The following is a 71,665-nucleotide window of genomic DNA, read 5'->3' on the forward strand; positions in this document are numbered from 1 at the left end:
ATCTCCTGGAACATCAACTCCTGTTCCGCTCACCACCACAGCTTCGGGGACAACAGCCTCAACCACCACGGTCCTTCCAGAAACATCCTCCTCTGCTCCTGGCACAAGCACACCTGCTGCCACAACCTCGACTCTCACTCGGACCACTGCTCTGCACACAACTTCCCCAACTCTCACCACAGCTACACCCACCTCTACTCTGCTAGCAACATCCCATGCGACCAGTACCGGCACGTCAACTCTTCAGGCAACCACTGCGGCCAGCTCCACCTCAAGGGAAACCTCCAGCACTGCTGCCCAGTCCACGACTCCTCACCACACTACACCTGCACCCTCTTCCACTCCAGCACAAACATCTCCTCTTCACACACTCACCACACTCCTCTCCACCACACCACAATCATCAGGGACAGCAACTGAAACGACCACTGCAATCACTTCCAGTTCAGTTGAAACATCCACTGCTGCCCCTGGCACCACCCTACCTATGGAGAGAGAACTCAAAACCATCACAGTCCTTCCAGAAACATCCTCCTCTGCTCCCGGCACAAGCACACCTGCTGCCACAACCTCGACTCTCACTCGGACCACTACTCTGCACACAACTTCCCCAACTCTCACCACAGCTACACCCACCTCTACTCTGCTAACAACATCCCATGCGACCAGTACAGGCACGTCAACAATTCAGGCAACCACTGCGGCCAGCTCCACCACAAGGGAAACCTCCAGCACTGCTGCCCAGTCCATGACTCCTCACCACACTACACCTGCACCCTCTTCCACTCCAGCACAAACATCTCCTCTTCACACACTCACCACACTCCTCTCCACCACACCACAAACATCAGGGACAGCAACTACAATGACCACGGAAGTCCCTTCCAGATCTCCTGGAACATCAACTCCTGTTCCGCTCACCACCACGGCTTCGGGGACAACAGCCTCAACCACCACGGTCCTTCCAGAAATATCCTCCTCTGCTCCTGGCACAAGCACACCTGCTGCCACAACCTCAACTCTCACTCGGACCACTACTCTGCACACAACTTCCCCAACTCTCACCACAGCTACACCCACCTCTACTCTGCTAACAACATCCCATGCGACCAGTACAGGCACGTCAACTCTTCAGGCAACCACTGCGGCCATCTCCACCTCAAGGGAAACCTCCAGCACTGCTGCCCAGTCCACGACTCCTCACCATACTACACCTGCACCCTCTTCCACTCCAGCACAAACATCTCCTCTTCACACACTCACCACACTCCTCTCCACCACACCACAAACATCAGGGACAGCAACTGAAACGACCACTGCAATCACTTCCAGTTCAGTTGAAACATCCACTGCTGCCCCTGGCACCACCCTACCTATGGAGAGAGAACTCAAAACCATCACAGTCCTTCCAGAAACATCCTCCTCTGCTCCTGGCACAAGCACACCTGCTGCCACAACCTCGACTCTCACTCGGACCACTACTCTGCACACAACTTCCCCAACTCTCACCACAGCTACACCCACCTCTACTCTGCTAACAACATCCCATGCGACCAGTACAGGCACATCAACTCTTCAGGCAACCACTGCGGCCAGCTCCACCTCAAGGGAAACCTCCAGCACTGCTGCCCAGTCCACGACTCCTCACCACACTACACCTGCATCCTCTTCCACTCCAGCACAAACATCTCCTCTTCACACACTCACCACACTCCTCTCCACCACACCACAAACATCAGGGACAGCAACTACAATGACCACGGAAGTCCCTTCCAGATCTCCTGGAACATCAACTCCTGTTCCGCTCACCACCACAGCTTCGGGGACAACAGCCTCAACCACCACGGTCCTTCCAGAAATATCCTCCTCTGCTCCTGGCACAAGCACACCTGCTGCCACAACCTCGACTCTCACTCGGACCACTACTCTGCACACAACTTCCCCAACTCTCACCACAGCTACACCCACCTCCACTCTGCTAACAACATCCCATGCGACCAGTACCAGCACGTCAACTCTTCAGGCAACCACTGCGGCCATCTCCACCTCAAGGGAAACCTCCAGCACTGCTGCCCAGTCCACGACTCCTCACCATACTACACCTGCACCCTCTTCCACTCCAGCACAAACATCTCCTCTTCACACACTCACCACACTCCTCTCCACCACACCACAAACATCAGGGACAGCAACTGAAACGACCACTGCAATCACTTCCAGTTCAGTTGAAACATCCACTGCTGCCCCTGGCACCACCCTACCTATGGAGAGAGAACTCAAAACCATCACAGTCCTTCCAGAAACATCCTCCTCTGCTCCCGGCACAAGCACACCTGCTGCCACAACCTCGACTCTCACTCGGACCACTACTCTGCACACAACTTCCCCAACTCTCACCACAGCTACACCCACCTCTACTCTGCTAACAACATCCCATGCGACCAGTACAGGCACATCAACACTTCAGGCAACCGCTGCGGCCATCTCCACCTCAAGGGAAACCTCCAGCACTGCTGCCCAGTCCACGACTCCTCACCACACTACACCTGCACCCTCTTCCACTCCAGCACAAACATCTCCTCTTCACACACTCACCACACTCCTCTCCACCACACCACAAACATCAGGGACAGCAACTACAATGACCACGGAAGTCCCTTCCAGATCTCCTGGAACATCAACTCCTGTTCCGCTCACCACCACAGCTTCGGGGACAACAGCCTCAACCACCACGGTCCTTCCAGAAATATCCTCCTCTGCTCCTGGCACAAGCACACCTGCTGCCACAACCTCGACTCTCACTCGGACCACTACTCTGCACACAACTTCCCCAACTCTCACCACAGCTACACCCACCTCTACTCTGCTAACAACATCCCATGCGACCAGTACAGGCACGTCAACTCTTCAGGCAACCACTGCGGCCAGCTCCACCACAAGGGAAACCTCCAGCACTGCTGCCCAGTCCACGACTCCTCACCACACTACACCTGCACCCTCTTCCACTCCAGCACAAACATCTCCTCTTCACACACTCACCACACTCCTCTCCACCACACCACAAACATCAGGGACAGCAACTACAATGACCACGGAAGTCCCTTCCAGATCTCCTGGAACATCAACTCCTGTTCCGCTCACCACCACAGCTTCGGGGACAACAGCCTCAACCACCACGGTCCTTCCAGAAATATCCTCCTCTGCTCCTGGCACAAGCACACCTGCTGCCACAACCTCGACTCTCACTCGGACCACTACTCTGCACACAACTTCCCCAACTCTCACCACAGCTACACCCACCTCCACTCTGCTAACAACATCCCATGCGACCAGTACCAGCACGTCAACTCTTCAGGCAACCACTGCGGCCATCTCCACCTCAAGGGAAACCTCCAGCACTGCTGCCCAGTCCACGACTCCTCACCATACTACACCTGCACCCTCTTCCACTCCAGCACAAACATCTCCTCTTCACACACTCACCACACTCCTCTCCACCACACCACAAACATCAGGGACAGCAACTGAAACGACCACTGCAATCACTTCCAGTTCAGTTGAAACATCCACTGCTGCCCCTGGCACCAACCTACCTATGGAGAGAGAACTCAAAACCATCACAGTCCTTCCAGAAACATCCTCCTCTGCTCCTGGCACAAGCACACCTGCTGCCACAACCTCGACTCTCACTCGGACCACTACTCTGCACACAACTTCCCCAACTCTCACCACAGCTACACCCACCTCTACTCTGCTAACAACATCCCATGCGACCAGTACAGGCACGTCAACTCTTCAGGCAACCACTGCGGCCAGCTCCACCACAAGGGAAACCTCCAGCACTGCTGCCCAGTCCACGACTCCTCACCATACTACATCTGCACCCTCTTCCACTCCAGCACAAACATCTCCTCTTCACACACTCACCACACTCCTCTCCACCACACCACAAACATCAGGGACAGCAACTACAATGACCACGGAAGTCCCTTCCAGATCTCCTGGAACATCAACTCCTGTTCCGCTCACCACCACAGCTTCGGGGACAACAGCCTCAACCACCACGGTCCTTCCAGAAACATCCTCCTCTGCTCCTGGCACAAGCACACCTGCTGCCACAACCTCGACTCTCACTCGGACCACTACTCTGCACACAACTTCCCCAACTCTCACCACAGCTACACCCACCTCTACTCTGCTAGCAACATCCCATGCGACCAGTACCGGCACGTCAACTCTTCAGGCAACCACTGCGGCCAGCTCCACCTCAAGGGAAACCTCCAGCACTGCTGCCCAGTCCACGACTCCTCACCACACTACACCTGCACCCTCTTCCACTCCAGCACAAACATCTCCTCTTCACACACTCACCACACTCCTCTCCACCACACCACAATCATCAGGGACAGCAACTGAAACGACCACTGCAATCACTTCCAGTTCAGTTGAAACATCCACTGCTGCCCCTGGCACCACCCTACCTATGGAGAGAGAACTCAAAACCATCACAGTCCTTCCAGAAACATCCTCCTCTGCTCCCGGCACAAGCACACCTGCTGCCACAACCTCGACTCTCACTCGGACCACTACTCTGCACACAACTTCCCCAACTCTCACCACAGCTACACCCACCTCTACTCTGCTAACAACATCCCATGCGACCAGTACAGGCACGTCAACACTTCAGGCAACCACTGCGGCCAGCTCCACCTCAAGGGAAACCTCCAGCACTGCTGCCCAGTCCATGACTCCTCACCACACTACACCTGCACCCTCTTCCACTCCAGCACAAACATCTCCTCTTCACACACTCACCACACTCCTCTCCACCACACCACAAACATCAGGGACAGCAACTACAATGACCACGGAAGTCCCTTCCAGATCTCCTGGAACATCAACTCCTGTTCCGCTCACCACCACGGCTTCGGGGACAACAGCCTCAACCACCACGGTCCTTCCAGAAATATCCTCCTCTGCTCCTGGCACAAGCACACCTGCTGCCACAACCTCAACTCTCACTCGGACCACTACTCTGCACACAACTTCCCCAACTCTCACCACAGCTACACCCACCTCTACTCTGCTAACAACATCCCATGCGACCAGTACAGGCACGTCAACTCTTCAGGCAACCACTGCGGCCATCTCCACCTCAAGGGAAACCTCCAGCACTGCTGCCCAGTCCACGACTCCTCACCATACTACACCTGCACCCTCTTCCACTCCAGCACAAACATCTCCTCTTCACACACTCACCACACTCCTCTCCACCACACCACAAACATCAGGGACAGCAACTGAAACGACCACTGCAATCACTTCCAGTTCAGTTGAAATATCCACTGCTGCCCCTGGCACCACCCTACCTATGGAGAGAGAACTCAAAACCATCACAGTCCTTCCAGAAACATCCTCCTCTGCTCCTGGCACAAGCACACCTGCTGCCACAACCTCGACTCTCACTCGGACCACTACTCTGCACACAACTTCCCCAACTCTCACCACAGCTACACCCACCTCTACTCTGCTAACAACATCCCATGCGACCAGTACAGGCACATCAACTCTTCAGGCAACCACTGCGGCCAGCTCCACCTCAAGGGAAACCTCCAGCACTGCTGCCCAGTCCACGACTCCTCACCACACTACACCTGCATCCTCTTCCACTCCAGCACAAACATCTCCTCTTCACACACTCACCACACTCCTCTCCACCACACCACAAACATCAGGGACAGCAACTACAATGACCACGGAAGTCCCTTCCAGATCTCCTGGAACATCAACTCCTGTTCCGCTCACCACCACAGCTTCGGGGACAACAGCCTCAACCACCACGGTCCTTCCAGAAATATCCTCCTCTGCTCCTGGCACAAGCACACCTGCTGCCACAACCTCGACTCTCACTCGGACCACTACTCTGCACACAACTTCCCCAACTCTCACCACAGCTACACCCACCTCTACTCTGCTAACAACATCCCATGCGACCAGTACAGGCACATCAACTCTTCAGGCAACCACTGCGGCCAGCTCCACCTCAAGGGAAACCTCCAGCACTGCTGCCCAGTCCACGACTCCTCACCACACTACACCTGCACCCTCTTCCACTCCAGCACAAACATCTCTTCACACACTCACCACACTCCTCTCCACCACACCACAAACATCAGGGACAGCAACTGAAACGACCACTGCAATCACTTCCAGTTCAGTTGAAACATCCACTGCTGCCCCTGGCACCACCCTACCTATGGAGAGAGAACTCAAAACCACCACAGTCCTTCCAGAAATATCCTCCTCTGCTCCCGGCACAAGCACACCTGCTGCCACAACCTCGACTCTCACTCGGACCACTACTCTGCACACAACTTCCCCAACTCTCACCACAGCTACACCCACCTCTACTCTGCTAACAACATCCCATGCGACCAGTACAGGCACGTCAACTCTTCAGGCAACCACTGCGGCCAGCTCCACCACAAGGGAAACCTCCAGCACTGCTGCCCAGTCCACGACTCCTCACCACACTACACCTGCACCCTCTTCCACTCCAGCACAAACATCTCCTCTTCACACACTCACCACACTCCTCTCCACCACACCACAAACATCAGGGACAGCAACTACAATGACCACGGAAGTCCCTTCCAGATCTCCTGGAACATCAACTCCTGTTCCGCTCACCACCACAGCTTCGGGGACAACAGCCTCAACCACCACGGTCCTTCCAGAAATATCCTCCTCTGCTCCTGGCACAAGCACACCTGCTGCCACAACCTCGACTCTCACTCGGACCACTACTCTGCACACAACTTCCCCAACTCTCACCACAGCTACACCCACCTCCACTCTGCTAACAACATCCCATGCGACCAGTACCAGCACGTCAACTCTTCAGGCAACCACTGCGGCCATCTCCACCTCAAGGGAAACCTCCAGCACTGCTGCCCAGTCCACGACTCCTCACCATACTACACCTGCACCCTCTTCCACTCCAGCACAAACATCTCCTCTTCACACACTCACCACACTCCTCTCCACCACACCACAAACATCAGGGACAGCAACTGAAACGACCACTGCAATCACTTCCAGTTCAGTTGAAACATCCACTGCTGCCCCTGGCACCACCCTACCTATGGAGAGAGAACTCAAAACCATCACAGTCCTTCCAGAAACATCCTCCTCTGCTCCCGGCACAAGCACACCTGCTGCCACAACCTCGACTCTCACTCGGACCACTACTCTGCACACAACTTCCCCAACTCTCACCACAGCTACACCCACCTCTACTCTGCTAACAACATCCCATGCGACCAGTACAGGCACGTCAACACTTCAGGCAACCACTGCGGCCAGCTCCACCTCAAGGGAAACCTCCAGCACTGCTGCCCAGTCCATGACTCCTCACCACACTACACCTGCACCCTCTTCCACTCCAGCACAAACATCTCCTCTTCACACACTCACCACACTCCTCTCCACCACACCACAAACATCAGGGACAGCAACTACAATGACCACGGAAGTCCCTTCCAGATCTCCTGGAACATCAACTCCTGTTCCGCTCACCACCACAGCTTCGGGGACAACAGCCTCAACCACCACGGTCCTTCCAGAAACATCCTCCTCTGCTCCTGGCACAAGCACACCTGCTGCCACAACCTCGACTCTCACTCGGACCACGACTCTGCACACAACTTCCCCAACTCTCACCACAGCTACACCCACCTCTACTCTGCTAACAACATCCCATGCGACCAGTACAGGCACATCAACTCTTCAGGCAACCACTGCGGCCAGCTCCACCTCAAGGGAAACCTCCAGCACTGCTGCCCAGTCCACGACTCCTCACCACACTACACCTGCACCCTCTTCCACTCCAGCACAAACATCTCCTCTTCACACACTCACCACACTCCTCTCCACCACACCACAAACATCAGGGACAGCAACTACAATGACCACGGAAGTCCCTTCCAGATCTCCTGGAACATCAACTCCTGTTCCGCTCACCACCACAGCTTTGGGGACAACAGCCTCAACCACCACGGTCCTTCCAGAAATATCCTCCTCTGCTCCTGGCACAAGCACACCTGCTGCCACAACCTCGACTCTCACTCGGACCACTACTCTGCACACAACTTCCCCAACTCTCACCACAGCTACACCCACCTCTACTCTGCTAACAACATCCCATGCGACCAGTACCAGCACGTCAACTCTTCAGGCAACCACTGCGGCCATCTCCACCTCAAGGGAAACCTCCAGCACTGCTGCCCAGTCCACGACTCCTCACCACACTACACCTGCACCCTCTTCCACTCCAGCACAAACATCTCCTCTTCACACACTCACCACACTCCTCTCCACCACACCACAAACATCAGGGACAGCAACTGAAACGACCACTGCAATCACTTCCAGTTCAGTTGAAACATCCACTGCTGCCCCTGGCACCACCCTACCTATGGAGAGAGAACTCAAAACCATCACAGTCCTTCCAGAAACATCCTCCTCTGCTCCTGGCACAAGCACACCTGCTGCCACAACCTCGACTCTCACTCGGACCACTACTCTGCACACAACTTCCCCAACTCTCACCACAGCTACACCCACCTCTACTCTGCTAACAACATCCCATGCGACCAGTACAGGCACGTCAACACTTCAGGCAACCACTGCGGCCAGCTCCACCTCAAGGGAAACCTCCAGCACTGCTGCCCAGTCCATGACTCCTCACCACACTACACCTGCACCCTCTTCCACTCCAGCACAAACATCTCCTCTTCACACACTCACCACACTCCTCTCCACCACACCACAAACATCAGGGACAGCAACTACAATGACCACGGAAGTCCCTTCCAGATCTCCTGGAACATCAACTCCTGTTCCGCTCACCACCACAGCTTCGGGGACAACAGCCTCAACCACCACGGTCCTTCCAGAAACATCCTCCTCTGCTCCTGGCACAAGCACACCTGCTGCCACAACCTCGACTCTCACTCGGACCACGACTCTGCACACAACTTCCCCAACTCTCACCACAGCTACACCCACCTCTACTCTGCTAACAACATCCCATGCGACCAGTACAGGCACATCAACTCTTCAGGCAACCACTGCGGCCAGCTCCACCTCAAGGGAAACCTCCAGCACTGCTGCCCAGTCCACGACTCCTCACCACACTACACCTGCACCCTCTTCCACTCCAGCACAAACATCTCCTCTTCACACACTCACCACACTCCTCTCCACCACACCACAAACATCAGGGACAGCAACTACAATGACCACGGAAGTCCCTTCCAGATCTCCTGGAACATCAACTCCTGTTCCGCTCACCACCACAGCTTCGGGGACAACAGCCTCAACCACCACGGTCCTTCCAGAAATATCCTCCTCTGCTCCTGGCACAAGCACACCTGCTGCCACAACCTCGACTCTCACTCGGACCACTACTCTGCACACAACTTCCCCAACTCTCACCACAGCTACACCCACCTCCACTCTGCTAACAACATCCCATGCGACCAGTACCAGCACGTCAACTCTTCAGGCAACCACTGCGGCCAGCTCCACCTCAAGGGAAACCTCCAGCACTGCTGCCCAGTCCACGACTCCTCACCATACTACACCTGCACCCTCTTCCACTCCAGCACAAACATCTCCTCTTCACACACTCACCACACTCCTCTCCACCACACCACAAACATCAGGGACAGCAACTGAAACGACCACTGCAATCACTTCCAGTTCAGTTGAAACATCCACTGCTGCCCCTGGCACCACCCTACCTATGGAGAGAGAACTCAAAACCATCACAGTCCTTCCAGAAACATCCTCCTCTGCTCCCGGCACAAGCACACCTGCTGCCACAACCTCGACTCTCACTCGGACCACTACTCTGCACACAACTTCCCCAACTCTCACCACAGCTACACCCACCTCTACTCTGCTAACAACATCCCATGCGACCAGTACAGGCACGTCAACACTTCAGGCAACCACTGCGGCCAGCTCCACCTCAAGGGAAACCTCCAGCACTGCTGCCCAGTCCATGACTCCTCACCACACTACACCTGCACCCTCTTCCACTCCAGCACAAACATCTCCTCTTCACACACTCACCACACTCCTCTCCACCACACCACAAACATCAGGGACAGCAACTACAATGACCACGGAAGTCCCTTCCAGATCTCCTGGAACATCAACTCCTGTTCCGCTCACCACCACAGCTTCGGGGACAACAGCCTCAACCACCACGGTCCTTCCAGAAACATCCTCCTCTGCTCCTGGCACAAGCACACCTGCTGCCACAACCTCGACTCTCACTCGGACCACGACTCTGCACACAACTTCCCCAACTCTCACCACAGCTACACCCACCTCTACTCTGCTAACAACATCCCATGCGACCAGTACAGGCACATCAACTCTTCAGGCAACCACTGCGGCCAGCTCCACCTCAAGGGAAACCTCCAGCACTGCTGCCCAGTCCACGACTCCTCACCACACTACACCTGCACCCTCTTCCACTCCAGCACAAACATCTCCTCTTCACACACTCACCACACTCCTCTCCACCACACCACAAACATCAGGGACAGCAACTACAATGACCACGGAAGTCCCTTCCAGATCTCCTGGAACATCAACTCCTGTTCCGCTCACCACCACAGCTTCGGGGACAACAGCCTCAACCACCACGGTCCTTCCAGAAATATCCTCCTCTGCTCCTGGCACAAGCACACCTGCTGCCACAACCTCGACTCTCACTCGGACCACTACTCTGCACACAACTTCCCCAACTCTCACCACAGCTACACCCACCTCCACTCTGCTAACAACATCCCATGCGACCAGTACCAGCACGTCAACTCTTCAGGCAACCACTGCGGCCAGCTCCACCTCAAGGGAAACCTCCAGCACTGCTGCCCAGTCCACGACTCCTCACCATACTACACCTGCACCCTCTTCCACTCCAGCACAAACATCTCCTCTTCACACACTCACCACACTCCTCTCCACCACACCACAAACATCAGGGACAGCAACTGAAACGACCACTGCAATCACTTCCAGTTCAGTTGAAACATCCACTGCTGCCCCTGGCACCACCCTACCTATGGAGAGAGAACTCAAAACCATCACAGTCCTTCCAGAAACATCCTCCTCTGCTCCCGGCACAAGCACACCTGCTGCCACAACCTCGACTCTCACTCGGACCACTACTCTGCACACAACTTCCCCAACTCTCACCACAGCTACACCCACCTCTACTCTGCTAACAACATCCCATGCGACCAGTACAGGCACGTCAACACTTCAGGCAACCACTGCGGCCAGCTCCACCTCAAGGGAAACCTCCAGCACTGCTGCCCAGTCCATGACTCCTCACCACACTACACCTGCACCCTCTTCCACTCCAGCACAAACATCTCCTCTTCACACACTCACCACACTCCTCTCCACCACACCACAAACATCAGGGACAGCAACTACAATGACCACGGAAGTCCCTTCCAGATCTCCTGGAACATCAACTCCTGTTCCGCTCACCACCACAGCTTCGGGGACAACAGCCTCAACCACCACGGTCCTTCCAGAAACATCCTCCTCTGCTCCTGGCACAAGCACACCTGCTGCCACAACCTCGACTCTCACTCGGACCACGACTCTGCACACAACTTCCCCAACTCTCACCACAGCTACACCCACCTCTACTCTGCTAACAACATCCCATGCGACCAGTACAGGCACATCAACTCTTCAGGCAACCACTGCGGCCAGCTCCACCTCAAGGGAAACCTCCAGCACTGCTGCCCAGTCCACGACTCCTCACCACACTACACCTGCACCCTCTTCCACTCCAGCACAAACATCTCCTCTTCACACACTCACCACACTCCTCTCCACCACACCACAAACATCAGGGACAGCAACTACAATGACCACGGAAGTCCCTTCCAGATCTCCTGGAACATCAACTCCTGTTCCGCTCACCACCACAGCTTTGGGGACAACAGCCTCAACCACCACGGTCCTTCCAGAAATATCCTCCTCTGCTCCTGGCACAAGCACACCTGCTGCCACAACCTCGACTCTCACTCGGACCACTACTCTGCACACAACTTCCCCAACTCTCACCACAGCTACACCCACCTCTACTCTGCTAACAACATCCCATGCGACCAGTACCAGCACGTCAACTCTTCAGGCAACCACTGCGGCCAGCTCCACCTCAAGGGAAACCTCCAGCACTGCTGCCCAGTCCACGACTCCTCACCACACTACACCTGCACCCTCTTCCACTCCAGCACAAACATCTCCTCTTCACACACTCACCACACTCCTCTCCACCACACCACAAACATCAGGGACAGCAACTGAAACGACCACTGCAATCACTTCCAGTTCAGTTGAAACATCCACTGCTGCCCCTGGCACCACCCTACCTATGGAGAGAGAACTCAAAACCATCACAGTCCTTCCAGAAACATCCTCCTCTGCTCCTGGCACAAGTACACCTGCTGCCACAACCTCGACTCTCACTCGGACCACTGCTCTGCACACAACTTCCCCAACTCTCACCACAGCTACACCCACCTCTACTCTGCTAACAACATCCCATGCGACCAGTACAGGCACATCAACACTTCAGGCAACCACTGCGGCCAGCTCCACCACAAGGGAAACCTCCAGCACTGCTGCCCAGTCCACGACTCCTCACCACACTATACCTGCATCCTCTTCCGCTCCAGCACAAACTTTTGGTCTTGTGTCAACTTCCACAGTTCTCTCTCTAAGAGCAGAATCATCCAGCACAGTTTCTGCAACAGCCACTGCAGTCTCTTCCAGGTCAGCTGGACCATCCACTGTGCCTCCTGTTATAACACTGACATCTGTTAGCATTTCTTCAGATGTTCGAAGTGCCGTTTATTCTGAAACAGCACCTACATTTCATGTTAGTAGTGAGCCGAAAACAAGTAAGTCTTGCGACAATAAGTAAATTTCACTAAAAATTAAAATGTTTTTTTATACGGGATGGACTATTTTGTTGCTATCGCCAAAAATTTTAACAATTTTTTCTTTAATATTGAACATTTAATTGATTCTTGTATGGTTTTCTCTGAACTTCTTGTCCTTCCATGAGAAAATTAAGATAAAAGGCATTAAAAAACTACATAGACAATGTGCCCTTTTGGGGAAACTAAGTGTTACCCATCCAATTCAACTACATAACGTCATTTAAGATAAAGTATTATCTATATAGAATTATATCCAGTTCTGAATTAAATGACTGCATTAGTCCAATAATTATACATCTGTGAAGGTATAACACAGATATAGGCATTAGGCATGCTCTGTCTTAGTCAAGACAGAATACTCCAATTCCCCATCTGTGCTTCTTGCAGCTCCCAGCCATCCATCAACCACGGCTCCAGCCCTCGAGCAATTCACCATCAACTTCACCATCACCAATCTCCCCTACAATTCCGACCTGGCGACTCCTGGCTCGGCAAAGTTCAACACTACGCGGAGAGTCATGGCCACCTTGGTAAGCGGCCTCCCGCACAGCAATGGCCGTGCCCCCGGTGGCCCCAGAAACTTGGGCAGAGTGCAGGGAGACGGCCAGGGCTTAAGCGTGAAACCTCTCTTCTCGGCAGCTCGACCGCCTTCTGAAGGAAAGCAGCATTGGCCCCGCTTTCCTTGGATGTGAAACGACAGCCTTCAGGTATGGGTCGCACCAGAGCGTGCCTTTGCAGGTCTCGCAAACCAGCCAGGGGGCTCCTCACGCTCCTGCTCTGCTGCAGCCTAGACTACGGAGGCATGGCCTTCTCCCTGTGCCCTCCTGCGTCGGGGTAGTGATGGCGTAGCCCCGGGACAACTCCAAAGTCCTGCCTGGCCCCGCGCTTCCTGAACAGCCCCAGGGCCTTAGTGGAGGCAGGAGAGCAGTGGCCGGCCACCACGCATGCACGCACGGCTTGGGAACGCAGAGCTCGCGTTCCCGCACAGGGACGGCTGCGGAAGCCCCAAGGCCTGGCCTTGCAGCGAGAGGGCGCAGAGGAGGGGTGCTCAGGCACGGCGCTCTGTTTTCCAGGCCAGTGAGGCAAGGGGACCACACGGGGGTGGACGCCATCTGCACCTACAGGAAGGAGCTCTCCACCCCACCCTTGGACAGGGTGCGCCTTTACCACGAAGTGAGCAACAAGACCAGAGGCATCACGCGGCTGGGCCCCTACAGCCTGGACAAGGACAGCCTCTACGTCAACGGTGACCTATGCTCCTCTCTCTGCCTCCTCTGCTGTCCCGTGACAGCCTGCCCCAGCCCTGCTCCGGCCACGTCCCCGTCCCCAGCTCATCACCCTCTCTCTCCCTCTCTCTTTCCCAGGTTACAACGAACAGCCAGTCCTGCCCAGTGAGTACATTGCAGGAGCGAGCTGGGCTCAGAAGGCAGAAAATGCCTTGCAGGGATCTTCTCCCAGGCAGAGGCGCCTGGGGGCCAGGGCTCGCGATCCCTGGGGCAAGCGGGGAGCCTGCCAGCCTCCCGCATCGAGACCGGGGCCGCGAAGGAGGGGTGGCTGGCAGGAGACCTCTGCCTTTGGCCAGACAGAGCCTTGACACCCTGCTCTTGCACCTCGTCACTCCCCATCTGTGCTTCTTGCAGCTCCCAGCCATCCATCAACCACGGCTCCAGCCCTCGAGCAATTCACCATCAACTTCACCATCACCAATCTCCCCTACAATTCCGACCTGGCGACTCCTGGCTCGGCAAAGTTCAACACTACGCGGAGAGTCATGGCCACCTTGGTAAGCGGCCTCCCGCACAGCAATGGCCGTGCCCCCGGTGGCCCCAGAAACTTGGGCAGAGTGCAGGGAGACGGCCAGGGCTTAAGCGTGAAACCTCTCTTCTCGGCAGCTCGACCGCCTTCTGAAGGAAAGCAGCATTGGCCCCGCTTTCCTTGGATGTGAAACGACAGCCTTCAGGTATGGGTCGCACCAGAGCGTGCCTTTGCAGGTCTCGCGAACCAGCCAGGGGGCTCCTCACGCTCCTGCTCTGCTGCAGCCTAGACTACGGAGGCATGGCCTTCTCCCTGTGCCCTCCTGCGTCGGGGTAGTGATGGCGTAGCCCCGGGACAACTCCAAAGTCCTGCCTGGCCCCGCGCTTCCTGAACAGCCCCAGGGCCTTAGTGGAGGCAGGAGAGCAGTGGCCGGCCACCACGCATGCACGCACGGCTTGGGAACGCAGAGCTCGCGTTCCCGCACAGGGACGGCTGCGGAAGCCCCAAGGCCTGGCCTTGCAGCGAGAGGGCGCAGAGGAGGGGTGCTCAGGCACGGCGCTCTGTTTTCCAGGCCAGTGAGGCAAGGGGACCACACGGGGGTGGACGCCATCTGCACCTACAGGAAGGAGCTCTCCACCCCACCCTTGGACAGGGTGCGCCTTTACCACGAAGTGAGCAACAAGACCAGAGGCATCACGCGGCTGGGCCCCTACAGCCTGGACAAGGACAGCCTCTACGTCAACGGTGACCTATGCTCCTCTCTCTGCCTCCTCTGCTGTCCCGTGACAGCCTGCCCCAGCCCTGCTCCGGCCACGTCCCCGTCCCCAGCTCATCACCCTCTCTCTCCCTCTCTCTTTCCCAGGTTACAACGAACAGCCAGTCCTGCCCAGTGAGTACATTGCAGGAGCGGGCTGGGCTCAGAAGGCAGAAAATGCCTCGCAGGGATCTTCTCCCAGGCAGAGGCGCCTGGGGGCCAGGGCTCGCGATCCCTGGGGCAAGCGGGGAGCCTGCCAGCCTCCCGCATCGAGACCGGGGCCGCGAAGGAGGGGTGGCTGGCAGGAGACCTCTGCCTTTGGCCAGACAGAGCCTTGACACCCTGCTCTTGCACCTCGTCACTCCCCATCTGTGCTTCTTGCAGCTCCCAGCCATCCATCAACCACGGCTCCAGCCCTCGAGCAATTCACCATCAACTTCACCATCACCAATCTCCCCTACAATTCCGACCTGGCGACTCCTGGCTCGGCAAAGTTCAACACTACGCGGAGAGTCATGGCCACCTTGGTAAGCGGCCTCCCGCACAGCAATGGCCGTGCCCCCGGTGGCCCCAGAAACTTGGGCAGAGTGCAGGGAGACGGCCAGGGCTTAAGCGTGAAACCTCTCTTCTCGGCAGCTCGACCGCCTTCTGAAGGAAAGCAGCATTGGCCCCGCTTTCCTTGGATGTGAAACGACAGCCTTCAGGTATGGGTCGCACCAGAGCGTGCCTTTGCAGGTCTCGCAAACCAGCCAGGGGGCTCCTCACGCTCCTGCTCTGCTGCAGCCTAGACTACGGAGGCATGGCCTTCTCCCTGTGCCCTCCTGCGTCGGGGTAGTGATGGCGTAGCCCCGGGACAACTCCAAAGTCCTGCCTGGCCCCGCGCTTCCTGAACAGCCCCAGGGCCTTAGTGGAGGCAGGAGAGCAGTGGCCGGCCACCACGCATGCACGCACGGCTTGGGAACGCAGAGCTCACGTTCCCGCACAGGGACGGCTGCGGAAGCCCCAAGGCCTGGCCTTGCAGCGAGAGGGCGCAGAGGAGGGGTGCTCAGGCACGGCGCTCTGTTTTCCAGGCCAGTGAGGCAAGGGGACCACACGGGGGTGGACGCCATCTGCACCTACAGGAAGGAGCTCTCCACCCCACCCTTGGACAGGGTGCGCCTTTACCACGAAGTGAGCAACAAGACCAGAGGCATCACGCGGCTGGGCCCCTACAGCCTGGACAAGGACAGCCTCTACGTCAACGGTGACCTATGCTCCTCTCTCTGCCTCCTCTGCTGTCCCGTGACAGCCTGCCCCAGCCCTGCTCCGGCCACGTCCCCGTCCCCAGCTCATCACCCTCTCTCTCCCTCTCTCTTTCCCAGGTTACAACGAACAGCCAGTCCTGCCCAGTGAGTACATTGCAGGAGCGGGCTGGGCTCAGAAGGCAGAAAATGCCTTGCAGGGATCTTCTCCCAGGCAGAGGCGCCTGGGGGCCAGGGCTCGCGATCCCTGGGGCAAGCGGGGAGCCTGCCAGCCTCCCGCATCGAGACCGGGGCCGCGAAGGAGGGGTGGCTGGCAGGAGACCTCTGCCTTTGGCCAGACAGAGCCTTGACACCCTGCTCTTGCACCTCGTCACTCCCCATCTGTGCTTCTTGCAGCTCCCAGCCATCCATCAACCACGGCTCCAGCCCTCGAGCAATTCACCATCAACTTCACCATCACCAATCTCCCCTACAATTCCGACCTGGCGACTCCTGGCTCGGCAAAGTTCAACACTACGCGGAGAGTCATGGCCACCTTGGTAAGCGGCCTCCCGCACAGCAATGGCCGTGCCCCCGGTGGCCCCAGAAACTTGGGCAGAGTGCAGGGAGACGGCCAGGGCTTAAGCGTGAAACCTCTCTTCTCGGCAGCTCGACCGCCTTCTGAAGGAAAGCAGCATTGGCCCCGCTTTCCTTGGATGTGAAACGACAGCCTTCAGGTATGGGTCGCACCAGAGCGTGCCTTTGCAGGTCTCGCGAACCAGCCAGGGGGCTCCTCACGCTCCTGCTCTGCTGCAGCCTAGACTACGGAGGCATGGCCTTCTCCCTGTGCCCTCCTGCGTCGGGGTAGTGATGGCGTAGCCCCGGGACAACTCCAAAGTCCTGCCTGGCCCCGCGCTTCCTGAACAGCCCCAGGGCCTTAGTGGAGGCAGGAGAGCAGTGGCCGGCCACCACGCATGCACGCACGGCTTGGGAACGCAGAGCTCGCGTTCCCGCACAGGGACGGCTGCGGAAGCCCCAAGGCCTGGCCTTGCAGCGAGAGGGCGCAGAGGAGGGGTGCTCAGGCACGGCGCTCTGTTTTCCAGGCCAGTGAGGCAAGGGGACCACACGGGGGTGGACGCCATCTGCACCTACAGGAAGGAGCTCTCCACCCCACCCTTGGACAGGGTGCGCCTTTACCACGAAGTGAGCAACAAGACCAGAGGCATCACGCGGCTGGGCCCCTACAGCCTGGACAAGGACAGCCTCTACGTCAACGGTGACCTATGCTCCTCTCTCTGCCTCCTCTGCTGTCCCGTGACAGCCTGCCCCAGCCCTGCTCCGGCCACGTCCCCGTCCCCAGCTCATCACCCTCTCTCTCCCTCTCTCTTTCCCAGGTTACAACGAACAGCCAGTCCTGCCCAGTGAGTACATTGCAGGAGCGGGCTGGGCTCAGAAGGCAGCAAATGCCTCGCAGGGATCTTCTCCCAGGCAGAGGCGCCTGGGGGCCAGGGCTCGCGATCCCTGGGGCAAGCGGGGAGCCTGCCGGCCTCCCGCATCGAGACCGGGGCCGTGAAGGAGGGGTGGCTGGCAGGAGACCTCTGCCTTTGGCCAGACAGAGCCTTGACACCCTGCTCTTGCACCTCGTCACTCCCCATCTGTGCTTCTTGCAGCTCCCAGCCATCCATCAACCACGGCTCCAGACCTCGAGCAATTCACCATCAACTTCACCATCACCAATCTCCCCTACAATTCCGACCTGGCGACTCCTGGCTCGGCAAAGTTCAACACTACGCGGAGAGTCATGGCCACCTTGGTAAGCGGCCTCCCGCACAGCAATGGCCGTGCCCCCGGTGGCCCCAGAAACTTGGGCAGAGTGCAGGGAGACGGCCAGGGCTTAAGCGTGAAACCTCTCTTCTCGGCAGCTCGACCGCCTTCTGAAGGAAAGCAGCATTGGCCCCGCTTTCCTTGGATGTGAAACGACAGCCTTCAGGTATGGGTCGCACCAGAGCGTGCCTTTGCAGGTCTCGCGAACCAGCCAGGGGGCTCCTCACGCTCCTGCTCTGCTGCAGCCTAGACTACGGAGGCATGGCCTTCTCCCTGTGCCCTCCTGCGTCGGGGTAGTGATGGCGTAGCCCCGGGACAACTCCAAAGTCCTGCCTGGCCCCGCGCTTCCTGAACAGCCCCAGGGCCTTAGTGGAGGCAGGAGAGCAGTGGCCGGCCACCACGCATGCACGCACGGCTTGGGAACGCAGAGCTCGCGTTCCCGCACAGGGACGGCTGCGGAAGCCCCAAGGCCTGGCCTTGCAGCAAGAGGGCGCAGAGGAGGGGTGCTCAGGCACGGCGCTCTGTTTTCCAGGCCAGTGAGGCAAGGGGACCACACGGGGGTGGACGCCATCTGCACCTACAGGAAGGAGCTCTCCACCCCACCCTTGGACAGGGTGCGCCTTTACCACGAAGTGAGCAACAAGACCAGAGGCATCACGCGGCTGGGCCCCTACAGCCTGGACAAGGACAGCCTCTACGTCAACGGTGACCTATGCTCCTCTCTCTGCCTCCTCTGCTGTCCCGTGACAGCCTGCCCCAGCCCTGCTCCGGCCACGTCCCCGTCCCCAGCTCATCACCCTCTCTCTCCCTCTCTCTTTCCCAGGTTACAACGAACAGCCAGTCCTGCCCAGTGAGTACATTGCAGGAGCGGGCTGGGCTCAGAAGGCAGAAAATGCCTCGCAGGGATCTTCTCCCAGGCAGAGGCGCCTGGGGGCCAGGGCTCGCGATCCCTGGGGCAAGCGGGGAGCCTGCCAGCCTCCCGCATCGAGACCGGGGCCGCGAAGGAGGGGTGGCTGGCAGGAGACCTCTGCCTTTGGCCAGACAGAGCCTTGACACCCTGCTCTTGCACCTCGTCACTCCCCATCTGTGCTTCTTGCAGCTCCCAGCCATCCATCAACCACGGCTCCAGCCCTCGAGCAATTCACCATCAACTTCACCATCACCAATCTCCCCTACAATTCCGACCTGGCGACTCCTGGCTCGGCAAAGTTCAACACTACGCGGAGAGTCATGGCCACCTTGGTAAGCGGCCTCCCGCACAGCAATGGCCGTGCCCCCGGTGGCCCCAGAAACTTGGGCAGAGTGCAGGGAGACGGCCAGGGCTTAAGCGTGAAACCTCTCTTCTCGGCAGCTCGACCGCCTTCTGAAGGAAAGCGGCATTGGCCCCGCTTTCCTTGGATGTGAAACGACAGCCTTCAGGTATGGGTCGCACCAGAGCGTGCCTTTGCAGGTCTCGCGAACCAGCCAGGGGGCTCCTCACGCTCCTGCTCTGCTGCAGCCTAGACTACGGAGGCATGGCCTTCTCCCTGTGCCCTCCTGCGTCGGGGTAGTGATGGCGTAGCCCCGGGACAACTCCAAAGTCCTGCCTGGCCCCGCGCTTCCTGAACAGCCCCAGGGCCTTAGTGGAGGCAGGAGAGCAGTGGCCGGCCACCACGCATGCACGCACGGCTTGGGAACGCAGAGCTCGCGTTCCCGCACAGGGACGGCTGCGGAAGCCCCAAGGCCTGGCCTTGCAGCGAGAGGGCGCAGAGGAGGGGTGCTCAGGCACGGCGCTCTGTTTTCCAGGCCAGTGAGGCAAGGGGACCACACGGGGGTGGACGCCATCTGCACCTACAGGAAGGAGCTCTCCACCCCACCCTTGGACAGGGTGCGCCTTTACCACGAAGTGAGCAACAAGACCAGAGGCATCACGCGGCTGGGCCCCTACAGCCTGGACAAGGACAGCCTCTACGTCAACGGTGACCTATGCTCCTCTCTCTGCCTCCTCTGCTGTCCCGTGACAGCCTGCCCCAGCCCTGCTCCGGCCACGTCCCCGTCCCCAGCTCATCACCCTCTCTCTCCCTCTCTCTTTCCCAGGTTACAACGAACAGCCAGTCCTGCCCAGTGAGTACATTGCAGGAGCGGGCTGGGCTCAGAAGGCAGAAAATGCCTCGCAGGGATCTTCTCCCAGGCAGAGGCGCCTGGGGGCCAGGGCTCGCGATCCCTGGGGCAAGCGGGGAGCCTGCCAGCCTCCCGCATCGAGACCGGGGCCGCGAAGGAGGGGTGGCTGGCAGGAGACCTCTGCCTTTGGCCAGACAGAGCCTTGACACCCTGCTCTTGCACCTCGTCACTCCCCATCTGTGCTTCTTGCAGCTCCCAGCCATCCATCAACCACGGCTCCAGCCCTCGAGCAATTCACCATCAACTTCACCATCACCAATCTCCCCTACAATTCCGACCTGGCGACTCCTGGCTCGGCAAAGTTCAACACTACGCGGAGAGTCATGGCCACCTTGGTAAGCGGCCTCCCGCACAGCAATGGCCGTGCCCCCGGTGGCCCCAGAAACTTGGGCAGAGTGCAGGGAGACGGCCAGGGCTTAAGCGTGAAACCTCTCTTCTCGGCAGCTCGACCGCCTTCTGAAGGAAAGCAGCATTGGCCCCGCTTTCCTTGGATGTGAAACGACAGCCTTCAGGTATGGGTCGCACCAGAGCGTGCCTTTGCAGGTCTCGCGAACCAGCCAGGGGGCTCCTCACGCTCCTGCTCTGCTGCAGCCTAGACTACGGAGGCATGGCCTTCTCCCTGTGCCCTCCTGCGTCGGGGTAGTGATGGCGTAGCCCCGGGACAACTCCAAAGTCCTGCCTGGCCCCGCGCTTCCTGAACAGCCCCAGGGCCTTAGTGGAGGCAGGAGAGCAGTGGCCGGCCACCACGCATGCACGCACGGCTTGGGAACGCAGAGCTCGCGTTCCCGCACAGGGACGGCTGCGGAAGCCCCAAGGCCTGGCCTTGCAGCGAGAGGGCGCAGAGGAGGGGTGCTCAGGCACGGCGCTCTGTTTTCCAGGCCAGTGAGGCAAGGGGACCACACGGGGGTGGACGCCATCTGCACCTACAGGAAGGAGCTCTCCACCCCACCCTTGGACAGGGTGCGCCTTTACCACGAAGTGAGCAACAAGACCAGAGGCATCACGCGGCTGGGCCCCTACAGCCTGGACAAGGACAGCCTCTACGTCAACGGTGACCTATGCTCCTCTCTCTGCCTCCTCTGCTGTCCCGTGACAGCCTGCCCCAGCCCTGCTCCGGCCACGTCCCCGTCCCCAGCTCATCACCCTCTCTCTCCCTCTCTCTTTCCCAGGTTACAACGAACAGCCAGTCCTGCCCAGTGAGTACATTGCAGGAGCGGGCTGGGCTCAGAAGGCAGAAAATGCCTCGCAGGGATCTTCTCCCAGGCAGAGGCGCCTGGGGGCCAGGGCTCGCGATCCCTGGGGCAAGCGGGGAGCCTGCCAGCCTCCCGCATCGAGACCGGGGCCGCGAAGGAGGGGTGGCTGGCAGGAGACCTCTGCCTTTGGCCAGACAGAGCCTTGACACCCTGCTCTTGCACCTCGTCACTCCCCATCTGTGCTTCTTGCAGCTCCCAGCCATCCATCAACCACGGCTCCAGCCCTCGAGCAATTCACCATCAACTTCACCATCACCAATCTCCCCTACAATTCCGACCTGGCGACTCCTGGCTCGGCAAAGTTCAACACTACGCGGAGAGTCATGGCCACCTTGGTAAGCGGCCTCCCGCACAGCAATGGCCGTGCCCCCGGTGGCCCCAGAAACTTGGGCAGAGTGCAGGGAGACGGCCAGGGCTTAAGCGTGAAACCTCTCTTCTCGGCAGCTCGACCGCCTTCTGAAGGAAAGCAGCATTGGCCCCGCTTTCCTTGGATGTGAAACGACAGCCTTCAGGTATGGGTCGCACCAGAGCGTGCCTTTGCAGGTCTCGCGAACCAGCCAGGGGGCTCCTCACGCTCCTGCTCTGCTGCAGCCTAGACTACGGAGGCATGGCCTTCTCCCTGTGCCCTCCTGCGTCGGGGTAGTGATGGCGTAGCCCCGGGACAACTCCAAAGTCCTGCCTGGCCCCGCGCTTCCTGAACAGCCCCAGGGCCTTAGTGGAGGCAGGAGAGCAGTGGCCGGCCACCACGCATGCACGCACGGCTTGGGAACGCAGAGCTCGCGTTCCCGCACAGGGACGGCTGCGGAAGCCCCAAGGCCTGGCCTTGCAGCGAGAGGGCGCAGAGGAGGGGTGCTCAGGCACGGCGCTCTGTTTTCCAGGCCAGTGAGGCAAGGGGACCACACGGGGGTGGACGCCATCTGCACCTACAGGAAGGAGCTCTCCACCCCACCCTTGGACAGGGTGCGCCTTTACCACGAAGTGAGCAACAAGACCAGAGGCATCACGCGGCTGGGCCCCTACAGCCTGGACAAGGACAGCCTCTACGTCAACGGTGACCTATGCTCCTCTCTCTGCCTCCTCTGCTGTCCCGTGACAGCCTGCCCCAGCCCTGCTCCGGCCACGTCCCCGTCCCCAGCTCATCACCCTCTCTCTCCCTCTCTCTTTCCCAGGTTACAACGAACAGCCAGTCCTGCCCAGTGAGTACATTGCAGGAGCGGGCTGGGCTCAGAAGGCAGAAAATGCCTCGCAGGGATCTTCTCCCAGGCAGAGGCGCCTGGGGGCCAGGGCTCGCGATCCCTGGGGCAAGCGGGGAGCCTGCCAGCCTCCCGCATCGAGACCGGGGCCGCGAAGGAGGGGTGGCTGGCAGGAGACCTCTGCCTTTGGCCAGACAGAGCCTTGACACCCTGCTCTTGCACCTCGTCACTCCCCATCTGTGCTTCTTGCAGCTCCCAGCCATCCATCAACCACGGCTCCAGCCCTCGAGCAATTCACCATCAACTTCACCATCACCAGTCTCCCCTACAATTCCGACCTGGCGACTCCTGGCTCGGCAAAGTTCAACACTACGCGGAGAGTCATGGCCACCTTGGTAAGCGGCCTCCCGCACAGCAATGGCCGTGCCCCCGGTGGCCCCAGAAACTTGGGCAGAGTGCAGGGAGACGGCCAGGGCTTAAGCGTGAAACCTCTCTTCTCGGCAGCTCGACCGCCTTCTGAAGGAAAGCAGCATTGGCCCCGCTTTCCTTGGATGTGAAACGACAGCCTTCAGGTATGGGTCGCACCAGAGCGTGCCTTTGCAGGTCTCGCGAACCAGCCAGGGGGCTCCTCACGCTCCTGCTCTGCTGCAGCCTAGACTACGGAGGCATGGCCTTCTCCCTGTGCCCTCCTGCGTCGGGGTAGTGATGGCGTAGCCCCGGGACAACTCCAAAGTCCTGCCTGGCCCCGCGCTTCCTGAACAGCCCCAGGGCCTTAGTGGAGGCAGGAGAGCAGTGGCCGGCCACCACGCATGCACGCACGGCTTGGGAACGCAGAGCTCGCGTTCCCGCACAGGGACGGCTGCGGAAGCCCCAAGGCCTGGCCTTGCAGCGAGAGGGCGCAGAGGAGGGGTGCTCAGGCACGGCGCTCTGTTTTCCAGGCCAGTGAGGCAAGGGGACCACACGGGGGTGGACGCCATCTGCACCTACAGGAAGGAGCTCTCCACCCCACCCTTGGACAGGGTGCGCCTTTACCACGAAGTGAGCAACAAGACCAGAGGCATCACGCGGCTGGGCCCCTACAGCCTGGACAAGGACAGCCTCTACGTCAACGGTGACCTATGCTCCTCTCTCTGCCTCCTCTGCTGTCCCGTGACAGCCTGCCCCAGCCCTGCTCCGGCCACGTCCCCGTCCCCAGCTCATCACCCTCTCTCTCCCTCTCTCTTTCCCAGGTTACAACGAACAGCCAGTCCTGCCCAGTGAGTACATTGCAGGAGCGGGCTGGGCTCAGAAGGCAGAAAATGCCTCGCAGGGATCTTCTCCCAGGCAGAGGCGCCTGGGGGCCAGGGCTCGCGATCCCTGGGGCAAGCGGGGAGCCTGCCAGCCTCCCGCATCGAGACCGGGGCCGCGAAGGAGGGGTGGCTGGCAGGAGACCTCTGCCTTTGGCCAGACAGAGCCTTGACACCCTGCTCTTGCACCTTGTCACTCCCCATCTGTGCTTCTTGCAGCTCCCAGCCATCCATCAACCACGGCTCCAGCCCTCGAGCAATTCACCATCAACTTCACCATCACCAATCTCCCCTACAATTCCGACCTGGCGACTCCTGGCTCGGCAAAGTTCAACACTACGCGGAGAGTCATGGCCACCTTGGTAAGCGGCCTCCCGCACAGCAATGGCCGTGCCCCCGGTGGCCCCAGAAACTTGGGCAGAGTGCAGGGAGACGGCCAGGGCTTAAGCGTGAAACCTCTCTTCTCGGCAGCTCGACCGCCTTCTGAAGGAAAGCAGCATTGGCCCCGCTTTCCTTGGATGTGAAACGACAGCCTTCAGGTATGGGTCGCACCAGAGCGTGCCTTTGCAGGTCTCGCGAACCAGCCAGGGGGCTCCTCACGCTCCTGCTCTGCTGCAGCCTAGACTACGGAGGCATGGCCTTCTCCCTGTGCCCTCCTGCGTCGGGGTAGTGATGGCGTAGCCCCGGGACAACTCCAAAGTCCTGCCTGGCCCCGCGCTTCCTGAACAGCCCCAGGGCCTTAGTGGAGGCAGGAGAGCAGCGGCCGGCCACCACGCATGCACGCACGGCTTGGGAACGCAGAGCTCGCGTTCCCGCACAGGGACGGCTGCGGAAGCCCCAAGGCCTGGCCTTGCAGCAAGAGGGCGCAGAGGAGGGGTGCTCAGGCACGGCGCTCTGTTTTCCAGGCCAGTGAGGCAAGGGGACCACACGGGGGTGGACGCCATCTGCACCTACAGGAAGGAGCTCTCCACCCCACCCTTGGACAGGGTGCGCCTTTACCACGAAGTGAGCAACAAGACCAGAGGCATCACGCGGCTGGGCCCCTACAGCCTGGACAAGGACAGCCTCTACGTCAACGGTGACCTATGCTCCTCTCTCTGCCTCCTCTGCTGTCCCGTGACAGCCTGCCCCAGCCCTGCTCCGGCCACGTCCCCGTCCCCAGCTCATCACCCTCTCTCTCCCTCTCTCTTTCCCAGGTTACAACGAACAGCCAGTCCTGCCCAGTGAGTACATTGCAGGAGCGGGCTGGGCTCAGAAGGCAGAAAATGCCTCGCAGGGATCTTCTCCCAGGCAGAGGCGCCTGGGGGCCAGGGCTCGCGATCCCTGGGGCAAGCGGGGAGCCTGCCAGCCTCCCGCATCGAGACCGGGGCCGCGAAGGAGGGGTGGCTGGCAGGAGACCTCTGCCTTTGGCCAGACAGAGCCTTGACACCCTGCTCTTGCACCTCGTCACTCCCCATCTGTGCTTCTTGCAGCTCCCAGCCATCCATCAACCACAGCTCCAGCCCTCGAGCAATTCACCATCAACTTCACCATCACCAATCTCCCCTACAATTCCGACCTGGCGACTCCTGGCTCGGCAAAGTTCAACACTACGCGGAGAGTCATGGCCACCTTGGTAAGCGGCCTCCCGCACAGCAATGGCCGTGCCCCCGGTGGCCCCAGAAACTTGGGCAGAGTGCAGGGAGACGGCCAGGGCTTAAGCGTGAAACCTCTCTTCTCGGCAGCTCGACCGCCTTCTGAAGGAAAGCAGCATTGGCCCCGCTTTCCTTGGATGTGAAACGACAGCCTTCAGGTATGGGTCGCACCAGAGCGTGCCTTTGCAGGTCTCGCGAACCAGCCAGGGGGCTCCTCACACTCCTGCTCTGCTGCAGCCTAGACTACGGAGGCATGGCCTTCTCCCTGTGCCCTCCTGCGTCGGGGTAGTGATGGCGTAGCCCCGGGACAACTCCAAAGTCCTGCCTGGCCCCGCGCTTCCTGAACAGCCCCAGGGCCTTAGTGGAGGCAGGAGAGCAGTGGCCGGCCACCACGCATGCACGCACGGCTTGGGAACGCAGAGCTCGCGTTCCCGCACAGGGACGGCTGCGGAAGCCCCAAGGCCTGGCCTTGCAGCGAGAGGGCGCAGAGGAGGGGTGCTCAGGCACGGCGCTCTGTTTTCCAGGCCAGTGAGGCAAGGGGACCACACGGGGGTGGACGCCATCTGCACCTACAGGAAGGAGCTCTCCACCCCACCCTTGGACAGGGTGCGCCTTTACCACGAAGTGAGCAACAAGACCAGAGGCATCACGCAGCTGGGCCCCTACAGCCTGGACAAGGACAGCCTCTACGTCAACGGTGACCTATGCTCCTCTCTCTGCCTCCTCTGCTGTCCCGTGACAGCCTGCCCCAGCCCTGCTCCGGCCACGTCCCCGTCCCCAGCTCATCACCCTCTCTCTCCCTCTCTCTTTCCCAGGTTACAACGAACAGCCAGTCCTGCCCAGTGAGTACATTGCAGGAGCGGGCTGGGCTCAGAAGGCAGAAAATGCCTCGCAGGGATCTTCTCCCAGGCAGAGGCGCCTGGGGGCCAGGGCTCGCGATCCCTGGGGCAAGCGGGGAGCCTGCCGGCCTCCCGCATCGAGACCGGGGCCGCGAAGGAGGGGTGGCTGGCAGGAGACCTCTGCCTTTGGCCAGACAGAGCCTTGACACCCTGCTCTTGAACCTCGTCACTCCCCATCTGTGCTTCTTGCAGCTCCCAGCCATCCATCAACCACGGCTCCAGCCCTCGAGCAATTCACCATCAACTTCACCATCACCAATCTCCCCTACAATTCCGACCTGGCGACTCCTGACTCGGCAAAGTTCAACACTACGCGGAGAGTCATGGCCACCTTGGTAAGCGGCCTCCCGCACAGCAATGGCCGTGCCCCCGGTGGCCCCAGAAACTTGGGCAGAGTGCAGGGAGACGGCCAGGGCTTAAGCGTGAAACCTCTCTTCTCGGCAGCTCGACCGCCTTCTGAAGGAAAGCAGCATTGGCCCCGCTTTCCTTGGATGTGAAACGACAGCCTTCAGGTATGGGTCGCACCAGAGCGTGCCTTTGCAGGTCTCGCGAACCAGCCAGGGGGCTCCTCACGCTCCTGCTCTGCTGCAGCCTAGACTACGGAGGCATGGCCTTCTCCCTGTGCCCTCCTGCGTCGGGGTAGTGATGGCGTAGCCCCGGGACAACTCCAAAGTCCTGCCTGGCCCCGCGCTTCCTGAACAGCCCCAGGGCCTTAGTGGAGGCAGGAGAGCAGTGGCCGGCCACCACGCATGCACGCACGGCTTGGGAACGCAGAGCTCGCGTTCCCGCACAGGGACGGCTGCGGAAGCCCCAAGGCCTGGCCTTGCAGCGAGAGGGCGCAGAGGAGGGGTGCTCAGGCACGGCGCTCTGTTTTCCAGGCCAGTGAGGCAAGGGGACCACACGGGGGTGGACGCCATCTGCACCTACAGGAAGGAGCTCTCCACCCCACCCTTGGACAGGGTGCGCCTTTACCACGAAGTGAGCAACAAGACCAGAGGCATCACGCGGCTGGGCCCCTACAGCCTGGACAAGGACAGCCTCTACGTCAACGGTGACCTATGCTCCTCTCTCTGCCTCCTCTGCTGTCCCGTGACAGCCTGCCCCAGCCCTGCTCCGGCCACGTCCCCGTCCCCAGCTCATCACCCTCTCTCTCCCTCTCTCTTTCCCAGGTTACAACGAACAGCCAGTCCTGCCCAGTGAGTACATTGCAGGAGCGGGCTGGGCTCAGAAGGCAGAAAATGCCTCGCAGGGATCTTCTCCCAGGCAGAGGCGCCTGGGGGCCAGGGCTCGCGATCCCTGGGGCAAGCGGGGAGCCTGCCGGCCTCCCGCATCGAGACCGGGGCCGTGAAGGAGGGGTGGCTGGCAGGAGACCTCTGCCTTTGGCCAGACAGAGCCTTGACACCCTGCTCTTGCACCTCGTCACTCCCCATCTGTGCTTCTTGCAGCTCCCAGCCATCCATCAACCACGGCTCCAGCCCTCGAGCAATTCACCATCAACTTCACCATCACCAATCTCCCCTACAATTCCGACCTGGCGACTCCTGGCTCGGCAAAGTTCAACACTACGCGGAGAGTCATGGCCACCTTGGTAAGCGGCCTCCCGCACAGCAATGGCCATGCCCCCGGTGGCCCCAGAAACTTGGGCAGAGTGCAGGGAGACGGCCAGGGCTTAAGCGTGAAACCTCTCTTCTCGGCAGCTCGACCGCCTTCTGAAGGAAAGCAGCATTGGCCCCGCTTTCCTTGGATGTGAAACGACAGCCTTCAGGTATGGGTCGCACCAGAGCGTGCCTTTGCAGGTCTCGCGAACCAGCCAGGGGGCTCCTCACGCTCCTGCTCTGCTGCAGCCTAGACTACGGAGGCATGGCCTTCTCCCTGTGCCCTCCTGCGTCGGGGTAGTGATGGCGTAGCCCCGGGACAACTCCAAAGTCCTGCCTGGCCCCGCGCTTCCTGAACAGCCCCAGGGCCTTAGTGGAGGCAGGAGAGCAGCGGCCGGCCACCACGCATGCACGCACGGCTTGGGAACGCAGAGCTCGCGTTCCCGCACAGGGACGGCTGCGGAAGCCCCAAGGCCTGGCCTTGCAGCAAGAGGGCGCAGAGGAGGGGTGCTCAGGCACGGCGCTCTGTTTTCCAGGCCAGTGAGGCAAGGGGACCACACGGGGGTGGACGCCATCTGCACCTACAGGAAGGAGCTCTCCACCCCACCCTTGGACAGGGTGCGCCTTTACCACGAAGTGAGCAACAAGACCAGAGGCATCACGCGGCTGGGCCCCTACAGCCTGGACAAGGACAGCCTCTACGTCAACGGTGACCTATGCTCCTCTCTCTGCCTCCTCTGCTGTCCCGTGACAGCCTGCCCCAGCCCTGCTCCGGCCACGTCCCCGTCCCCAGCTCATCACCCTCTCTCTCCCTCTCTCTTTCCCAGGTTACAACGAACAGCCAGTCCTGCCCAGTGAGTACATTGCAGGAGCGGGCTGGGCTCAGAAGGCAGAAAATGCCTCGCAGGGATCTTCTCCCAGGCAGAGGCGCCTGGGGGCCAGGGCTCGCGATCCCTGGGGCAAGCGGGGAGCCTGCCAGCCTCCCGCATCGAGACCGGGGCCGCGAAGGAGGGGTGGCTGGCAGGAGACCTCTGCCTTTGGCCAGACAGAGCCTTGACACCCTGCTCTTGAACCTCGTCACTCCCCATCTGTGCTTCTTGCAGCTCCCAGCCATCCATCAACCACGGCTCCAGCCCTCGAGCAATTCACCATCAACTTCACCATCACCAATCTCCCCTACAATTCCGACCTGGCGACTCCTGGCTCGGCAAAGTTCAACACTACGCGGAGAGTCATGGCCACCTTGGTAAGCGGCCTCCCGCACAGCAATGGCCGTGCCCCCGGTGGCCCCAGAAACTTGGGCAGAGTGCAGGGAGACGGCCAGGGCTTAAGCGTGAAACCTCTCTTCTCGGCAGCTCGACCGCCTTCTGAAGGAAAGCAGCATTGGCCCCGCTTTCCTTGGATGTGAAACGACAGCCTTCAGGTATGGGTCGCACCAGAGCGTGCCTTTGCAGGTCTCGCGAACCAGCCAGGGGGCTCCTCACGCTCCTGCTCTGCTGCAGCCTAGACTACGGAGGCATGGCCTTCTCCCTGTGCCCTCCTGCGTCGGGGTAGTGATGGCGTAGCCCCGGGACAACTCCAAAGTCCTGCCTGGCCCCGCGCTTCCTGAACAGCCCCAGGGCCTTAGTGGAGGCAGGAGAGCAGTGGCCGGCCACCACGCATGCACGCACGGCTTGGGAACGCAGAGCTCGCGTTCCCGCACAGGGACGGCTGCGGAAGCCCCAAGGCCTGGCCTTGCAGCGAGAGGGCGCAGAGGAGGGGTGCTCAGGCACGGCGCTGTTTTCCAGGCCAGTGAGGCAAGGGGACCACACGGGGGTGGACGCCATCTGCACCTACAGGAAGGAGCTCTCCACCCCACCCTTGGACAGGGTGCGCCTTTACCACGAAGTGAGCAACAAGACCAGAGGCATCACGCGGCTGGGCCCCTACAGCCTGGACAAGGACAGCCTCTACGTCAACGGTGACCTATGCTCCTCTCTCTGCCTCCTCTGCTGTCCCGTGACAGCCTGCCCCAGCCCTGCTCCGGCCACGTCCCCGTCCCCAGCTCATCACCCTCTCTCTCCCTCTCTCTTTCCCAGGTTACAACGAACAGCCAGTCCTGCCCAGTGAGTACATTGCAGGAGCGGGCTGGGCTCAGAAGGCAGAAAATGCCTCGCAGGGATCTTCTCCCAGGCAGAGGCGCCTGGGGGCCAGGGCTCGCGATCCCTGGGGCAAGCGGGGAGCCTGCCGGCCTCCCGCATCGAGACCGGGGCCGCGAAGGAGGGGTGGCTGGCAGGAGACCTCTGCCTTTGGCCAGACAGAGCCTTGACACCCTGCTCTTGCACCTCGTCACTCCCCATCTGTGCTTCTTGCAGCTCCCAGCCATCCATCAACCACGGCTCCAGCCCTCGAGCAATTCACCATCAACTTCACCATCACCAATCTCCCCTACAATTCCGACCTGGCGACTCCTGGCTCGGCAAAGTTCAACACTACGCGGAGAGTCATGGCCACCTTGGTAAGCGGCCTCCCGCACAGCAATGGCCGTGCCCCCGGTGGCCCCAGAAACTTGGGCAGAGTGCAGGGAGACGGCCAGGGCTTAAGCGTGAAACCTCTCTTCTCGGCAGCTCGACCGCCTTCTGAAGGAAAGCAGCATTGGCCCCGCTTTCCTTGGATGTGAAACGACAGCCTTCAGGTATGGGTCGCACCAGAGCGTGCCTTTGCAGGTCTCGCGAACCAGCCAGGGGGCTCCTCACGCTCCTGCTCTGCTGCAGCCTAGACTACGGAGGCATGGCCTTCTCCCTGTGCCCTCCTGCGTCGGGGTAGTGATGGCGTAGCCCCGGGACAACTCCAAAGTCCTGCCTGGCCCCGCGCTTCCTGAACAGCCCCAGGGCCTTAGTGGAGGCAGGAGAGCAGTGGCCGGCCACCACGCATGCACGCACGGCTTGGGAACGCAGAGCTCGCGTTCCCGCACAGGGACGGCTGCGGAAGCCCCAAGGCCTGGCCTTGCAGCGAGAGGGCGCAGAGGAGGGGTGCTCAGGCACGGCGCTCTGTTTTCCAGGCCAGTGAGGCAAGGGGACCACACGGGGGTGGACGCCATCTGCACCTACAGGAAGGAGCTCTCCACCCCACCCTTGGACAGGGTGCGCCTTTACCACGAAGTGAGCAACAAGACCAGAGGCATCACGCGGCTGGGCCCCTACAGCCTGGACAAGGACAGCCTCTATGTCAACGGTGATTAGTTTTTTCTTTTTTTCATGTTTTGCTCTATACATTTAGAATTTCATTTCTCATTGTATTTTTTCATTAAGTTATTCTTTTCCCCCTACTGTTTTTGTGTGCTTTCGGTCCCCCTCATCCTTTTTTTTTCTATTGTGTTTTACCCAATATTTCCTGCACTGGCCTATACTTCCTCCTCTTTCATATCTGTTTGTATTTTATTTAATATATTCACCTTTTTACAATATACTTTATTTTTCAGCTATTTTTAGTATTCTGATCTCCCTTGTTTTGGGGGGGTGGTTTGCGCCTCACTCTCCTGTTCTTTCTGTTTATCTTTAACGAACACGTTCTTTCATTTCAGAGTACCATGAAGCACATCTTTTGTCAGGTAAATCTACAAAATTTTTTATATTCTGAATAGAAACCTGTAGTATCTCATGTAAATATTGGCATGTATCATAGTTTATCCAATAGTGACAGTGTGTTTCTTCCAGAAAGAAGTATAAGTACAACTATGTTGGGGTTTTTTTACATGATTATCTTCCTCCTCCTTTGTATAAGGTAAAAATTAATTCCTATTTATCTTTCACATTTTCTTGTGTTGTGCTTCCAGGTACAGCTGTATCTTCCAGAACTGGGAATTTCACAGTGAATTTCACCATAACTAATCTCCAGTACTCTAACAGTCTCGGAAATCCATATTCTGCCAAATTTAGTGCTACAGCAAGAGTCTTGACTGCTCTGGTTAGTGTTGTATAGTCCTTTTTTTTCTTTTCTTTGTGATATTATGCTCTTCTAAATATGGTTGACTTGTAAAACATTCTTTTTCAGCTCAATCAGCTTTTCAACAAGTCTAGTATTCATTCTGTGTATACGGGCTGCAAAATGATGGCTTTCAGGTAAGCATAATTATTTAGCTTTAGAAAATGGGGGGGTTCATGATTTTGTATGGTACACAAATAGATCCTAATCCCTTAATTCACTTTTACATCTTTTAATTTATCACCTGATTCAAGAAACCCAAGAAATCATTACACTTTTTTCAACTATTTCTTCATGAATTTACTTGATTTCATACTTGCATCATCTGAAAGGTCAATTATATTCTCACCATTTTGATAACAGACATGAAAGAATCATCACTGGAAAAAACATTATTTTTTTTTCTACCTGGCAATATTGTTGAATTAAATAAAAGCCCCATGAGTATGTATCATGAATTTTGAATTCTGTAACAGAACATGATATATCCTAATTTTCCTAGACCTGCACAAAAAATTGAAGACACTGGAGTAGATGCTGTGTGTACCTACACAACAGATTCTGCTGCTTCCCAGTTTGATCGAGTGATTGTTTACCGTGAAGTAAGGAACAAGACAAATGGCATCACCAACTTAGGAATCTACAGCCTGGACCAGGAAAGCCTGTATATCAATGGTAAAGTGTTGATTTCCATGTGGATGTGGGGATATTCATTGGCTAATAGTACATAGCTGTGTTGTAGTTAAGCACAGTAATGACTAGTGTGCAGATGGAATAGCATTTGCAACATGTATACTCGGGCTCAACCTATGTGCTAGATAATTCACGAAACTCCATCATCTGCACAAATCCTCCTCAAACTAGCTCCTTTTACCTTCAGAGGCTTTTCATTGTCAGTAGCAGCTTTTTTAAAAAATTTTAAATAACATCTACTAAATTACCAAAACATGCAAAGCAGTATATACATCATTAAAAGTAAAGGCAACTAGTTTCAGCACAAATTGGGAACCTTCCTCCACCATTTACAATAGAGCTTTCTTCAAAATAACATGTCACTGCAATAGTTTAAGTGACTGCTCAGAAACAGCAAATCTATTATCCTTCTGTGACATTGTTCACCTATACAAATATCCAATTCAACTATTGCCTCATTAGTAGCATAATTCATTACTACTTTTTCCTTTCTCCTTCCAGATTACCATGAAGCCCATCTCATGCCTTGTAAGTACTTCTAAGTAATTAAAAAGCCATAATGCCTTAAGTGACAATATACAAGATAGAAATTAATGCCAATTCAGATACCTTCTCTTTTTTTAGCTTTTTAATAGAACTAGAAGTAAAAATAAGGTGCAGACATCTAACAGTGAGAGGAATTAAATACTAAGCACCATCAGTATCCATGTCTCAGCAATCATTTGAATTAGATCAGGATTACATAGGAGGTCAGAGGAGACTGTGTGAGGAGACCTGTTTGCAGAAACACAGAATCATACTCTTGGAAGGCTAAAGGGTAATTGATGTTGACATGCAGTTCAGTCTTTCCTAAGAGTAACACTACAAGTAAACAGAATCTGAGGCTGAAAAAGCTAGACTGTCAGGCCAGTGTGGTTAAACATCAGGTTTTGTACCCAGCAGGATAAAAGGGGAGATGGGGTTAACCTCAGCTCCTCAGATGAAGTGGTCAGGTACCTGTTTACAGCCTGCTCAGCTATGACTGGCCTTCTGTAGGAATCTGGATGAGCTGGAGAGCCCTCATCTGCTCCGCAGCTGTATGCCCTATGCTGTTGCTGGCATGATCATTCCATACTGAGCTGTTCAGTGTAGTGCCTATCCATTCCAACTGATAGGAGCTTCTTTATGCCTGGCCTTAGCAGGTTCATGAGTATTTCTTTTCTTGTTGCAACAAATTTTGCCCTTTTCTTGCAGCAACATCTCCAGCTCCTCCTCTTGCAACAGAGGGACATTTCACAGTGAACTTCACTGTGACCAATCTCCTCTACACATCAGCATTAGGAAATTCAAATTCTAAAAAATTTATTGCTACAAAAAAAACTCTGGCATACTTGGTGAGTGTCAGTCAGGTTCCTCTTGTGGCTGTGTTCTTGTTGGTTTTATTATTTATTCACTGTGACTTATCAATTGCTTTTTTCTTGGCAGCTTGATCATGTGCTCAAGAATAGCAGCAGTAGCCCTGCTCACACTGGATGTACAGTGGTGGTACTAAGGTAGGCACATCCTGGAAGCGTTACAGAAGACAAGGACAATTCAAATTGTGACTGACAATAGGATTATGCAGAAATCTTTGCATGTAATTCCTTCCTCATCCTGTTTCCTCCTGGCCTGGTAGAGCACGTTAAGTTCTAGAGTGCCAAGTAGAATTACACCTCATTTATGATCCCTTGTGATGGGGTGGTTATTACATAACTTCTTCAATTTCTTCTGTTTGTGCTTGCGTTGATCTCACACCAATTTCACACTAGATGAAGAGGGTAATCCGACTAATTTTAAATGCATTTGTTAGATGATAGGAGTGCTGTTCCAATTGTATAAAGCAGCATAATACTAAATTTTCAGAATTTGAGGGCGTTCTTTCATTCAATAACCTTTTACAGTATTTTAAGGCAAAATCCAATTCTATGGTAGTGTGTAAGCCAACTCAAACAAATGCACAGAAGCATCATTCAGGCCTGTAAACGTGTGTGGTTTTCCAGGTCTGCAAAGAACAGAGAGGGCACTGCTGTGGATGCAGTCTGCACATACAGACCCAGTGCTACCACTGCTGAATTCGACCGAATCAAGGTCTATCATGAGTTCAGCAAGATGACAGCCAGCTGCACTGAGCTAGGACCCTACCAGCTGGATGCAGCAAGTTTTTATGTTAGCGGTAAGTGGCCAAGCTGATGTCAGGAGTCTCCTGACTTAATTTGTTATCAGGAGAAATTGAGTTACTACATAACTACAGAAGCAACAAAACCTGGGGAGCAAGAACAAATGCTAACCAAGGCTGAGGAGCCACTGTCACTGCCTTTGCACCTTGTTATTCCTTTGAAATAATTAACTTAGCCAAATACAACATGTCATATCATAATACACCATAGGTCATTCTCCAGAAAAGCTAAATATCGACCCCTCAAGGTACACTATGGAATGCGTTCCCCTGAACGTCACTGGAACTGGACACCACTTGACAAAAGTCATACTTAAATTGTCAATGTAGAAGTAAAATTGGATTTAGGGAATGGGTAAATTCCCTCTCAACATCCCTAAAGAAGGGAGAATTCTGTGCGCTGCTGTAAGAAAAGCAGCAGATTGCCAACAACATACAGCAGTGTAAATGTGCATTTATGCCTAGACAGTCATCAAATCAGTCTTTCCTAGTAAATGTTTACACAGGATCTCTCAGATAAAAACAATTCAAGTTCTGTATTCCACTGTGTGCCAGACCTTCCAAATTGTAAGCCAGTTTCTCAAATACCGTCCTTTTTCTTCCCCACAGGTTATAATGAACTGCAGCCTGGACTATGTAAGTACCTTTAAATAGCAATTGAGGGCAAGATTTTGCTAGTTAGCAACAGCTTAAAAAAAAAAGTTGCACTAACCAAGAGCACTACTAGACTTATAAAAGAGTGTTAAGAGAATTTTGGAGCCTGTTAGGGAACTGCAGCTGCTATGACCCTGAAGCCAACTAGAATATCTGAGAATTTTTCATACAGTGCTTTTTCTAAGGATGATGATCATAAATTGTATTTTCAAGCAATAATTTGCCTTCCTTGTTACAGCTGTTGATCAAAGCACACAACCTCCATCACTAGTAGTGAGGAACTTCACATTGAATTTCACTATAACCAACCTCCAGTTCACTACAGATCTTGCAATGCCAAATTCTAAAAAATTCAAGTCAATGGAAAAAGTCATGTACCATTATGTAAGTCTGGCAAAATGATGCCCTGCTTGGACACAGTTCTTTTAGTATCTCTAATCTCTTACTTTTACCATGAAGTTTTACTTAAATCTTATTAAATTTCTAGGTTGACTCTTTACTCCAAAAAAGCAGCATCGGCCCTACTTATATTGGCTGCAAAGTAACCGCTTTCAGGTAAGAGCCATATCTGGGAAAAGTCTGTATCACCTGCTTCTTAAAAAATTGCCTCCCATTTCTCAGCTTTCAACACATCTGAGTGGTTTTCTTATATGGTAGCAATGTCTCCAAGTGGTTTTCTTTACACATCTTTGATCATATACTAAGACTTAAGATTGACTTCTCAATAATGGCTAAAACATCCTAAAACAATGCCTCATTTCCTAGGTCAAAGAAGGACAGGGATGACACAGGAGTAGATGTCATCTGCAGCTATAGAGATGAGCCTTCAGATCCCAAGTTCCACAGAGAGAGAGTTTACCATGAGCTGAGCAATATGACAAATGGTATCACCAAGCTGGGACACTACAGCCTTAACAGCCAGAGCCTCTACATTAATGGTAACGAGACCACCCCAAGGTGACACAGACTATTTTGATATGAGAATGAAGACGATCAAATATACCTCAAAACAGATAAAAAGTAGAGGGGACAAAAAAAAAACATCAGAGTCACTAAGTTAAAACAGTCATGAATTTAGTAACCACGATCCTGAATCTTTTGTGATAAAAACATGTGTTTAGTGCTGCTGATACATTCTTGGATTATTTTCCTAATAATTGTCCATTTGTTTTCCAGATTACAATGAACTGCATAGTCTGTCATGTAAGTGTAATGTTAAAAACGGATACTTGTTAAAGCTATTCAAAGGCATAAGATGATTTTGTTTCCCCCTGATTTGGCAATGCTCATGAGATTGCAAAGTATTTGAAGCATGTGATCGTGTTCATATGTTTTTCTGCTCTAAATGTAAAGAAAAATAACAGTACTGTCTAGGTCTTATGAAGATCCTGTTCGTATTTTATCTGTGTAATTTTTGTTCTCTCTTACAGTGGTGAAGCCAACCACCACACAAAGCCCAGGACCAATAATAGAGCAATTCACACTGAACTTCACCATAACCAACCTCAGGTTCACAACAGACCTAGGGACACCAAATTCTGCTAAATTCAATTCTACTGAGAAAATAATGCAACATTATGTAAGCCAAAGTCACACTGTTTTTTACTGAAATCACTCAGTATTTTGGGTTTCCCACACTCAAAGACCTTTCCTTGTCAGATTGACTCCCTGCTTCAGAAGAGCAGCATTGGCCCCTATTTCACTGGCTGCAAAGTAACAGGATTCAGGTGAGCAGTATAGCTGAAAGATTAACTTTCAACTTTAGCAAATGGATTTCCTTGTGTTTGACTGACTTTAATAACAGTTCTTTTCCTTTTTCAAGAAATCAGTATCATCATCATAAAAGTTCTATGCACTTTTGTATGATCCTTATCTTAAAAAGCCTTTTTCTTTGTAATACCATGTCTTAGTAATTCCTGCAGTTCATTTGAGAACTGTGGACAGATTTTAATAGTTTGGGGATTTTTTTTAATCACATCAGAAAAAAAAACAAACAGATTTTTTGGAATAACTAACAGAACCTTCATGACACTCAATTCCTCAGGTCAGTGAGGAATAGAGATAACACAGGAGTAGACACCATCTGCAACTATGGAAATGGCTCCCAGGTGCCCAAGTTTGACCAAGCTAAGGTTTACCAAGAACTAAGGAACATGACAAATGGCATCACCAAATTAGGAATCTATAACCTGGACAACAAGAGCCTCTATATCAATGGTAAGTGTTTGATTTTTCTCATTCCTCCAGGTACTAGAGCAATTTGGAATCACATTGGGTCCTAGGAGTCACTTCAATGTAAAAAAAATCTGACCTTAAGGAAAAGGTGGTCCCACTGGATTTTACTGCATAACTTATATTCATAAGATGAAGTGTATGCTTCCAACAACATTTTCACATAGACATTTTTGAAGATTTTAATTTCTATAATACATTGAAGAATGACTTAATATTAGTCAACCTCAGTCATTCACCTGCATATGAGCATTTCACCTGATTTCTATCCCACCAGTATTTAATTTAATCAGTAGCACATGTATTTTCTCATTGTAGTCTTTGCTATTATAAAAGCACCTTTGTCTGCTTAAGCAGTAGGTTAATAGATTCACACCCTTGGGGACTGGTTCCGATGATTCATTCCCAAGTCATCCATTTAATCATCCCCTTTCCTCTTTCATTCTCTTAAGTGTATAGTTCTCTTACATAATGCTTCTCTTGCATTTCCTTTCCAGGTTACAATGAACCACTTGAGAGATCATGTAAGTATTTTGCCAAACTCATTCCAGGGAAAGCTATGAAAGGAGTGGTGCACTCAGAAAATAAGAGGGGAAGAGATTCTTCAGAGTAGCCTTGGAGTGTACTAGGATTGGGAATGTCTTTGAAAGCAAAGACAGCTTTTTTATAGTAAGATCATAATCCTTTTCCCCTTTGATTATAGCTCTGAGTATAACTACTGCACCAAGCCCAACATCCAGGCATTTCACACTGAATTTCACCTTGACCAACCTCCAGTACACAGCAGATCTGAATGCACCAAGTTCCCCCAAACTCATTTCCACAGTAAAAGTTATCAACCATTATGTAAGTCTGGCTCTGGTTTAGCCCATTTTGTGTTACAGTGGTTACGTGCGTTCAAGTTCTCAGTTGTACTTTTTTTTTTTTGCAGATTGACCCTCTTTTCAAAAGCAGCAGCATAAGGTCTGTGTACACAGGATGTCAAGTGATGAGATTTAGGTAAGATTCCTGAAAACACAATTAACCATTTCTTTATCTGCTCTTATACACCTTACATTTGCATAAGTTATCATAGTTATTCTGATGCCAGAAAACATAAGCCAATGACACCTCCCTGTTCATTCATTATTTTCTTTCTGGTAAAATTACTTTGGTATTTAAGTGTCATTGCCACAATTCTTGAGAATCTGCTGAAAGATGTAGGAGCCCAATTGCACTGAAAGGTTTCAGTGCCTGTTGTTCTAGTCATATAAATTACACAGGGTGTTCTGTAAGCATCACAGTGTCCTAAAAAAACATGTCTGATTTTTACTTAGGTCTGGGAGAGACAGGGATAACACAGGCATAGATGCTGTCTGCAGCTACAAAAATAATATCAGCCTTGCCAGGTTTGACAGAGAAAAGGTTTATCATGAGCTGAGCACCATGACAAATGGTGTCACCAAACTGGGTCACTACAGCCTAGAGAAGAACAGCCTGTACGTCAATGGTAAGCATCTATGAACAGTGTCAAAATATGATTTGGGGATCACTTGGAGATCATTCCTCATTCTTCCACTCCATTGGGTCTTGAGCACTAATGAACTTCCCCTTTGGTTTGTTGGTATTCTGTAGGTTTTGACAGTGACAAAAATCAATCCAGCATATTGCCATTCTAGAAGCATTTCCATCCCTTAAATCATACAAATTCCTGGAGAATGTTGCTGTTGTTACATTATATAATCTGAACAGGGACATACCTATATTGTTTTTGTGGTATGGATAGATCTGATGTAAAAATAAATACACTCTACCTTTTTTATTTAGGTTTCCCCCTCACAGACACAGCTATCACCAGAAAGCCTTTCCTGACTGAAGCTCCAGCTAAATTGGGCTACAGATTGAGCTTTAGAATAGTCAATGAAAATCTAACCAACCCAGACTCTCAGTCTCCAGAATACAAAGCAGCAGTGGAAAGCATCAGTAACAAGGTAAGGAGCTGCAGCTCAACTACCATCATGTCTGCACAGGTCAATTTTTGCAGCAACTGCCATAGATTTATTTTTTTAATTCAAAAAAAAAATCAACATTTGGGAACAAAAATTTCTAGAATCTAAAAGATGAGATCAGCCTTCATGTCACTTGATTTTATTATGTTACATGTGATCTCAAGACAACATACATTACAAAATGCAAGAGGTTTGGGTCATCTGTTAAATGCACATTCAGCATTTCAGTCCCATCTCCAGAAGTGTATACAAATCTCTGCCAACTCAGGTCAGCACATACATAATTCATTGCTCAGAATCCAACACATTCTCTTCAGCACCAATCTACCAACATATAGATAAAGCCTTAATTAGGTCAGTTTTGCTTTTTAGATGAGGATGTAGCATTCCATACTTTGAGTTCTGAGTCTGTGCTGCAAAACGTGGCTCACGATGACAGCTGTCAGTCAGCAGGTTGTGCTGTTTAACACTGGCAGCTCACTCAGATAAGACAGAAGGGCTTGCCAAGCTGGAAGCCAGACTCCATCACCAGAAGGCATATTCTGAAGTAAAAAACAACTTCCATGAAATCCAAAAACCCCAAAACTGGTGTTTCTCCAAACTTAGAGACCCTTCTGCTGCCCTAAAGTATCAACCATGAGGCCCAGAACTCATTAATATTTAACATGACATTTTTATTTCAGATGAATCAACTATACCATCAGAGCAACCTGCGAGACCAGTTCCTGAACTGCAGTATTACAAGGCTGAGGTCTGTGATACAATCTGATTTTGTTTAAAAGGTTGCCACACCCTGGCACCATTCCCCAGTGGCCAAGTGCCATTGTCCCCTGCAGAATTCCTCCCCTCCATTCTCCTGTTGGAAATTATTTGGTTCATGCCCTAAGTCATTTCCAGACTTCCCAGCATTCAGTTTGAATATTTCCTGACTTAGTATCAACTGACATTTTTCTAAGTCTCAGTCAGGATTTCTCTAAGGTGCTCTTAGGTCTCTGAATATCCCAGTAATTACCATCAACAATCTTACCTCTTAATGAGGACCAAATAATGGCCCTGCAACCTCTGCCCTCCTCCCAACTTGGGCTCCACTAGGTTTTAAAAGTAGGCTTCAGATATAACTGTAATGTCCTACTCCAGATGGGAAGAAGCTTGGACAAGGGACCCTCACACATGATAAAAGCTTTTTTTTTAAAAAAGTGCTGATCATTGTACACATGCAGTTCACAGAGAGAAGAGGTAATGGTATTTAATTTGCTGTCCCTGGCCAAAGGAAAAGCCCAAAACAGCCTGTTCCATGTTTCTAAACAGCACCACATTAGCTTAAAACACTTCACACTCAGAATAGCAGGAACCCTTTAGGAAATCCTTTCCCACATGAAGTTTTATGATCAGCCTATTTATCTCAGAACATCTGTTTCTCTGTCCACAGGACTGGATCCATAGTGGTCGACTGCAAGTGCTTCTTCCAGCCAGAGCCCAGCATCAACAGGGCTGTGGTTGAAAGGGCTTTTCAGGATGGCACTTTCAATACAACCGGACTATGGCTGGGGAGCAGTTACCAGCTGCAAGGATTCTCAGTAGAGAGTATGTAGACCTCGGATCACTGCTACCCAGTTTCCACCCAGATCATCCCACTTTGCCATAACATACTCAGAATTCCCCAAATTCTGGTTTATGGGGGAGGTGTGTCAGTAACATGGAAATAAATCTACATTATCCAAGTTGAATCACTGAACTCAGGTCAGAGTTGGGCTGGTCCTTTGCCACATTGGGTCTGTGTAGCCCTTTAGTCCTCAATGGCTTAAGGTGTTAATGTTAAATAATAAGAAAATGAACTGGTAACTACTCACCATAACTTCACACATTAGAAATAAACAGGCTTTTAGCTTTTTTCAAATGTACAACTTCCCAAAGAAATGACTGGCCTGGTACATTGCTGAAGGACTGATTTAAAGGGTAGACTGGGAATTTGTTATCAGACCCAAATGCAACTCAAGTTCTCTTTATCTATTAAGACTTAATAAAACTTAGGTTTTCCCAGCTAAAAGTCTGCAGATCAATGCTGCTTCACAGAAAAGCCTCTGTTTTTCTCTGCTTGAATTTATCTTGACCTTTTCTCTCAATTTCCAGGCTTGGAACTAGCAATTGAGGCAGCAACTTACAAAACACCCCTCAGGTCTGGGAAAGAAAACTTCCAAGTAAGCTTCAGGATCTCCAACTTTCCCTACTCCCCAGAACTGCAGGATTCCAGGTCACAGATGTACCAAGTGAACAAAGAGAAAATTGAGAAGAAGGTAAAACTAACAGCAATAGCTGGATTTCCCTGTCCAAATTAAAGATGTATTAAATGTACTCAATTTTCCTCAATTGTTTTTCTTTCCATCAGCTTGATGTATTCAGAACTAGCAGCCTGAAGGACTACTTTGCTGGTTGTACTGTTGAGAGCTTTGGGTATGTCCTGCTTCAGAAGTCGGTTTTTTTTTTTTCCTTGAGTCCCAGAAGAGCAGTTAGCAGAAAAGGCATTCAGAGCCACAGCATGGTGTTTATGCCTCATTGCCAACCTTTGTGCTCTGGATGACGCATAGGAGGCACCTTCATTCAACTCTGTCAGTTTTGCCTTTACCACAAAAGGTTTCTGTCCAAATGAGAGGTGGTTTTGTTTCCATGCTAGCAAAGCTATTTTCACACATAAACAATTCCAGAGTAAAAAAACCTATGTTCTCTCATTTAGCTTATTTGAATAAGCTAGAAATGCACTGAAACACATTAGCAAAACAATCATCAGATCTGACCAGCTGGAGAGCAAAATCTACTTCTGTGTGTCTTCTCCAACACCTCTTTGGAGGAGCAAAAAAAGCTGATTTACCCCTTAGAAATGCCTTGCCTGGGATTAAATCAGTGGGTGGATTTCACTGCATGAGTTCCTGTCACACCTAGCATAAACTGCAAAAACTGATCCCTTGCTAATAAAACATTGCTTAGACATCTGCAAAGTTGAGCCTGAATCTGAATCCCTCTCCCTGCCTCTACTCAGCTCTATTTTTTCTCCTGTCCCTTAATGACAACTCTGGCTCTCATCCTCCAGGCCTGTCCATGGGAAAGCTTACACAAGTGTTGCCTCCATCTGCAAATTCACACCGGACCCCTTCTCAGGGACTTTACAAAAGCAAAAGGTGTATGAGGAGCTGAAACGCCTGACACATGGGTTCACCAAGCTGGACCCCAGCTATGAGCTGGAAGATCAGAGTCTGACTGTTGAAGGTGAGAGCTCCCGAAGATTACTTTAAAACAAAACTAATAAACATCCCCTCACTCACCTCTAGAGCACTCTCTCACCTGTCCCACCCTTTATTTTCAGGTTATTCTCCACTCAAAACAGATGAACAGGAGTCTGAAAGATCTGGTAAGTGCTTTTCAGGAGTAATTCACCCTGCAGCCACTGTGAATACTTGAACTACAACAAATTAGCATCACGTACCTTGAAACTGGAGACTAGACCTGTGCAAGAGCCCAGAAACCTAGAGCTCTCAGGAGGCTGGCAGCAAACAGCAGGGGCCAGAGCCAGCCTGAGGAAAATGGAAGTGAAGGACAGGCAAAACAATGCAATTTGGGAAGCTGTTTTGAAGCTCTGGCACTAATAAATTTTGATAACAAAAATCTAGATACAGTGCTGTGAGCATAGCCACAACCCCAGAACTAACAGTAAATGGAAGAAAAAAAACATACTCTGAACTGTTGCTTTTCCACACACCACAAACATGCTGGCAAAAGTAACTACAGATTTTGCTGACAACCTTAACCCTGTTCCCTTCCCCAAAAGAGTCCAGCTGGCAGCTAAGACAGAACTTTGTCTCTCTGAACATCCCTGAAACCATCCGAGGGCTCTGATGCTGAAGTGGCATTTAAAGTTGTAGATCCTCAGACCCTCATCCCATTTTACCAAAGTTTCTGTACATCCTGTCCATCCTCACATTGCTGGGGCACATTTGCCCTGCAGCCAGGGAAGGCTGGATGCCACCTTTTTTTGCCTCACCTATGCACTGTACAGTACTTTTGAACTTTGCCAGGGTGAGATGTCCCCCTCTCTGTCCTACGTACAGGAATTCAAAAAACTGATGTGCCCTTATTTTAACTTTGCAGAGGTTCAGTTCTGGGCAATTATCCTCATCTGCATTTTCGCCCTGCTTGGCTTCATTCTCCTCATCTTGTTATGCTTCCTGGTAAGTGGCCCCTTTGCTGTCCTACCTCTAACATGTCTATGGCAGTGCCCACCCACCTGGGGAGCTGCCGCAGGGACATTCAGACACATCCCCAAGAAGCCCAAGGGAAGCAGTACCTGGCACACACAGTAACAACAAACAGCATGCCAAATCCTCCTTCAGTTACTGCCAACTCTTCCAAGGACTCATGCACAGGAAGATGGGGAAGGGTATTCACAGTCAGCTAGTAGATTTCTAGGAAAGGAAGCAGTGGATCATGAATGAGATCTCTCTTTGCCAAGAGAAAAGTGTAAAACCAAAGGTAAGGCAAGCACCAAGATAACAAGCAGGTTGAATTAGAGGATCTCCCACAGCATTTCTTAAACCTCTTCTCTGTCTAAATACAAGCAAAATTATCAGGCTACAGAAGACAACATTTTTAATAACCTGCTGGAATCACATCCAGAATTTTGTGTCCAATGCTCTTAACACAACTGTAGCAGCCTTGCAGGGCTGCACTCCAGCTGCATACCCTTGGAAAGAGCAGAGCAGATCCTCTTCTGATATCTGGTCCTGATTTGATGGGGGAACAGCATCTTAATAGCACTGTTTCAAAAGCAGCTGTGTTTGCTTTGCACCAGCTAGAAGAGAACAGCTAAATCTACAGAGAACATGGATTAGTGTCCTTGGAGGTTCAAGAGTAAAAACTACAGTCAGGAAGATTTAGAAGAGGAAAAATCTCAGATTCAAAACTGAGGGCTGTGCTAAGTGTCTGCCTTTAGGCAAGCATCTCATTCACAGAGCCTCTCCATCCCCACCTGGAAACATGGTCTGGGGGCATCTAATGAAGAGCAAAGCCCAGACTTGGGTTTTGTTGCCATTAACATTTTCTTTTCCCACCAGATCATCTTCTGCCTAAGAAGAAAGTCAAATCTATACCAGGTTCAACAGGGCATGTACGGAGTGTACTTCCCACATCTGAACACGAGAAAAGTGCATTGACATAACAGATGAAGTCTGTCCTCAGACTTGTTCGTCCATTGATGAAAAATGTTTACAAGTACTAGAAAAATGTTTCTTCAATAAATTATGTTTAGCATTTTCTCTTGTCTTGAGGCAAATCTTTGCACTATTACCATAACTATTTTCATACTATGGGAAACTGCCAACAATGCAGACGTTGAGGAAAATATTTTTTTAAAGCACTGCAGTATTTTATACAAATACCACACAACCAACAGAAAATAAAGACTACCAGGAACTGCAGTTTGCAAGACTCTTCAGTGTTAATGTCAGTTTTCTGAAATAGGCTTAAAATTATACTAATTTATAGATTCGGAGGGACTGACTATTATAAAACTAAAAACTTCCCCTAGATTTTAGCTTTTTCCCCAGTTTATCTTTTAAAACGTAAACATCTCAAACTGATTGAAACATTTTGTCTATTTAAAATGACATCAAGAGATTATGTAAAGATACATCATCCGAGTGCGACACAGTCACTCTGTCTTTTGAGATTGATACTGATTTCAGTTGAATAAATGCCACGTTTGTTGCCATGAAACTATTTCCATGTATTTCCTCTGTAGCAACACTTTTCATCCCAAAAGAGAAAATGCTTTTGCCCTACTGAAATCCCTGAGCTTTTGCTCCTCAGTTGTCTTGGGCATCCCGTAGCACAGGGTCCGATGTTACAGGGATCAGGACCTTTCACTGCCCCTCTGGACCACCTGAGCCAGATTTGCCCGAGAACACCTGTTGTTCACCTCAATTTTCTGCACAGCACAGGAGATGATGCTGATCTCTACGTAATCATTTGATACTATCATTAGATGAACACTCTGCTGAAAGTGAAAGCACTAGAATTAGAATTAATGAAACCACGATTAGTCATTAATCCTTCCACTGCAGGCAACATTTCCACGCAATCAAACTGGCTTTTTACTTTCAAAGTAAAGCACCATGGCAGGTTGGACCAGTTCATCCCCCAGGTCAGGTTCCTCAGTGCAGAGTGAAGTTTCACACACAGAGGATTAGAAACCTGTTTGCTCAATCAAACAAAAGTTTTCAGGCATCCAATATTATGTCAGCAACATCAGATTAAAAGCTTTCACAGCCGCTTGCAAATGACCTTTGTAGGTTTCTGTGCCACCCTGCACGCCCTGGCTTCAACAACCATAGCATGACAGAAGCACCGTGAGCAGAAAGGACTTCACATCTCAGACTTTGATGGCAGGCACTCAAGCTGCATGACAGAGCAGGGCTGGTGGGGTCCAGCATTAGAGCAGCAGCTCCTGCCATGGCAGTCCTGGGCAAAGCCCCAGCTGTTCAGCCAGCTGTCCCTGCTGCACCTCCGTTTCCTTCATCCTGGCAGTCTGGTGCCCTGCTCCCCTCTCACCATGGAGCTCCATCTCTTACACTCAAACACACGAATGATGCTAATAACAGCACAGAGTGCAGAGATGTAACAGCTGGAATGTGCTGGGAGAGGAACATGTTATTTTGTGGAGCCATTTCCTAGGGGTATTGAATTTTCCTTTCTACACAATGACCACAGGATAAAAGCTGCCCCTCAGCACCATGCGCCACACCACCACCACCACCACATCCCCCAGGCTCTGCCCACAGGCGTGCTGGGAACACAAGGAGCCCAACACACATTGCAGACCAGACCAGCAGCCCCTGTGCTGGCACTGCTGTCCTGTTCAGCCCCGGGGAAAAAAGGGAAGGCAGAAAATACAGGGATTTCCCAGGGAAGCTCTGAACAGCACCTCAAGCTCCAGGACAGAGCTGAAAGCAGCAGAGCAAATTTGCATCTGCTGAGAAAGGCACACACAGCTGATCTAGTTTAGAAAAGCTTTAGCTTAGATGCAGCACAGCAGCACCCAGCTCTGCCCAACCTGCTTGTGTGGGCTCCAAAGAGCCAAGATGACCTTCCAACACCGCACTTCCTAAGGGGCTGTTGCATGCATGCCCTTCTGCACAAACAGCATCCCCCTCTCCGTGGCACAGCCACCAGCGCTCACTGGTAGATCAGGATGTGCCGCGTACATCCGACCCCACACACCTTTGCCACTGCAGGCAGGGGAGTCAAACCCCAGCCCTGCCAGCTGGTCTCCCATACCCAACCCCCAAAACTAAAGCTGAAACACGCTGCAGAAGGGGGGGAAGACAACCAGGAGGGAAAAAGAGGCTGAGCATCTGAGAAAGCAGCAGCTTGCAAGGAGAAAGGGCCAAGCTGGAGCATGCTATGGGGATGGCTGGCGGCTGTAAACCTCCCTGCGGGGCTGCTTTCCAAGAGGAAGGAGCCCTCACATACCACAGTGCCTCTCAGCATCCCCTACACCATGTCGCAATGCGCTTCGTGTTATGGTTGGACACCCGCCCACATTTGCTACAGAGCTGCTGTTTGCAAACAGGCCCCCCCAGCAAGGCTGCTGGGGCCGGGTCAGCTCAGCAGTGACGCAGGTGGCTTAGCCTCTGGCACGGTGACCCAGCCCCAGGCAGGGATTGGGTCTGGGGAAAGGCAGAGTAAGTGGGCAAAAAGGCTACACTTGACCTCAGGGATCTGCCCTGGACCTATCAACACCTGCCTGCAGCACCACGATCTGTGGCTGCTTCTCTCCAGCACAATCTTCGGCCTCCCAGTGCCTCTGCAGATGCACCGGGGCTGTTGCTCGGTGTTTCTGTCCTTGCTGCTACCAGTTTGCAAACTAGCATCTGGCAGCACCTGGTCACCTCTTTTCCCAGCACAGGGCTAGGTGGACTTGCCCAGCACTGCCTTGGTAATTGCTGCTCAGTAAGAGACAGTTTACCAGTCCCCTTTTCAGCTCTTTAAACATTTTGTGCTGAATGCTGGAAACAAGCCTGAATTGCAGTGATAAAAGATTCAGCTGCTTATCATTTCCCCCCATCAATTCCTATTCAGTTTGGCTCTTACGGATATAAAAATACTCCGTCTGCTTTGGAAGCAGTCATCAAAAAGCCCTTTGTGCAGCAAGGGCACCATTCAGCCACCTCTCTAACCTCCTGTTCTCAACATCAACCCAGCACCATTTCCCAGCGGCAGAACTCCATCCTGTTCTACCTTCAACAGAGAAGAGAACCTAAACAACCTGAGTTGCTTTGTCCAGAGCAGGATCCAGACCACCCACCCCATGCACAGACAGCAATAGCACCTGGCCCCAGCTTCTCCGCCAGGATTTATAGTTCCGTAGGCAAGGGTACATCTTTCCTGCTCATCCTCCTCACTGATTCATCACTAATTGCACCTCATCGGCCTTTCTCCTGCCCTGCTCCACTGAGGACCTTAGCCTGGGGCAGCTCCTCCTGCACCCAGCCATGAATTTAATTTGTGAAATGGTTGCTTTATCAGGAGCAAAAGCTTTATTCTGTCAGCACCACAATTGCTGAATTGTGTTCCCCCACCCCCAGCCTGCAAGAAAGAAATACAAATTTCCCTCTGAGCCACTGCTGGGCCCTATGGCTCCTCTTTCCTCTGCACAAGCACATTTGCCCCTCTCCAGTAAAAAGCACCAGATACAGAGGCAGCAGGAGAAAGAAAATTAGGAAATTTATTTTTATACTTCAGCTTGCAGTTTGGCCAATGCATCAGTGAAAGAAGCTTTGAGGCAATGCAACATTTCATCAGCTTTTGTGCCCACAGTACAGCCCAGCGCTCTCAGCTGCTGCCTCCCTGGTGTGAAAGCAAGCCAGGTCCGTGCTGCAAACCGCCAGACAGCAGCTACACCACGGAGCCATCCGGTCCTGCTGCATGAGGTCACCTGCACGTTATTCAAACAGCCCTGACAGAACTTACTTCAATCACAGCAACTCAGCAATGCCCACCTCGAGCAGAGATGAACAGGCTGCGGGCAGAGGCTGCACAGTGCCAGCTGGCTCATCGCAGGCTGTCACCTCTGAAGAGCATTAACCAGGATTTTAACAAGTGATGAGCCCTGCAGGAAACGAGGAGTTGTTTTCCTTGGGTATGCAACCACAGCCACAAAGCTCTAGGCACACTGTGCCCAATGAGGGATTCCCTGGGGCGCTGGCTTCTGGCCAAACAGCATTACAAGAAACAGCAACAAAAAAGGCCAAAAGGAGACCACACCGCACACACCCCCCCCCCCAGGACAAATGCGCTGGCATAAACCAGAGCTGGGCAGCACCATTCACTTCATCACACTCCCACCAAAGAGCAGATGATACCGTCAAGCATTGTGGCATCACTAAACTTGCCCAGGATACAGAAGCAAAAAATCCCCTGTCAAAGGGGCCAGAGGTGCCTCCCTGCTCTCTTTAACCACCACTTTCCATTTGATCTTACCTGGTCTGAAAAGTCTCACTGCAGTCCAGGACCTCGACCCCCGCACTGGGACGGCACCACTAGATCCATGTTTTTATGCAAGACTGAGCAAAGAGCTCGATGTGTCACGCTGCAAACACAGACCCTGGTCCCAGGGACATTTCTGTGTCTGCAGCAATGTTCCTCCATCCACCACTAATCCGTTACTCAGAGGGTGCCAGGCTGAGCAGCAGCGGCTGCAACTCCCCTCCAGCATTTTGGGGAAGGCACCATTTCACTGGGAAAAAACACCCATAGTGATGGAGGGGCTTCACAGGGCAAAGATGGAGCAATTCAATCCTGTTTGCAAAGCAGGGCAGTGGGATATTTGCTCAGGACCTCCACAGCCAGGCAGATATCTGTCCTTTTTGGGGCAGGACAGAGGCCAGGCAGGGGGCCCTGGTGAGACCCCAGGACACGCAGTAGCCAGGGGGGATCTGCTGCCACCAACTCGGACCCAGCTGGTGTCACAGTTCCCTCTGTCAGTTACTCTGCCCAAATGCACTCAGGAAGGAGGGGGACCCCACGGGCTGAGTTTCCCCTGAGGGGGGGACTGTACTGCTGCCCAGCTCTGCAGGGACCCTGGGATGGGGGCTCCCAAAACCAGGGACCAGGACCATCCAGGACCAGAGATTCACCCCCCAGCACTGCTTAAACACCACCAGGACCACCATATGGTGGAAGACATCAAGCACAAGTGCTGCTACGTTGCTTCCAACTTTGAAAGCAAGTGCCAGCTCCCGACAGTCAGCTGCACCCTGGATTTTCCCCTGCCCGATGGCCAGACCATCAGCCTTAGCACGGAGCAGTTTCATTGTCCAGAAGCACTATTCAACTCAAAGTGGGGTATTTCCTATGTGGGCCTCTATGAGATGGCCTGGAGAAGTCTTGACAAATTTCCAGAAGAAAGCAGGTCAACAACGTACAAAAGCATCCTCCTGTGTACGGGGTCCCCTCTCTTTGGGGGTCTAGAGAGGAGGTTTTGCAGCAAGCTCCTCCAAAGCCTGTCCCCCAACACCAAGGCTGGTGTGGCCACTGCACCACTGCAAAGGTGCTCAGCATGGATAGGGGGGTCCATCGTCACCTCCCTCAAAAACTTCCAGACACAGTGGATCCAAAGGGGCGAGTATGATGAAGAGGGGCTGAACATTGTCCACCAGAGATGCTTACTGAGGTGACACCCACACCAAGCCCAGGCAGCAGTTACACAGTTTTCTTATGGCTACAGACCAAGCAGCAGAAAGCAATAATAAATGATTTTGGGCTATCAAGCATCATCTGCTCCCCAGCCCTGCACTGTGCCCAGCTGAGGGCTGTTTAGGTAAAAGCCACAGACTCAGGCTGCAGCTACAGATGAAGCCAACAAGTGCTGCTCCTCAGGGATGCACCATCCACCAGAGCACTGCCTCCACAGGGAAGAGGCAGCCCCACCACCAGCCCAGGGCAAAGGCTCAGAGGTGATGCTGAAGCCCTGCCCTAAGCCACCTGGTCCCCAGGCCCCACCTGTGCTCTGCTGCCTGCCTACCTGGTGGCCCCAGGTCCACATGGTCACTTACCCTTCCCTGTCCCCAGAACCCCTTGTGTAACCCCACATAGCCAAGCCGACAAGACAGATCATGGTGTCCCCAACTGGGGCCAATGCAACAGCATCAAGGTGACATTGCCACCCATGCCAGGAGGTCACCAAAACACAGGAATGGATGCAGGGGTCCCACAGCAGCCCAGGCTCACATCTAGCAGAGCTGGGCAACAGCTCAGCCAGCAGAAAAGCCACTCCCTTGGAGCTGCAGCCCACATACCCTGCAAAGGTCCTTTGCTCCCCACATGCAACCCCATGGGGCTCCCATCAAGCAACCAGCCCTTGCAGTCACCTCCAAGCACCAAAAGCTGGCCATAAACATCTTTATTCAGGCAAAAACTAGGTTCTCAGAGCAGCCTGCCAAGGCACAGCAGACAAAGCAAAAAACCACAACATCACAACACCTCTCCCAAACCATGTAAAGGGTTTTCTTACCTCAACCAGGAAATGGACTGCCATGAGCCAGGTACTGCCCAGCAGAGAGGAAGGGGCTTTCCACCCTTGATGCTCTCTTCTAGGAAAGGGATCTACTCCCACCCTTCTGGGTTTTATAGGGTTGAGGGTTTATGTGCTGCAGCTGCAGCTCTTCTACCACCTTGCACCACTCCTCAGGACTTGATTGCCCTTAGCTGTGATCCCCAGCAGGGAACTGGGAGCATCCCCCCAGCATAGGTGGGAGAGGCTAAATTCCCCACAGCTGCATTTTGTATCAAGGACAGGAGTTCCCCATCTCCTACCAGGCTTGGGGAACCTGCACCCACATTTGTCATCCTCTCCCAGTCCTCATTCTTCTCTGTTCAGCCCCAAGGTCTCTATGTCCCATGAAGACCCCTTATTTCATGCTTTCCACTGGGCCAAGTTAAGGGTACTGTGGCAGGTTTAATCACTGGTCTTGAACAGCAGCGCGGCAGATTTTATTTCCTTTTAATGCAGCGGAGGTGTCTGCTCCCTGCTCCAGCGCTGAGAACACGTGCGGGCTGGAGCAGTCTTGGTCCCCCCGCTGCGGCTGTTGCCTGTGAACACCAACACCTGCACATGTGTGATTTGCTCACTGCAGAGAGGAGCAGGAGCCACGGAAAATATCGGAAATAGTGTCAAGCTCAGCACTAAACCCTCCCTCAGACAATCCCCAAAATAAATCATGCCAAATTTAACAAACTTTTGAGAAACTCCCCCTGATCTTTTGAAGCTGACACAGGGTTTGGCGGGAGGGATATGGGATGCTGCAGGGATGCAGGAAGGATGTTACAGGGACACTGCAATGATGCAGAGCAGATGCTGCAGGGATGGTGCAGGAACGTGGGAGGGATATAGGAGGGATGATGCCACAAGGATGCTGGAGGGATGCAGGGGGAATGTTGCAGGGATGCTGCAGGGATGCAGGGGGGATGTTGCAGGGATACTGTAGGGATGCTGCAGGGATGCAGGAGGCATCTTGCAGGACACTTTCCCACGTCTTTCTGACAAGCAAAGAGTGTTTGGTTCTCAAATTGACTCAAACTAGCCACTTCATTTCCCCTGAAACTTTCCGGAGAAAACAAGTTCTTATCTCACTAGAAACCCAGGCCACAGATGCTGGGCTGCCTGGGAGGAACAAGCAGCTCATGTAAGCCAACAGTGGCACTCTCAGCCTTGGACAACTGCTGGCTGCTGCCTCCCCAGGGATGCGCTCGAGGACAGGGCTGCACCTGAGGGGCTGAGCTGCTGGCACCATATGCCCGGTGCAGCTGCAAACCACAGTCCCATGTCCTGCGGAGAAAAGAGCTGCAAATTTGTTTCCTGTGAGCGGAAAGGGGAAACACAGGGGGACCCGGCACAACACAGGGGTGTTATTCTGTATCACTGGTATCAGCTGAAAAATCAAACACTTGGCTTTCAGCCTATACCTTTTTCTGCTAAAGGCTTAACAGAGGGACAGGACTCTAATTCTGGCTTTGGTTAAGTTTGTGGTGAGTGCAGCCCTCTGAGCGGGCACTGCTGCGGCCCTCAAAACAGCTGGCACATCTGCAGCGTTTATAGCCCAGTAAATCCCCCCTCCTCCTGTTTCTGCTCAGCAAGAAGCGGAGCGGCAACGTCTCTCCCTCCCGACTCACCCCCCGCACAGCTCATGGTGATGGAGAGCAGAAAGGCAGAGATCAGCTCCCCTCTCCTGCCTCTGCCCACACGGTGAAATCCTGCAGTGCCTGCCAGCGCTCTCAAAGGCAACTCATCTGCCCACTCCATGACGTCCTCTGCTCCCCCGGACACAGCACAAAGCACAGCCACCACATGGGGAAGAAATTGCTCGGCAGTTAATCAGAAACTTCCATCCCCCTTTTATTCTCCCAGAGGTACTTTCTGCCACTCATCAGCTTTTCCCCGTGAAGGAGGACGGCTCCTTTCACCAGCTCGAGTGTTCAGGAAGGGGCTCCACAGTGGCAGTGATTGCACAGGGGCTTTTGCCGAGAGTGTGAATTAAATCACTGTCAGAGCCCTCCTGGACCACGGCCACCCTGTCCGCTCTGCACCAGCGCTGGGGAAGCTCCCGTGTTAAAATCTGCGTTTCACAGTGCTGCAGAAACACCTGCCTGCTGATGCTCTGAGGCCCAGGGTGACACAGCGCATCAACGGCCCCACCACATTTTGCAGATGTGCAAAGTTACCGGTGAATATGGGGGGTGCCTGGGAGACTGGCACGGCCGAGCCGGATGCCAAAGACTGGTGCTCAGCTCCAATGTACTGGTAGTAGCTCCCAGGATACCATCAACATACACCATCAACAAGTCACCCTTCAGCACATCACAGGCTCGGGGTCTGGAGGGGACAGGGCAACCCTACACGCTTGTGCTGGAGCCCTGTGCTCCTCTGTCGCAGCAACGCACCAGGACTCCACACGTGTGTGTTAGTGGGATGCAAAAACCCCTCGTCCGCACATCTCATGGAAGTAAGGGACCAGGAAGAAAGGGATGGTATGATTTTGAGGTTAGTCAAAACACTGTGGTAATTTAGCGGAAAGTATTCTTCTGCCGCAATCTCATTCTCATGTCGTGCCAGGTTTTTCTTGCTGTGTTAAAGAAACGCAATGAGTGTGGGAGGTGTGAACTAATGCTACCACACTGGGAAGGTGGTGACGACCTGAGATCTCACAATGTTGTTCATCAGACTCCCTACTCAACAGGGGTGTGAGCAAGTACAGTGGAAAAAAAAAGGGACATAATTGGTCTTTTAAGAAAAAACCCAAACCAAATAACTGTGAGACGACCTCGTCAGCAAATGCTATTTGAGAGCACAGACATTTGCCTCCTCTCTCCTGGGGCAAGTGTTAACCTTTAAATACAGCCTTTCTGCTCCCTTCCCTTTCACTCACGTGTTTTCTCCTCCACTTGTTCCCCACTTGCCAAAATCACTTGTGTTTCCGCATCGAGCGCCCACAGCTGTCGTGTGCCGCTGCGCCACGATGCACCGCACCAAGAGCTGCTCCGTCCCCACCTGCCACCACCCCATCCCTGCGCAGCCACGGGCTTTGAGGCAACAGCTGGCGTTATTTGGTAGAAATGTTTCCCAGCAGCAAAAATCTCCCTGTGATTTGCACACACCTGAGGCTTGGACATAAGCCTCTTTTCTTGCCATTCCTGGGCCAACTCTCCCGTGGAGGTGGCTAGAGCTGAACCTCCCCAGTGTGTGTGCGAGTGGGGAGCTGGCCATGAGCATCGACCCCAGTTGTGCTGCAGGCAGCTACCCCGTTGTTATGGGCTCTTGCATGCACAGAGCTCCCCCCCCGCTGCTTGGAAAGGTTTTTTCCCCACTGCAGGAGAGCCCCGCTGGTGTGGTGGTCCCAGCACTGAGCCAGGTGGGAGATTTTTCGAGGGAGAGCGACTCCCATCCACGCCGCCGCTTCCTGCCCCGGCTGCAAGGGCAAGAACAAGAGCTTGCGGTGACGTGGGAGCCTTGCGCAAGAAACGACAGGGGAAATGCAACTTGCTACTTTCCAGAGAGCACCTCATGCTCATCGGCGGTGAGTGGAAACAGCCCTGCAGGAAGAAGGAGCGCTGAGTGCTGCAACTTGCTTTAACGTCCCTCACATCACATCTTCACCCTTAATCTGCGCTTCCCGGTGTTTGGAGTTCAGGGTGACAAGGCTGGGGCATGGGGCAGAGGAAGGTCCCTGTTCGGAGAATGAGGGCTCTGCGGCACACAGCCCATCACAGCCCAGGAGCACGCTTCCCAGTCAGGCTCCGGCACCAGCTGGGGATGGCTGCTGGGAGCATCACAGCCCCCGTCCCATCCCTGCATTCCCCCCAGAGTGCCACAGTCTAGAGGAAATGAATGTGTCTTTGCACACCCTTTACCCAATCTGCAGCAATTTAAAGAAAAGCAGGATGAGGTTGAGCTGCAAGTGCAGTTCCTCCACCTGTGCCTCGTCCTGCACCCAGGAAGCTCCTTCCAGCCAGGAGGCTACGATGAGGGGCTGAGCCCCATGGGAGGAAGGGCAGGTGTAGAAAGCAAGGAGGATCCCTGAGATGCAGAAGAGAGTTGTGCAACTTCTTGCTCACAACCCGCCAGCACTTCCTGAGGGAGGACCAAATGTGGAGAGGGGGCTGTGCGAGCCCCCCCGGTGGGGAGGCATCGCTGCAGCTACCCACAGTGCTGCGGTTCCCCCCATCTTCTAACTTCCCCACTCTGGGTGCCCAGCTCCCTGTTTACTCGCTTTAAAAAAATAATAAGAGTCTTTTCTTATCAAATTGCCTTTTAACTTCTGACGTTGCAGTCACTGCTTCAAAAGCATTAATAACAGAAATAGCTTTTTTTCTGATAAAAGTGGCTCTGACTCACTAAGGGTCTTTGACTGCTGCTCTAGTGCCAAGGACTGCCAGAAAGTAAGGAGAGGAAGCTGCCTGTGCTGCTGACTACGAGGCAGCCAGAGCAACTCAGCTCTCGGCACTCGTCAGCAAAAGTCCCCAAAGACACCCGTGTCCTACTCACCAGAGCAATGAAACCCAGCCCCAGCTCTTTAGGATCGGGGTCAAAAAGATTATTACAAACCTAAATAACTTAAACCTTACAACTTACTGTATTCATAGCCCCAAAGAGGACAGAGCATTAATATTTGCACCCCAAATCCAGCTCAGCTTCTTTAGCTTTTGCAGCAAAGGCTAAACAGCAAGGACCTGCAGGTGGGATGTTGGCTTGGATTTAGACTAATAAATAAATAAAAAAACCCATTGTGTGTTTACTGGACGTGAATTTCCCAGGTGATGTCCAAGCTGTGGGTACGTGGTCAGAGTGAGATGCCGCAGGCACCACCTGCATCCCTGCCCCTGTCTCTGCGTCCCCCGCGGTGCAGCTGCACTCTTCATCCTCTGCATCCCCAGAGCATCGACAGCATCCTCCAACCACCGAGGCAAATGACAAATTTTAAATGAAATCTCAAAAATTCTACCCAGCTTGGTAGGGAGAGTCCTTGTTACCATAGTTCAGAGCTCAGGAGCTTTGAACACAGTGGATTTTTCTCGTGGTTGAACTGTACACATAATTAATCATCTTGTAACAAATACATGGCCACCTGGAACTCTGTAGCTGCATTTCTATTATTAAGAAGTTATTAAGAAGTTATTAAGAATTTCAGAGCTATAGTGGGGCTAAAACACAGGTCCCCCACTTCACTTTCACAGCAGCCTGGGGCGCAAGCTGTGGGCAGATGCTTGTGAGAACAGATCATGCTTAAATTTCACAGTGGTGTTCACCAAAAAGGATATTTTTTTCTGTTTCTTCAAGGCATGAAATAAATAATGCAACAGCGTCTTCTGTTCCCCTTCTGGATTTTGTGTATTGCTGTTCCTTTTTCTCCTAATTTGCAAGCTTTTTTATTCCCAATACATACCAATGCTGAGCAATTCAGGAAGACTACCTACATTTTCACCAGTTAGAAAAATGTTGAAACAGTGAGGGAAATTGCCTGGATTATATCAAAACTTTCTTATTTTGTCTAACTAGTGCATTAACACAAGCAGATCAGATAGAGAATAAGTCCCTGGTACCTCTTGGCCTTGTTTCCACACCGATGCACCCCTGTTTGGTCCAGAGGGAGATTAGCAAAGGCAGGTACAGGGGGAATTAGGGAATATATAAAATAATCCCAGCCAAATCCTGGCTGCCTGGGTGTGTCTAGCAAAACATTTCCTAGGAAAGGTTAGTTTTTCCTTACCAAAACCCCAACTTTTTGTCAAACAAATTGTAGTAAAGAGATCCATCCCTTTCATCTTGGTTAAAGAAACAAGAAATAGGTGCGACTTAAAATTTAAACCTTTGACATTTGGCAGGGAGGGAGGGAAATGCTGACAAAATGAAAACCATTATCAGATCACGGATCTTTCTCACGTGCAAGGGAGGAAAAAGTAATTCTCTAATCAGCTCTAATTGCTGATGTGCGGGGAAAACTGCCCAGGAGGGAATTCCCTGTCCTTTAGCTGGAGAGTGAGGGGTGCAGAGGCGGCACAGCCAAGGACCGATGATGGCAGCACCGTTGCGCGTCCTGGTTCCGTGCATGCCCAAATGATCACGGTCCCCATAGCCCGTCCCCTCCCCGTCCGTCCCCCTGCGAGGGGTCCCTGCATGACTGCCGCTGGTGCTGACGAACATGGCAAATCGGAAGGAAAAGGGCTGATGCTGGCGAGCATGGTGGTTGGAGCCTGGTCACACCTGGACATTATCCTTTGTTCCAGGCACATCTGGAGCTGGGGGTGACCAAGAGGCCACATCTGGATTGCTGCATTGGCATCATGTGGCTGTATGCCATAGGAAATCAAGTGGGATCAATAAACCCCTGATTTTATTTTTTTTTTTCATTCTGATCCATTCCATAGGAGTAACCTCCGGCAGCCAACACAACCACTTCTGCACTTTCCTTGTCACCACTAAATACTCAGTTACAGATGTGGAAACCAAACATAGGTCTTAGACTCAAAGGATGCCCAGGGCAGCTCTCGCAGTAAGTGGAGCTGCTCCCCAGCCCACGCCCTGATGGCAGCTTCATCCCAACGAGCTGGGCAGAAAACAAGCACAGGAAAGCGTAAACCTGAAAATGTCACAGGGCCATCAATTTCTAACAACCGGAACCTCCTCTCGTGTGCTTGGCATCCCTCCTCTCATGCAGCAATGTGGTTAACACGGGTGTTTCCTCCTGTTCAGAGGGATAGGGACACAGATGCACAATGACAGCGCTCCTCACACCTCTTGCCACAATGCAACTTGTTCATCTGCAAGAAAGAAATCCTCTGTCAGGCCCCTCTGCCTGGGCAACATTTCCTTCTCATGTGGCACACAGAAGACAGAACTGCAGCCAGAGAATACAGCTGGGCATCAAAAAAAGCAGAGTTTTGTTGAACCATAGCAGCACTTGCACATCCAATATTATCCTCCACACCTTTATAACCATTCCAGCTGTGCACCAGATGTGATGGTGGGTGTTGATCTCTGCGGGCAGCAGTGCTGAGCCAGCCCCAAAGTTCTGGATCTGTGCAAAGAGGGGATAGAATAGCAGCACAAAAATAGCAGGCAATTTCCAGGTTTAACTCAACACAGGAAGACTTGAGTTCTGGGGAGATCTGGGGAATTTTACCCAGAAAAATGGCATTTCAGGAGGTTCTGTGAAGGCTTGGTTCACACTTTAGTCTAAGCTAATGGATGCAGCCATCACTGAGTGAAGGGGTTTTGGCAGAAAGAAGCAAAAATAGAGATGGCACAACCCTGCTTGATGACTGGGAAGTGGAGCTCAGCTCTCTGCTCTGCCGCAGCACAGGGTGGGGAATCAGGAAAAAAATCCACCCCTCCTCACCAGGGTGCTGGGACTGTGCCTGCACCAGCGAGTGAGGGCTGCACCCAGGATGAAGAGCAGTCGGGGTAGAGGCACCTGGTTCACTTCTTGCTAGAGGTTTGGGGACTGACGTTGAGTTTGGGAGCAGGTTTTGGTTAGCTGCTATTTTACACACACCCAGCCCTAACACATCACAACTGCAAAGACTTTTAATGTCTGATAAAAAAAAAAAAAATCAAGCAAGCTTTATTCATCCTAGAGTGTTGCTATTTGAGTAGTTTGTTTGAGGTCAAGGAGTTGTCAAACCTCCCCAGTTCCCTCTGATGTTTTAGCACACTTATCAAGTATGAGTAATGCTACGTGCGAGAAGTGAAAGATTGTGGTCTTCAGAAGAACTGATATCAGAAAGCCAGCTTAAAGATGAATAGCTTAGTGTATTCACACTTCTTCAGTTGCTTTTACTACATCATATTTACAGGCTAATGTAAGGGTGTATACTTTCTTTTTCTCTTCTCTTTTTCTGCATAGTTGAGCACAAATTTAAAAGACTGAGTATCTGATAAGAGAAAGATATAAGCTGGAAGGCAGCTACATAAATACTGACTCCCATGCACCCAAGATACCTCTAATAATCGCTTCATCTTAACACACTGCTGAGCATTATTGCACATAAACAAAGGTATTTGGCAGCTCTCAGTGTTTTGCCTTAAAGGGAGCTAGATTGAATAACCTGCTTTATCCTTTTGCAAGCCACAGGATGAAGCTCCAGTTAAAGTGACACAGGAGGCTGAAGATTGCCCCAGATGATGGCCAGTGGGTATCTCAAAACCATTTCTCCAGCTGTATTTCAGCTTGGTCTTGCTGTGCAAGGATGGACAGACCTGACAGACATTTTAAAGTTTATCATCCCTTAGGATAATTCCGGTCAAGAAGCTCATGGCCATGTACATCTCCACCATAGGACTTAGTCCCCTGGAAGCCCAAGCCCACAGGCACCGAGACTCTTTGTTGTCCAATTTACAGGGCACTAACCTCTTACTGGGGCTCTGATCATCAGCTTCTGCCTATTCCTGCTAAAAGTGCTGCAGGTGGGTATGAAAAAACCTGCATGTTTTCCTGGTGGTGTTTCCTAAACAATCTCTAATACACTTCCTGTTAAACTCAGCTTTTCAAAATAGTTTTCCATGTCTGCACAGATGGTGCCCAAACAGCAGCAGAGTATCTAAGCTAGGAAGAGAACTAAGACCAGGTTGCGCAACTGGTAAAGCATGGTCAGGGGATTTACACACAGGGCTGCCTGCCAGAAGTGCAGGAGACAGAGCACTGCAGGAGAGCATGTAAAGAAGGCACCTGGATATAAAGATAAGGGCAAGGTTCGCAGGAAAGACATAGATGTGCAATCCAGGCAGCTCAGAGCACAGCAGGCAGATCATGTGAGGAGCAGCTCTCTTGCTGTTGATAAGGCCAGCAAGAGATAAGGGGCATAAATGCTCTCGCTGCCTGTGGTTGCTCAATCTAGCCCCACGCAATCTCTCTGCATAGGGAACAATAAAAAAACCAGCCCTAACTCCAACGTCCAGAACCTGCAACTCACCACAAGGGTCAGAGCATCACTAGGAATGCAGAGAAGCAATGTCACATCCTCCTTCCTCCACTCCTGCCCAGCTGACCACTGCTCGCCTGGATGCCAGCATGTTCCCCCTGCGAACAGCCCCCCAGGCACTGGGCACTGGTCCCTGTTTGTAAAGAAACTGAGCCCTCTGCCCTCAGGGGGATTGCAAACCCGCTACGCCTATGCAAGCTGGTGTTGCAGGCACTGACGCTGCCAAGGTCACCTGGGGTTTCTGATGGTGGAAATGCCAACCAGAAACATGACAATTATTTTCTTTTCCACAAGAAAAAAAAAAACCACCCAACCCGCTTATCTAGAAATAACGTTCTAGGATTGACACAAGAATAAATTGGAAGAATCCTATAGGATGGGAATGGGGGGATTCACTTTGAGTCTGAGTCTTGGCTGCCCATGGCAGTGTCTGGTCTCCTACGTAGGTGGAGATGCGAAACAGGGAACAATTCATTTCACAGATGATTAATATTGCTAGTTGTGTACGGCTTGGAATTTTCCCCTCTAATTATTTTATAATGATGGAAATACAGCCAAGATTAAGTTTAAAATAGATTTTTGAAATGGCATTGCCCTTACAGATACACCCTGGGGCTAAACAGTCTGTCAGGCAGTAGGGTACTCTAAATGCAGCATCTGTTTCCAGAAGTCATTGCTAACTTTTCCTACATCAGTAATGATTCATGTTTGGTCCTTAGCCGAAGCTAAAGGTCATCATTAACTCATGCTCTTAAGGGAAGTAGTCATCTCTCCGCCTAACTGTACAAAGGTGTGAAAAATAGTGCCTGAAATGTGTGAGATTTGTTGGGGGATTTTGGAGTGTGCAGTGCCTGGCAGCAGGGAAATTTTCTTGTCAGAGGCACAGGGATGGAGAAGCATTTGGATCAGACTTCAGGTCCATCCAGCCTTGCTGCTTGTCTCCAAAGCTAGTGGATGCTTAGCAAAAACCCGTGAGAGCAGCATCAGCATCGCCTGTCCTCCCAGCTCCCCTGGCTGTGCTTCGGGGACGGCCTGAGCCAGAGTCTTGCCAACACTCCATGTCCAACTGCTCCTGACAGACTAAATCTCCTTGAAATTTTCTCATTGCTTTTTGATCTCACTTATATCCACAACATCCTGTGGTAATAAGTTGCATGGTTTAACCATGTGCTGCATGAAAAAATACATCCTTTGGCTTCTTTTTTAAGCCTCTACCCACTTTCACTCAGCTCGTTCTGTGTTATGGAAACCAGTGAGCAATTTTTCCCTGTTCAAATTCTGCAGGTCTCCCATGTTGTATATTTAGATACCCATAGCATGTCCCTCTCTTCCCAGCTCAAAATCCCAGGCTCCATACCGGAGCCATTCTGCATCTCTGCTCGCTGTCATTGCCCTCTCTTTGCTGCCTCTTCTTGGAGGCAGGAGGAGCAGAATGGCGAACGGCTTTGAAGATGTGAGCTCAGCAGGACAGCAGATCTGCCTTGGAGAGTGCTAGTTGTTACTTACCAGTTACAACATGATTTGTTGAGGTCATGGCTTTCTCCTTTGTGCATTAATTTGTATTTATCAACATTGAATTGCTCCTGCATTATCTTCTGCAGTCTTTGAGCGTCACAGTAATTTTCAGCTTTTGCCAGCCTGAATAACTTTATAATGCCAGTACCTTTTTAATTTCATTTTTTCCCTCTTTTCCTCAACTCCTTACTAAATGCGTTGACTAGAAAACAGATGCCACCGTGGTGTCTCTCAAATTAGCAGCTAGCTTTTGAGCACTTCTCGCTGCAATCAGTAAAATTGTCATCTGAAAATTTTATAGCAAAATGGCTATATTTCTTTAATTTGAGAAAAATATATTGATTGTGAAGGCTGGAGATGTGAAGAGGTGGAAATCCTGCTTTAAAAATACACATTGAAACAACTGCAGGAGTCAGAAAGCCAGACTCACCTGTGACCGACAAAAGCATTGAGATCTGAAAGCAAGCGTGGTGAAAAGTTTAAATGCTGCAACACGCTTCTCCTCTGCTGCAAGGAGGGGAATGTCACAGTCCCTGGTTCCCTCTCCTTTCCCTTTCCAGCCTGCAGCACCCCAAGTTCGCATCCACAGGGGGAGTGCTAGTCCCGGCAGAAGGAGGAGGGTGCCCCATTCTGCTCAAGCTGCCCAACCAGGCAGTTTCCCTTCTCTCGGGAAGCAGTTTTGAATCCCTGCAGCCAGCGAAGGGAATCGAAGCGAAGTCTCTCATTTCCTGGGGAAGTGCTCAAACCACCAGCTCCTATGCAAAACAAAAGGCTGATATTTATATACCATTTCTTCCTCTGCTGGTTGTGCTTTCAAATGAAAATGTTCGCGGTGGCTGTGCTTCGAGGGAGTCCAGGCTGGCCACATGCACCAGGACTTGCTCGCTGGAGAAGGTCTGTGCTGGGACCACAGTCATGCTCCTGACCCCACAAAAAGGAGCAAGGGAGAGCTGCAGCAGTAGCTGGGCTCGGCTCCCATGGGATATCGGGCTCTCTGTGTGTGAGAGTGATGCTCTCAGGCTCAGTCGCAGATGAAGGTGCCAAAGGAGAAGCCACGCATCTCAGACCTGTCCCTGCCCCCAGAAAGCTGCCAGTCTGCACCTGAGACTCCGTAATGATGCAAAAACCCTCCAGGGAGGGGGACATTCTCCTGTCAGCTATCACAGCAAGCAAAACTACATTTTTGATTTTATAAATAAAACATCTCTGCCTGAAGGAGCTGCAAAACGGTGGAATTGTGCAGTGCAGAGCCAGATTTAATAGCTTCTGCCTTCAAATGTCCTGCCCCTTGGAATTTCTAAGTTTCATCTCTGCCCTAAGAATAAACATCACCAAGTGGTACTGATAAACACAGGCCTGTGTTTGCCAGTGTAAATAATGATGCTATTAAATCTGTGGCATTGGTTTACATGTTTGACCATGGGTTGAATCAACAGTATACTCTTAAATGCCAGTTAGTACTGAATTAGGCTGTTGCTTTTGACCTTTCTGTTTTGGTAGACAGATAAAAAAATACCAGAATACGTTTCCAAAGAGATACAGGTAAGAAATATCTTCCTCACCTTCCCCTCTTAGGACACATGCACAGTTTTTTTGGTTATATAACATTCACCCTGGTAATTAACCAGCTTGAAAACTACCTGAGATTACTTTGGAACAAAGGCTGGTGAATGAATTTACTTCTAAGCCTGAGCAGGAGTGGAAATAGTTCATCTCCCTTGAAGGCAAGCCTTGCAGCTATCATCATCTGAAACCATCAGTACAATAATGGCTCTCATTTGAAGATGTTATTAAATGTTCAACTTGGGGATGGGATAACCGATACAGATGGTTGGATCTCCCCCGGGTACTGGTAGGAAACTCTCCCAGACAAGGCAGCAAAGGAGAAATGCAAGTGTGGAGGGAGGGGAAACACCCTCCCGGTCTCCATCCCCTCCAGGTGAGCAGCCCCGGAGGGGAGGCAAAGCAAAACCTGGAGCAAGTGGCAGAGGGGTTTCAAGAAGGTGTGAGGTGAGCCAGGTGTGGGGCCAGGGCTGCCTTACTTCACACCCTTTCATGTTCTCCTGCTGCTTTTCCTGCTGCTGTCGCACCCTTCCGCTCCCTCCATGGGGGTCTGGCAGCTTACACCGCCATGAACCCCAGCTCCAGGTTTGGCCCTCAATTTGTGCAATAGCAGGGACACAACAAACAGGAAACATTACTCATTTCTTCATCGTCTTCAGATGAACCATGCCTGCTCCCCACACAAAGTCACTTTTGGGCACCTGCAGGTTTAAATCTCTCAGGGTCGTCTCGCCCTGGGCCCCAGGCAGCAGGGCTGGGAGGGAAGGAAGATCCTGGGGGCTCCCTGCGAGCACCAAACCCATCCTACATAGCATGGTGAGCTGACCTAACCCCAGCTCTGCCACCATGGCCAGGCTGCTCCCTGCACCCCACATCGCTCGCTCACAGCTGCTTGCTGCATCCTGAAAAGGCTTCAGGTGCATGGAGCCACAGAAGGGCCCTGCACGGCGGTGAGGAAAGCTGGTCCAGCAGTGACGGGAAAGGCAGGAGTAGGGAGGAGGCAATTTCTTATAGTAAAATAATTTCTAAGCCGCCTTCTTGCTATGGGCTGTCCCTACCTGTTCTGAGGGGAAGAGAGGACAGGGGGAATAGGACAGGAAATAGAACCACATGCGGTTTCTTTTAATGTGAAAGCATCACTACATCAAGTTTCACACCTGAAGAGCGGTTGCTGCGCTCTGGTTTCCCTTCATGCCAGCGAGTACAGTAGAGCTGCCCCCGCCTCATGCTGCAGCCCCGGGGCTCCGATCTCGGCAGCTGCAAGCATGAAGGTCTGCCCATTTCTCTGCACTGATCTCAGCACAAAAGTGCCAGAGATGGGCAGTCAGCAGGGCTGACCCTTGTGGTATCACTATAAACAGTGGTGAGCTGTACGAGCACCACCACACCAGCCCCTCTGCCAGCACCCCAGCAGTGTGGTAGCTGCAGGAGGACTCCGCAGTGGAGAACTGAGGTTCCTGCTGTGAGCAGGTAGGCACAGACAGGGGAAAAAATTTATGGACAGAGGAATCAGGAAGGTATGTGCCCCACAGCCTGCTTAATATGTGCCCATGACTGCAGCCACCTGTGCTCCTGCTGAGCAGGACTTATCTCCATGGGTATATTTATCATGCTGGCTGTTTCTGACGAGGACAGTTCGGTGCAGATGATACAGTCCCAACAGACAGGTCAATATACCTTTCGCAGCTTCTGGAAACAGAATTTTATTAGGCACAACATGTTGATATACCCCCCACAGTTCAGATGACCCTATGTACAGCTTACATTAAGGGCCATCTTTTCCAAACTGATTTGAGGATTACATCTCATGTCAGGTGGCATGGTCCGTCCTTTTACACGGTCTTATTATTTGTGCATTTCTTTATTACCTATAAAATGATTTCTAGAAAAATACTCTTGACAATTGTCCTTATTCTCCGGAGCCTGAAATTTTAGTGAGAACAGTGTAAGATGAAAAGGAATGGGGCAGTCCCGTGAGCAGCAGAACCGGCGAAGCGGAGACTCACAGGGATCTGAGCCAGGAGGTTGGGCTCCCACCGTCATCTCTGGTTTCCGGTAAGGCTGAGCTGGCAATGCAGTTTTTCTATCAGTGGGGACATGGTAGATGAAAATGCATGGTTGGGACAGAGGAGAACAATTTGAATCAAACATGTCAAAAAATGTTTAGGGCTGACAGACAAACACAGAATCATTGGAACTGCATTAGCCTCCTTTCTTTAGGAAAAGAGACAAAACATGAAAGGAGAACTGAGGACAAGTTACAGGTATACCTGGAATACATCTCTGAGAACTGTCTTTGGCTTGTAAACTGAAATGACTGAGGACAGCATAAAGTAGGCTTTAGACACCTTCATGAGGCTACTGCTCAGTGACGCTCAGCTGGCTTTCAGCTCAACGTAGCTACAGCTCAAGGTGTCTCCTGCCTTACACTGAGCCCTGAGCTACATGGTCGACTGGATTAAAGTTCTCCAGCTGTATCGCACCTACTCCACACTCACTGCCGTGGCTACAGAGCAGGCTTTCCCAAAGGCTAAGCAGTTGGAAGGCAGGATGGACAGGGAAAGTGTCCAAGCAAATATCCCAAAGAATATATACACTATATGCAGCATCTGCATAGGTAAAAGGGAGCAAAATGCTTTCAAGAGGGAAAGAGGCTGAACCCAAATGGATTAGATAAAATGAAACAAAGTCTGGAGATCTGGAACAGAGCAGTCTCTTGAGTCACAGGATGGAAACCCCTGTCACCAGGAATAGCTAAAACGTACATGGAGACGATGCTTGAAATGTCTTAGCACAGACACTCCTTGAGTGCTTGGGGATGAAGCAGAAGCATCACGAGAACCAAGTAACAGCTTGCCCCGCCTGAGAGCAGGTTTCCAGTAATGATGCTTTGCTGAAGCTTCCCACCATATCCCACTGTACAAATTCGGTTTGGAGGGAGCATTTCGCACAGCCCAGCTGACATGGGTGAAGCCTCAGGACGGGAGTGAGCTGGTAGCGTTATATCCATAAAGGGGACCCACCTGCAGAACATGTTGGGACATCGCTTTCCCTGCCCTGGTCACCATACACTTCTAAGTCTCCTCGCTCTTTGACAGCGGGATGGAAATCAGTGCCTCCATGTCCAGGAGATCTCTGAAGGAGCAATGTGGCCTTTACTGTTTTAGCAAAGTCCAGCCCATTCTGTTCCGTATCTGCAGTTCATCCAGTGGTGCTGCACACTCTGTGACAGCAGGGACCCAAAAGGCTACGGTTACGAATATTATATTACTGTATTATTTCTGAGTGCTGCAAATATGCCAGGCACTGAAACTGAAGGGATACCTTCAGTGCTAGGTCTCCAGTTCAGTCCCTCCAGCTTGCACAGTTTGGTAAATAGAAATACTCAATGAGTACATCAAATGTGAGTCCAGCATTGGGCCGGTGGAGATTTACCTTGATTAATATAAACAACCAGATGTTAACTGAGCTTGCTCACTTGCATTTAAAGCTGATAAAATAATTTAAAAATCATATAAAAAATATAAAATGTTGAAATGCTTTTTACCCAGTTAATTAACAATTTTGGTATAAATTGTCTGATTTTTTTTTATTTTTTAAGCAATTCATTTCTAAAAAAGGAAATGGTTCAGCCAACTCAGAAAAAGGTGAGAGAATGTTTTATAAAGGCAATTTCCAAATATCAAAACACAATTTCTGAAAATGCCTTATTTAAAAAGAAGGAAATGAAACTAAAAAATTTTTTGCATCTTACATAAAAAACAAATATTCAGTCCTCCAAAATAATTGTTGCAAAGATAAATGAAACTATCTTCTGGACCACACTGTGTCTGGTCAAAGACAAGAGTTCATTCTCTCTGAAGATAAATTATGACAAACTGGGAATAAAATGGACTAGGTTCTGCTCTCATTTCATATCAGTGAAAATCCATCGCCTTTTTATCGTTATCCCTTTTTCTTGCTCCAGACAGCTGGGAGGTCTGAAACTCTTTCCATCAACAGTTTCCCATGTCAAGCGATGAAGACTTCAGGCGCATTCGTGGAGATGAAGGCGATGATGAAGCAAAGGCAATTAAAATGTTGCCACCCCAAGCAGCTGTAGTTGTGTTACACGGCGTGGGCACCACCTCCACTGTCTTAGCCTCTTCCTGCCTCTGGTCCCTTCACACCTCAAATTTTAGCTTGGTTTGTAAGCAGAGCAGCCAGATGAAACTCAGACTTACTCACACTGTCTGAGTGAGAGACATAGGGTCTGGCAGGTCTCACCCAGCCCATGAACATCATGGCCAGCTGCAGTTGTGCTGTAGTGATGCAGCCCAGCCCTATAAACTCCCTTATCATTTATACAAAGCAGAGAAAATGACTTCCCTCTTTGAAGCATAAGACATTTCCCCACCCAACCCCCTCCTTCCAAACCCTTCATGTCTTTGGAAGGTCTTGCATCGGCCCCACAGCGGGCCATTCCTCTGCTGTCTCAGTGGGAGTCCAGACCATTCTCCTCCAAGCTGCTGAGGGCTTTGGTCTTAATGCGGAGCTTGTGAGGTAGGGCAGCATAGCTTCGGCCCTTCGAATGATCTTCTGAAGGGCAGGGCAGGCTGCATGGGGGTAGAAGAGAAGTTTTGGGCACTTGTTGCTCATCATCTTCATCTGAGACAGTTGTGGTTCTTTCTTTGCTCGCCTCAGCTGGACAGAGGGAAGGGCACAAGAAGCAGGCACTGTCTGACAAAGGCAAATGGAAAGCATATTTGTCCAGGCAGTGGTAATTGAGCAATGGAGAGCAAACTGTGGATCTGAAGGCTGCATCAAGCCTCTTTGGCTGCTGAAGGCCAGGTGTGTCCATGGGAGCTGGTTTTGAGTCACAGCCGAGGATGTTTCTGGATGGGCCAAAGGTTTTGCAGGAAAAGTCCGCTGGCTCCAGCACCTTTGGCACAAAGCTCTTTGTTGTGAAGAAGCAGGACTCCCCAGCAAAGGGCTCAGCCTCGAGGAGTGGGGAGGCCGCTCTGTGGCCTCTGAAATAAACTCCCAGGAAGTCCTGGAGGGAGTGGCCCTGGTAGGTGCTGGTGTCTGGGCTGATGAGCCCAAAGCGCAGCTTTAGGGACAGCAGCTCCGTCCTGAGGATGGCATTCTCCTCGCTGAGAGCAGCCAACTGGCTCTCCATGGCGAAGTCATTGAGGCGCCTCTTCTCCCGTGAGCGCTTGGCTGCCTCATTGTTCTTGCGCCTCTTCTCCCAGTACATGTTGTCCTTCTTCTCATCCGGCATGAACTCCCGCTTCCGCCGGGAGGGACCGCTCACCTTGCTGTGGAGGAACTTAGCCTTGCTCTGCTGAAGCGCAAGCTCACTGACGGTGCTCAGCGGTGCCATGAAGTTTTCCATGGTCGTGAATACAGCCGGAGTTCTGCCAGAATTAGAACATAAAACTATTACCACTAAAGGTGCTATTAATTAATACCAACAAATAAATTAATATAGCCATGTAATTGTTTTATCTCTGTTGCAGTCACACCAGGAACACTGAGTACAGCACTGTATGCACACATAACCTGAGGACAGTTTCCCTCAGCTATTTCTATCATTCTGGAGCCACGTTTTCAAAATACTGTCAGGACATCAATGCACTCACATCTCACCGGTGCCTGCAAAGTACATCAAGGGGTACAAAAAAACACGTGTATGACTGAGCAGAGTTAAAAAGGACATATTTTGCCAACTCAGTGAACAATCACAAATATTTTGCCTAACTAACTTCAATCAGGATAATAAAAATTGCTCTCACATACTACTTATCTCCCACTGATCTCAGACTGCCTTGCAAAGGAAATAAGTCTCATCGCCCCTGTTTTACAGATAAGGAAGGCACAGGGAGAACTGATTTACCTCAGTCACATACCTTAGTTACCAGCTGAAGCAGGGTTACAAATCTACTTACTGCATCTACTCAGTCCTCATTTTTCCCTAAAACCCCTTGTCCCACCCTGGAAAGCTGGATTTGATGAAGCTTGTGATTTTGAAAGGCCTGCAAGAAAATGTGGATGAACGCTATGAAAGTGCCCTCTAGGAGCTTGCAAGTACTTGCATGGCAGGTTCTGAGCAGTGATATGGCACCAAGTCTTGGCACAGAAGTGTCCATCTAAAGACAATGACCACGGTACGTTCCTGACTATGGGAAGAAGCTAGCAGAGATGACCTGAGTTGTGAATTAAATTAATAAGACATCACACTCCAGACATCCCCATCTAAGCTACAAGCTTCCTGTAACATGTCAATCTCCCAGGAAAACCACTTCAGCCCTCTTGGCTCTGGGCAGACTCGGAGGGAATGTGCTGATCTAGTTTGTGCCTAGAAGTAGGCACCTGCATGAGGTGGTCACCTCAGACACCCTCTACACTTCACAGAGACCTAGTGAGGGAGCTTAGCATGATATATATCTTACCCTGAAGTAGTCATTTACATTTGATCATCTGAGCTCCCTGGACTGTTGTCTATTGATTGTAAGAAAGCCCAGAGTGACTACTTCTGATTTAGACCTTGCAGGCATCTTAGATCTGGTAGAGAGGAATCACATCTTCTGAGCCTAACCGAAATTTTGGGAAACTACTTTGTAGAGTCAAGAGGAGACAGCTTGTTATGACAGTTCTACAGGATAGATAGGGAAGGAGCAGAGAAAGGATCCCACTCAGAAATGCTTCATTGCCAGACTGCTCAGGACCTAGGTCCCGTCTAACAGAAAGCTCGACCAGAGGGAGCAGCCAGCACTGCCCCTGATAAGCAATCAATCACCTCTACAGGATTACCCCAAACTGGTAAAAAGGGGCATAATTGTTTCACTTGTATTAGCAACTAATGCACAGAAGCTATGGTATTTGCCACATTTCAATCCCCACAGCCCTTGCACAAGGCCTTTCATTTTAGCCTCATGACTACGTGACTGTTGGGACCCACAAAGACCAATGTACAAGTAGTGGTCAAGATGCCCTCCACACTGCCTGGAGGGTTGCAGTATGCTTTACTAGCACTGCAATGCACTCGTGGCTCACCACATAGCAGGAATAATAATAGTACCTGTTTATATAATTGCAAAGTGCTTTTCTGAGTCATGGGGACAACATCACCAAGGTTCCTGGCAGGGCTAGTCAGAGTGTTGCAGGGAGGAGGGCTGGCTGACATTTTCAGCTGAAAACATTTCCCCTTCCCCCAAGAAAAAAATGTTTCAGGCTGAAAATTGCCCAAACTCAGAGGCAATAAAATGAACATAACATCCAAAAGCCAATTATTATTCATTTTTTAGCCAGAAACATTCAGTTTGAGCATTTTTGGCTTTCAAATAGCTATTTAGGAATCAAATTAAATGGACATATTCAGAGCTACAGGTGAAGTAAGAAGTCAAACTCCTTCAGAAAGCCTGGGCTGTATATGTTCATGCAGTCAGATGCTGTGAACTCATGAAAATCTGGCATGTGACCTTTCTGAAAATCAACACAGCTAATAATCAGCATGACTAATAGCCAACATTCTTGCTAAAACAATTTATTGCATGAGTGACATGAATTACTCTTTTCTTGATGACTGATAACCATCTACAAGCAAAAGGGGAAACTATAATTCAAAATCAGTCAGGACATCACTTTGGGCAGGGACTGTGTGTCCCCCTGAACACAGAAGGGCACTAGTTCAATGAAGGACATACAGAAACAGAAGTGATAAGAACCATGTCTGGGTGCTCCACTTG

The 71,665-nt window shown here is 52.0% G+C and overlaps 1 protein-coding gene across 1 annotated transcript; it reads left to right on the forward strand.

Moving 5' to 3' along the window:
* Positions 1-10,780: 10,780 nt before the first annotated feature.
* On the forward strand, positions 10,781-45,547 carry MUC16 (mucin 16, cell surface associated; the record flags this gene model as incomplete). The annotated part of the gene is made up of 89 exons (XM_054805964.1): positions 10,781-10,900; positions 11,048-11,126; positions 13,431-13,573; positions 13,683-13,750; positions 14,117-14,289; positions 14,408-14,434; positions 14,684-14,826; positions 14,936-15,003; positions 15,370-15,542; positions 15,661-15,687; positions 15,937-16,079; positions 16,189-16,256; positions 16,623-16,795; positions 16,914-16,940; positions 17,190-17,332; positions 17,442-17,509; positions 17,876-18,048; positions 18,167-18,193; positions 18,443-18,585; positions 18,695-18,762; positions 19,129-19,301; positions 19,420-19,446; positions 19,696-19,838; positions 19,948-20,015; positions 20,382-20,554; positions 20,673-20,699; positions 20,949-21,091; positions 21,201-21,268; positions 21,635-21,807; positions 21,926-21,952; positions 22,202-22,344; positions 22,454-22,521; positions 22,888-23,060; positions 23,179-23,205; positions 23,455-23,597; positions 23,707-23,774; positions 24,141-24,313; positions 24,432-24,458; positions 24,708-24,850; positions 24,960-25,027; positions 25,394-25,566; positions 25,685-25,711; positions 25,961-26,103; positions 26,213-26,280; positions 26,647-26,819; positions 26,938-26,964; positions 27,214-27,356; positions 27,466-27,533; positions 27,900-28,072; positions 28,191-28,217; positions 28,467-28,609; positions 28,719-28,786; positions 29,153-29,325; positions 29,444-29,470; positions 29,720-29,862; positions 29,972-30,039; positions 30,404-30,576; positions 30,695-30,721; positions 30,971-31,113; positions 31,223-31,290; positions 31,657-31,829; positions 32,431-32,561; positions 32,649-32,716; positions 33,082-33,254; positions 33,774-33,800; positions 34,506-34,645; positions 34,737-34,804; positions 35,291-35,463; positions 36,076-36,102; positions 36,359-36,504; positions 36,608-36,675; positions 36,886-37,077; positions 37,316-37,323; positions 37,551-37,699; positions 37,780-37,847; positions 38,165-38,337; positions 38,850-38,876; positions 39,056-39,198; positions 39,284-39,351; positions 39,669-39,841; positions 40,159-40,322; positions 41,024-41,091; positions 41,770-41,924; positions 42,471-42,634; positions 42,727-42,791; positions 43,426-43,601; positions 43,699-43,743; positions 44,481-44,560; positions 45,443-45,547. Coding segments are annotated over 89 exons (9,375 nt in total), but the record flags the coding sequence as incomplete, so codon positions are not given.
* Between the last annotated feature and the right edge of the window lie 26,118 nt (positions 45,548-71,665).

The sequence above is a fragment of the Grus americana genome, chromosome 28 (assembly GCF_028858705.1).
Source record: "Grus americana isolate bGruAme1 chromosome 28, bGruAme1.mat, whole genome shotgun sequence".
In the NCBI taxonomy this organism is placed as follows: Eukaryota; Metazoa; Chordata; class Aves; order Gruiformes; family Gruidae; genus Grus; species Grus americana.